Below are 72,089 nucleotides of genomic sequence, written 5' to 3' on the forward strand. Positions count from 1 at the left end.
CCACTGTGTAATAAATTACAGCAGTGGATCCAAAGCTGGTTCCCCAAGGCAATCCAATGGTGCATACACACGTAGTGATCAGCCAGCGATACGATATTGCTGGCTGAACGTCGTGCACCCTCTCTGGAGGGCTGGATGATCGATATCGATCATCCAGCACACCACCTACTACTCACCGGTGACTATAGCGACCTGCGATCAACGATCGTGGGTCCCTATAGTAACCTGCACGATATCGAGCAAGTTGACCGGCATGCACAGTCGATGGACGATATCGCTATCGTCCATACTTGGGTGCGCATCGCTGGTCAATGGTGAGTTGGTAGGGAGCATTTAAATGACCGATTTGAACAATAACATTAACAATATCGTTATCGTTGAAATCGATCAATTAAATCGCTACGTGTGTACGCACCATAACAGTCCAGGTTTTTAGGATATCTATGCTTGAGCACAGGTGACAATTAGTGCCTCGTTCTTTTTGAACCTTTATGTGCTAAGCCATGGGTAACCTTAGATGTTAGGATGCCTTTAATATTGAATTTGGGAACTAACTCACAGGCTCCAAAAGTAGAGACAAGGGCCCTCATTCAGAGCCACTCGCAAACAGCAGTACGCTTGTTGCGTTCCGATGTTGATTAACCGCGCATGCGTCGGTGTAACAGTGCGCATGTGCGTACGGCAGATTGCGAGTTTTTTTGGTCTCGTTCGTCAAATAGCGTACAGGAAGTGACATGTAAAATGTGATTGACAGAACAGGGCGTTTTTGGGTGTTGACGGGGGTGGAGATGGAAAAACACAGGCGTGGCGAGGCGTTTTTGGGGCGTACATACATTAGCAAATGCGAGCGTAAAATGTGTTCGGACCGACTCATACGTCACTGGATGATCCTCTTTCCCTTCAAAATGCTCGCACAGCTTAGGGTCTGGATTACTCGACCACATTGGCGATGGCCTTCTCCTCCGTACCGGGACTCCACGATGTTGTTGCGATTAATCGCGGGAGGGCTGAAAAGCAATTAGTGTTGGATTGAAAACCGGCTTGGTATGTGTTTTGAAATCAGTTTTTTGGGAAAGCACAAAACCGTACGCAGGTGGAAATCAGAGCTGCTAATGTCAGGATGACACAATCAATTTGCGTACATTTGTGGGGGTTTATTTTGCCCTCAATTTGGTGGTTAGGGCCTATTGTAACAATAATGTCATCATGTTTTAATTTTCGCACCATTTTATTTTTGCCTCTTGAATTTGCCTCGTTATATGATTTTTTAAACGTTCCTTAAAGAGCCCATTTTTTTTTTTCCCAGTTTTTGCCTTTTGGTCCAGGATTAAATGTAACCCATTTGTACAATAATTTCACAATCCAATGTCAGATTTTTTGTTTCAATTTATTGCTCAAACAAAAAAAAAAAAAAAAAAAAATTGGGAACATCTTTTTCTGCCAAACAAATTGGCCCAACATAACTGTTGACATAAACATACAAAAAAAATTTAAAAACATTTCACAAGAAAGGAGAGGGAAGTTTTGACCAGAAAGGAATATGAGCCAAGCACAGAAGGATTGTGGGAAAAGTCACCATTGCTGTCACCGTTATTTCACCCGTTTGGATGGTGGAGGGAGGGCGCCAGACCGGGTCCGGGATGTCATCGGGCTGGCCTGTCCAGAGGCAGATGTTGTGGCCTCTGGACTAGGCACAGGGCTAGGCACATTTGGAGGATTGGCTGATGTTGTGCCAGAGGTGGAGGATCCTGATGTTCCGGCAGGAAGGGAGGTCGGCTCCACCATGTGCTGGCGAACGAGCTGCTCCAGGGCATTGGCGATGCGGATGTTGGCCCTGGTATTTTCCGCCAGGGCCTGACCAATGGTCACGTTGGCCGCAGCATTTTGCTCCAGGGCCTCAGCCACCCGTACCAGACTGGCGTCCATCCTCTGCAGAATCTCCGTATGGAAATCCGATTTGAAATTGAGTTCTGTGAGGAGGGACACTGCCTGCGAGGGGGATTGCCCTGGACTGGCTTCTGCAGGGTCCTCAGCCGGATGTACTGGTTCCTCCCCTGCCGAGCCAGCAGAAATTCGGCGGCCAAGGCTCCCCTCTGGAGCAGACTCATCCGCCTGTGTCTCTGTTAGGAAAAAAGAGAAAAGCCTCACATTAGAATCTACATATTGGCACAATAACATTTCAGAGTTGATGACATCAAAAGATTTACCTGGGACAACATGAGGAGCCGCAAAGTCTGGCATGTCCGTATCCATGTTGGACACGCTAAACACCTCCACAGGCTGCACACACCCCTGTGCCAGCTCTTCTAAATCGGTCAACTCCAATGACACAGGGGTGGGACCCCCACCTGTCCCCCTTGCATGCCTAGCCCTGTCCGCGAGTTTTTGCTTTAGGCGATATTTGAAGTCGCCCCATCTGTGGGAAAAAATGGAAGCCATTATCCTTTTGTTTAAAATGGTGTTTGTTTTTAGGGGGGCAAGTGTTTACTTACCGCCGTTTGACATCCCGGGCTAGACGGACATAATCACCCACCCTATTGACAGCAACGGCTACCTCTTCCCACATTCTCCCCTTCTGGCTTAGACTCATATTCCTGTCTGCCTGTGGCAGGATGTCCACACACTTCTGTATCAAAACCTCCATCTCCTTTCTTGTGAAATGTGGCTGCCTTTTTTTTTTGGCAGCTTTGGCCGGAATACTGGGCCCAGCAGCCTCTTCCATGTCATCCTCCTCACCTATTTGTGTAAATATTCAGATTTCACAAAATCACAACTTGCCCAATCTTATGTTTCAAATTAATCATTGATACAAAATGCATGAAAGACTTACCGCCTGACTCTTGGGCATTGTTTCCCTGGGCTGTCGCCATGTCTGAGGTCCAAACAAGAAATACACCAGAATTTTAATGTGTTTTCGTGACGTATTTATACATGCGTCCTTATTTTGCGGCCGCATCATTGATTGTGCGTTCCTATGATCCCTCCTTAATTTGTGCGGGAAACGAAACACTATTTATGGCTTGGTGTGTCTCGAGTCGAGGTGGCGTTTTTGGATTGTTGGAGGTTACCTTGGCTGGAGTTTATTGTTTGCGTATAAAGGAGTTGGCGGTTGGAGATTATTTTGTTTGGTAGATTTGCGTTTTTATTTTCCGTTCTCTTTTTTGTTTTTTATTTTTTTTACCTCGTTTCTTGATTTGGTAAGTTTTGTGAAGTCTAACTTTTGATCAATTGTTGTTTCATTGTGTTTCTTCATTTTTGTAAATTTTGGATCCATAATTTCATATATTTTAGCTTTTGATTAATTTCGGACCCAAAGACCTTTTGATTTGGACTCTTATATATTTGCTCTTGGTAAGTCCATTTTTTATCTTGTATTTGTGAACTAATTAGCGCATTTTTCACAGTTTGTATAGTGACTTGTATTTGCGAACTAATTAGCGCATTTTTACTACTTACTATTGTGACTTGTATTTGCGAACTAATTAGCCCATTTTTACTACTTACTATTGTGACTTGTATTTGCGAACTAATTAGCGCATTTTTACTACTTACTATTGTGACTTGTATTTGCAAACTAATTAGCGCATTTTTACTACTTACTATTGTGACTTGTATTTGCGAACTAATTAGCGCATTTTTACTACTTACTATTGTGACTTGTATTTGCGAACTAATTAGCGCATTTTTACTACTTACTATTGGGACTTGTATTTGCGAACTAATTAGCGCATTTTTACTACTTACTATTGGGACTTTTATTTGCGAACTAATTTGCGCATTTTTAAATGCTTATTAATCATTTTAATTTTTTTGAGGTTGCCCTTTCGCTTTTTGGGCAAACATTTCAACCCATTTTGATGTACTGTGTGCAATGTTGTTTTGCTCTTTTGCCAAATGTGTGTTTCGCATATTTTAAGTTTGGTCTAGCACAAAATTTAGAAACAAAAATGCACAGAGTGAAATTTTTCAAATAATTTTTGTGATTAATTTCAGTTTGGACGTATCATGACAATACCCCGGCATGTAAGCAGCAATGGATGGTATCATCAAGCTAAGTTGTTTTGAATTTTCTTTTGGGGTGGGTCCAAAGCCTTACATTACAATCTTGCCATTTCAGGTTGATCTAGGGCGGATTGTTCTGGCCATGCTCCCAGAAGCCGACCAACCTCAATCTCGTCCCAGGCGTAGGCATCGTAGGCGTGCAAGGCCCCAGATATTTCGAACACGTGTCACCCTTTTTGGAATGCCCGATGATGAGGTTTTAAGACGCTACCGTCTTCCTCCCAAAATCATCATAGACACTCTCTCATTAATAGAGAGTGATCTTTAGCGGCAAATTGACAGTCCTACAGCAATACCACCACTTACGCAATTTATGGCGGTGTTACATTTCTGTGCCTCTGGATCATTTCAAACAACGGTGGGAATAGTGGCAGGCATCTCACAATCCTCCTTTTCCCGGATCCTGAGGGCAGTGATGGAGGCACTTTTCAAGCACCTCCATCATTTTATTCAAATGCCTTTGGATATGGGTGCCCTTAGTGTGGCCAAGGCCAATTTTTACTAAATAGCTGGCTTCCCACACATCATAGGGGTTGTGGATGGTACTCACATACCACTTCAGCCTCCAGCACGGCTGGAGGCCATATTTCGAAACAGGAAACACTATCACTCCCTGAATGTAATGGTGGTATGTGATGCCTCCCTCCAGATCCTGTCCCTGAATGCAAAATTACCAGGAAGTGCACATGACTCCTTCGTCATCCGGCAATCAGGGATATGGCACAAATTAAACAACCTACAAGCTGGTGATGCGTGGCTTCTGGGTAAGTGTAGACCTTTAGTACATAACAATGTTAAGCTTGATACACAGTGATCCTGATGTTGTCTATTCTTTTTCACAGGAGACAGTGGATACCCTTGCATGCCCTGGCTGCTCACTCCTTACTTGGCTCCCACACCAGGTCCACAAAGTGAGTTTAATACCGCACTTACAGCCACCAGGCAAGTGGTGGAGCGCTGTATCGGCCTTTTAAAAGGCCGATTCAGATGCCTCCACCGCTCTGGTGGCGAGCTCATGTATTTGCCGGATATGGTTTCGAAAATTGTGATCCTGTGTGGGATCTTTCACAACATCGCCATAAGGAGTGGTGTTCCAATGCAGCCAGATGCCTTACCTGAGGATGGCCCCCCCGAGGTTGGTCGGAGGTCAGTATGTGGGGGGGCCATACGCGATGATGTGGTGGCCCGATATTTTAGGTAATTATTGATCAAACAACAGTGTGTATACTCAATGTGTTACGGTTTTTTAACATTCATCTTTTTTTATATTAATTCTTGCACCATCTTCTGTTTGTTTGCATAATGTTTGGCACTCCCACGATGACTACTTCCTGCTACCCTTCAAAAACCTTTCTGTAGAAACTTCGGGAATATATTCTGACACCAATATTGCAACGCCATATTTGTGAAATCATGTGGGCATGGACCTTCGTCAACCAGTTCTTGATTTGTTGTGTGTTTGTTTAGTGTTTTTGGTATGTGGAGTTTTTCTGATTATCACTGTGTGTTTTGTTTGTGAGTGACCACTTTGTATTTTGATTTCTGTTGTGAATAAATATTTGGAGAGTGTAATTTGTTTCCTTTTTGGGCACGTTAGAAGCAAGTGTAAACAAAATCCCAAACGTTAATTTTACCTAAGGGGTAACCCAGTAATGAAGCAAGTGGAGCTAAAATGTAATATGTTTTCGGGGTACTAACCAACACAACAAGGAATTGTGTACAATCAGTTGCCTTCGTAAGATTGTCCTAAGCAGTTTGGCCACCAAATAGGAACCTGAAAAATGGTGTAAACTATCATGTTGACCACCACAAAAAAGGAAAATGACATTGGTACTGGGAGGTGTTTCTTGTGCCTGTTTGCATTCCAAATACAACACACAATCTGTAGTGAGATTCTGTGGCAATCCTTGCTTGAAGAGTCTACTTATGTCAGTGTAAAGAATCTTGGATTTACTCCAAACGCATGAGACAGAGCTTGATTTTAAACAGATTTATTAAGAAACAATTTGTAAAAAAACAAAAAAAAAAACTAATTCCTAAGGAGGACCAACAGATGGTCAAGGCCCTGCATTAGCCCGGTGACCTGCTCCCGCATACGGCCCACACAATTCACAATCTGTTCCCGACGCCTCTGTTCCTCTGTGGGTGACAAAAGTTTGGGGATTAATAAATCGATAATGAAGCAACATTGTAAAAAAACAAAAAACAAGCAAACACAAACTTACAAGCTTGTGGGCCAAAAATAAATTACACAGATAAAACCCAGAACCCCAAAATGTCGTATGACATCAGCAGGAACGGTAAAGACAACCCCCAAAAATACCCTAAGGCGAAAAAAAGACGAAAAAAATGGGGACGACACATGATTACATACAAACAGTTTGTGGTGTCCAAAATAAACTTTAAAAACATACCGTTCTCCAAAACGAGAGAGCCAGAAGCCACTCCCTGGACCACCTCGGAGGTGGCTACATTCCCCAACCCAAGGGGCAAGTTGTTTTCGCGATCCTGGGAGGGGGTATTTGGAGGAGGGACGGATGGAGGAGAGGGGGAATTGGGCTGGAGGGGAAGTAGGCCAGAAATTTCGGCCACAGGGTCTGGGGAGGAGGGGGGAATAGAGGAATTGGGGGTTGGAGAGAGGGGCCGGGACCGGCGTCTTGTGTGGCGATGCCGCCGTAGTGTTTGCTGTGCCCCTAAAAAATGACCAAAAAATTGTTGTTAGTTTCAACAGGAAACAAAAACAACAAAAAAAAAAACACAATAGGACAGACATGAAAACATGCACATGCAGATATGACTACAATGACTCAATAGGACAGACATAAAAACATGCACATGCAGATATAACTACAATGACTCAATAGGACAGACATGAAAACATGCACATGCAGATATGACTACAATGACTCAAAAGGACAGACATGAAAACATGCACATGCAGATATGACTACAATGACTCAATAGGACAGACATGAAAACATGCACATGCAGATATGACTACAATGACTCAATAGGACAGACATGAAAACATGCACATGCAGATATGACTACAATGACTCAATAGGACAGACATGAAAACATGCACATGCAGATATGACTACAATGACTCAATAGGACAGACATGAAAACATGCACATGCAGATATGACTACAATGACTCAATAGGACAGACATGAAAACATGCACATGCAGATATGACTACAATGACTCAATAGGACAGACATGAAAACATGCACACGCAGTTAGGGCCCACAAGATAAACTTGAAAACCACAGTCCAGAACACCTACTTTCCGCAATCTGCATGCGAAAGCATGCCAGCAAGCGGGGCGTCCGCCGGTGCAGGTCCGACCACCTGCGCTCCAGCTGGCCAATATGTCGGCGTGAGCCGAAGGAGCGCAGGCGTCGACGTACCTCCGCATATGCGGAACGCTTGCGCCTATTGGAGATGGGTGGAGGCTGACTGGTGATCCTCCTGTCCATCACCTCCGTCAGCACCAGCAGTTCGCGCCTGGTGAATGCGGCGGATCTCATGATGGCAATGGTGTTTTTTTGACAAAATATTTTTAATAAAGCACCACAAAAAAATTTGATTGGCTAATGTATTTGGGAAATTAACAGGACAAATTCTATTGGTTAGTGTATGAGTCATGTGTTCGACAGGGCCACAAATCTCTTGAGAGTTATGATAGGCTTGATGCAGTGACATGCGTAAGCAAATTTAAATAAAGAAATGAACCACAGAAAAATTGTGGGGAGACAAACAAATAGAACAAATGTTTAATTGGGTCTAACATGTCTTTGGAACAATAAAAGCGAAGGTTTCAGCCGTACGCATTCTGCGAGCAAATACAAACACGGACAAGATTAAAGTTTATTGCATTGTGTTGAAAAAAAACAACAATTAAGCTAATTGATACATTGATTGGCATGATACGATTGAGGGAGGTAGGCCGAAAAAATGAGCAGGTAATCGGAATCTGACAGTCCCACTTCCGGTTTGTACTTGTGCGTGCGTTCCCTTCAAGCCATTTCGGGGATGTACGCTCGCTATTTGGCACGCTCGTTAGTCAGAGGAGGGGTCGCCTGAGTTTGGGGCGGATTTTTAGCTGCGTAGGAAAAAACGAGCGAGTGCTTGAATTTAAATATTTTTTTACGTGCGGCTAACGTGCGTACGCCCACTTGCGAGTGGGTCTGAATGAGGGCCAAGGTTGATAATCTCCTCTGTGAGTGCCTGAGCTCAGAATGTAGGGAAACTGGAAGTTAACTATTCCTTCTGTCCAGTTTCATTCTGCAATTGGCTTTCACAATCCTCATTTGTTCATGGGTGGGAACAGCTGGAGCAGGTTGCAAGCCTCCCAGATAGTGGAACTTAAGCTAGGCACACACAAGATGATATGTCGTCCGATCCTGCGGATCGGAGCGACATATCGGGTACATCATCTATTGTGTACCCATGAAATGCGTACTCCCGCGGATCGCTAGTTACATCTACTGCAGGGCAGATGGGGGATGTCGCTAACAATGCCATGCTGCAGAATGCAGCATGACACGTACCTCCCCCCCATCGGACCCGGCACTGGCAAGTGTGTATGCACATGTCGCATGCAGGGTCCCGTCGACGGCAATGTCGTGCACCACGTTTAGTGTGTAGCAGTGGCATAACTAGGGCAGGGCGAGCGGGGTGCGTGCCCTGGGCGCCATTGGACCAGCGGCGCTGGGGGGCGCCGCCGGCCACAGTACCGGCCCGCCCTAGTTAGCCAGTGTAGCGCCAACCGCAATGAGTGCGGTCAGCGCTACACATTTACACAGGACCAGTGCAAGGCTTCCAGCGCCGGTCCTGTGCTGCACGCCTGAGCCCGTTCCCTCCCCCTGAGCGCTTGCCCAATAGCGCCAGGAGGCGGGCTCAGGCTGTGCATAACACACGCATCGCCGCCAGCGATGCGTGTGTTAAACAGCAGCCAATGAGAGTCAGATAGACTCTCATTGACTGCTGCAGCACCCACTGCAAGAGCCGGACTTCCGTCCGGCTCCTGCAGTGGGTAATGGGACTGACGTCATGACGTCTGTCCCATAATGCTGAGCGCGCCAGCCCGGGCGGGAGCGGCGTCGCGAGCAGGACCAGAGATTCAGGTAAGTATATTTTTATATATATATATATATATATATATTTTTTTTTTTTAAACCTATCTGCACAATGGGGGAGGGGGGTGGCTACTACTGGGGGGACCTCTACTGGGGGAGGGTGGCTACTACTGGGGGGACCTCTACTGGGGGAGGGGTGGCTACTACTGGGGGCGCCATTGGGAGGACCTACTCTACTGGGAACTACTACTTGGGGGGAACTACCACTGGGGGCATTATAAAAGGGGCCTACTACAAGAGGCACTGCACTCGGGGGACCACTACTGGGGGCAATAATAGGAAGGGCTACTACAGGGGGCACTGGATAGGGGGGATCACTACAGGGTGCCTGCATAAGGGGACCACTACTGGGAAAACTGCATGGGGGGGACTACTGCTGGGGGCACTATATAAAGGGCACTGCATAGGGGGGGGACTACTACTGGGGGCACCATATAAAGGGCACTGCATAAGGGGATACCGCTACTGGGCGCACTGCATTGTGGGGACTGCTACTGGGGGCACTGCATAAGGGGGAACACTACATGGGGCACTGCATTTGGGGGGGCCACTACTGGGGGTACTGAGTAAGGGGAACTAATTGGGGGCTGTATAAGGGGGACCACTACTGGGGATACTGTATAAGGGGCACTACTATGTGCCTGCATAAGAGGGACCACAACTGCATACTGGGGGTACTGTATAAGGGGTACTACTGGGGTTAAGGTGCATATGGATAGGAATGTTCAGCATGAAAATAAACACGCCCCATTTTTAAGTGACCACGCCCATTTTTTCGCACATCTCGGGATGTTGGGGGGGGTCCCTTTTCAAATTTGCCCTGGGCTCCAAATACCCTAGTTACGCCACTGGTGTGTAGCCAGCATTAATTGCTTTCTGTTCAACCATGTGATCATGTGATTGAACTCAAGCACATAAGGAGCTTGTAGCTGATCACCTGAAGCAGAGCCGGCCCTATGCATAGGCAACCAAGGCAATTGCCTAGGGGCATTCCAAGCCTAAGGTCGGCGGATGCAGCAGGGATAAAGCTACTGGTGCCAGTTTAAATGCAGGGACCCGCTAATTCTTGCAGTACTATAATGAGCCACACTGACTCATTATATAGTTCTACTAAGCCTGCATAAGAGGGACCACAACTGCATACTGGGGGTACTGTATAAGGGGTACTACTGGGGTTAAGGTGCATATGGATAGGAATGTTCAGCATGAAAATAAACACGCCCCATTGCCCGCGGGTCATAATCAAGGAGGAGGTGGTTTGCTGGAGGAGGGGAGGGGAACCCCGCCTCTCCACTCAACTCATCTCCGCGGCTCTGAGTGCTGCTGTTTCCCGGTTCAAGGAGAAGCACATGCTGCCACCCGCCTCTCTCAAGCTCCACCCGAACAGAGAGGCACAGACAAATAGTACATTATATGTGCGGCTTATCTCCTCTGCAGTCTCTCACACCCGCTACTCGTTGCTCAAATCCCATTCAGCTGCACATCTCCCATCCCCTCCCACAGCATATGCGCACTGCAGCCAATATGTAAATTCCCCCCCAACCAGAAAAATAATAATTAAAATCATGCTCAGCCACGCACTCCGGGTCTTTATCAGTCATGGTCCCCTCTCCCCACCCTCACCCTTACACTGACTTTTCAGTGGGAGTAAGAGGACCGGTGGTGAGCTGATAAATAAGTAAGGAGCTTTCAACTAAAATCTGGCAGCCAGCAGCAGCCCAAGGTCTGAGGAGAGGTGAGTGGTGGCTGTATCTGTAAAAAAATAATTGTCAATAATTCATTATTATATATATTTTGCTGGCCATATTGTGAAAATTGTTTTTGTCAACACCTGTCAAATATATTATACAACTGCAGATACAGTACAGACTAGGGGGTCTTTTCATGAAGTAGTGGAAAGCCCTGTTTAGCTGAAAACAGCACTTTTCACTGCTTCTTCCTAATCAGGAAGCAGGCAGGCATTTCTGATTTGTTGGGAGGGTGGCATTGCCACGTTCTAACTCACTGTTTTCTTCAGCACAACTCATACTACTGCTGCATGACTTAACAGATTGCATGGCTGTATGATGGATTTTATATATCTCTTAGGAATAAGGGGGTCATTCAGACCCGGTCGTTAGCGCCGATGTGCTGGGACCGGGTCGATGGCCCCCCACAGAGCATGCGCACGACGGCGCCGGCGCGCGCATGCGTGAGACCCGCTACGACCGACAGCGCTGGTCGTAGCGGGTCTCGATCCAAAGGGGCCGAGCTGTCGATGTTGATTGACAGCTCGCCCCGTTTGGAAGGCGGGCCGGGGGGTGGCAGCCCAAGCGTTTGGGGGCGGCCCCACTGACTGACAGAGCCAGAAGCTCTCCGGGGCTTACAAGGGAGACCCTACCCTAGGGTCTCGTCGTAAGCCCCGATGGTCGCGATGGTCTCTGACCATCGCGACCATCACCGGAGCGGTCGTTAGAGCTATGGGTGTCAACCCACAGCCTAACGACCGCAACAGAGGCGGGAGGTCAGGATACAAGTGGCCGCCCAATTTCTGAGCGACCGCTTGCATCCTCCAACCGCCTCTGAATGAGGCCCTAAGTGTGGCTAAAAGGCCAAACACACTAATCAAAGGAGATGGAGACGTCCATACAATTTTGTCCAAGTAGTTCAAATATATGCGTTTTTTTAAATATTTGCATCTGGGCCCACCACTTGCTAGTTCCGACACTGGGTGGATGTTTGGAACACCTGGATGGCAACTTTCTGGTTACCGCGATCAGAGCTCAGTTCTGATTGGACAGTGCACATTGGCGGGCCGGCGGCGGTTTGGGGCACCTGGATGGATGGACGGTTGCTCTGGCTACCACGGTTGGAGCTCAGCTCCAACTGGGCAGCTCAGTAAGCAGACGGGATTACATTGTGTGGGCCGCAACTAAAATGGCCACTGGAGGATAGCTGCTGCGCATGCCCAGCCGCAGTAGCTCCTCCTCCCAGTGCTGAGCCTGCACTGACTTCCTGCAGCCTGCCTGCGTAAGCTGTGATCTGTGCTGTGCCGGAAGAGGTCAGAGGGTTTCTGTATGAGAGATGCAGTGCTGGGTGAGGGTTGGATGCTGTGTATATGCTCTGCTGGGTGAGGGGTGCTGTACAGTGATCTGTGCCTGGGTGAGGGGTGCTGTGCAGTGATCTGTGCTGGGTGAGGGGTGCTGTGCAGTGATCTGTGCTGGGTGAGGGGTGCTGTGCAATGATCTGTGCTGGGTGAGTGATGCTTTCCTGTGAAGTGCTGGATGAGGGGTGATGTGCTGAGTGAGGGATGCTTTGATCTGTGTTGGGTGAGGGGTGCTGTGCTGTGATCTTTGCTGGATGAGGGGTGCTCTGCTGAGATAAGGATGCTGTTATCTGTGCTGGGTGAGGGATGCTGTGATGAGTGAGGGGTGCTGTGTGGGGAGAGCCTGGGGTGCTGTGAGGGGTGAATGTGTACTATAGAATGTCAGATGCCCCGCATTAATGAGAGAAGATAGCAGGAGACTCTGTTATGGGGTCGGCTGAAGAGGAGCCTGACACAGAGAGTGGAACATCAAGAAGCTGAAAAAGAATGCCCTGGAGAAGATAGAAGCATGCAGTTGAAAAAAAAAGGGTAAGTGGTTTATTAGAATTATTTTACACAAGAAAAAATGCTGGGTTGGGGCTGGAGAGAGACAAGGGGGAATGAGGCTCCATGGAATGGGAGCACAGCACACTGGAGCGAGACCATGGGCCTGATTCAGAGCCGTTCATAAGCGGCCGCTCGTTCGCTCCGAGCGATGTTTGCCCAACTGCACATGCGTACGGATCGTAATACGCATGCGCGAACCAGTCAGTGTGGCCGAAAATCGTTTGTTCGCTAAATAGCGAATGCCTGCTATTTTGAGTGACAGAATGAGGCGTATGTGGGTGGTAACAGGGGAAGGTGCTTGAAAACGGGGAGTGGAAATCCGAACGCAGGCGTGCTTAAAGGTCAAAATGGGCGTTTTATGGGTGTGCATAATACAGCAGCGTCATTGACCACGTCACTGGGTTATTGTATAGTCAGAACTGCTCGCAAGATTGTGGTGCGAGCGGCCAGGGGGCGTAGTTATCCAAAAAACGACTGCAAGTTTTGTTCGCTTGTTCAGACATAGAGGCGTGAACAGACCGCAAAGAGCGAACAGTTCATTTGAATAGCCACCCCCTTTTTCCTGAACGACTGTCCGCAAATTGCGTCCGGCTCTGAATCAGGCCCAAACTTCGATCAAAAGTATTATAGATCAAATAAAATTTGACCAGTGCTATGTCCATGCTACCAGTTATAGCTCTGCCTTTCAGACTGATGTGAAATCTATCCCAAGTAAGTGTAAGCGAGGGGTCAGTGAGCTATATTAATTACTGTGCATTCTGATCTGCCTGCTAATGCTAAGATGCAGGTTTATTTAATGGTTAGACCAAGAGAGGGAGGGGGACCTGCGCTCAATGTATATGGGCTGTAGTATGTGGTTGATGCCTGCTGCTGACCTCTATGGGATTACCCAACCCATACAGTAGATATAGCAATAAATAGTGGGGGTCAGCGCTACATCTGATGAATATCAAACCAAAAGTATACAGATGATTGTGCCATAACTCTATTTATTGGAATACACATGTAAAGGGTCACAATGCCCCTATAAAACAAATGGTTAGTTGTCTAATATATTTTCTGAGTTATTTATCATTGAGAGCTATATCTATAGCCCGTCGATGTATACCCTTGTTTTATTTGCCTAGACATCTAAGCCCTTAACAGCAGAAACCTATGGGGGCTGCTATTGCGATCAGAAATGGGTGAACCACAGCAGATATCTGAGATAGGAACCCCCATCATACATCCTCGGAAATGCTTACATTTTCGGAAGGTACCCTGTAAATTTGTTTAATAAATTTGCCCCTTGGTCTTACATCTATGTAATAGAGCTTATGGCAGTGGGCAGGGCTGGTGCGATACTTTCAGACGGCCCTGCACAGAATGGCGGTATCCAGCTGGAGAGGCACCGCCGCCTTCTCCATTTGTCTGGCGCCCGCTGAGATTTAGTTACCAGCAGGTGCCTGGCGGCTCACTCCCTGCAACCGAAGGCTGGAGCTCCATGCTGAGCTTCTGGTTCCTGCAGTGGGTATAGGGAGAGACGTCATGAGCTGTTGGACGACAGTGGGCACAGGAGCGGGGATTCAGGGAAGTAAAGTGTTGTGTGTGTGTATCTGTGTGTCTTTATGTATAAGGGACACTACTACTGTTGGCATTGTATAAGGGGCACTATTACTGTGGGCACTGTGTAGGGGCACTACAACTGTGGGCATTGTATAGGGGCACTACAACTGTGGGAATTGTATAGTGGGCACAATTGTGGGCATTGTATAAGGGGTAGAACTACTGTGGGCACTGTATAAGGAGCACTACTACTGTGGGCATTGTATAGGGGCACTAAAACTGTAGGCATTGTATAGGGGCACTACTACTGTGGGCTTTGCATAAGGGGCACTACTACTGTGGTAATTGTGTGTAAGGGGCACTACTGTGTCGTAACGTGAATAAGGGACAGTACTATGCGGTGTAATGTGAATAAAATTGTGATACTGTGTTGCGAAAATTTGAATTAGGGGATACAATTATGTGGTCATGCCCCTTTGGTGTAACATCATTATCTTTTTTTTCGGAACGCACCCATTATAAAAGATGGGAGGGCGCAAATTTATAGTTTGCAGGGGACGCTGAACACCCTAGCACCAGCTCTGGCAGTGAGATTCTACTACCTCGTATACAATAATCATTACCTGGTTGCCCCCCCCACCCCGGGATCAGTATGAATGACAGCCGGTCCTATGTCCGACGGTTCAAATTTCGACAGCGGAAGATTCTGATGAAAGTGATACCTTATCTCATATTTTTGCATTGATAAGAACTTACCCTTATTATCTCTATTTCTACGAAGTCCATAGGGTTCCATAAGATACCTTGCGGTATAGGCGATGGCGGCAGACATCGGGAACCTCAGAGTTAATTTTTCAGCCTCCCAGGATGCACTGGGGTCCCTCTCCTATACCCCGCCCCTGAGCCAAGGCAAATCAGTTACGTAACAAGCCATAGGCCGGAGGAGGAGAAGAAAGAGAGAGAAGAAAGTCTGGAACACACAAGAATCACATTCTCACCAGAAGGAGACGGAAAGACCGGTGACCAGAACAAAGCCCATCTGCAGTACAGGTGTGACAGGGCGGGAGTCCTGTGGAACCCTATGGACTTCGTAGAAATTGAGATAACAAGGGTAAGTTCTCACCATATCTCATATTTTCTACTTCAGGGTCCATAGGGTATCCACAGGATACCTTGGGGGATGTCCAAAAGCAGTATCCTTTAAGGGTGGGGACGCTCCTGTGCTGAAAGGAGAATCCGCCGCCCGAAGGAAGCATCCTGAGAGGCGAAGGTATCAAATGCATAATACCTCACAAAGGTATGGACAGAAGACCACGTGGCTGCCTTGCAGAGCTGGACAACAGAGGCACCACGACGAGCTGCCCACGAAGGACCCACAGACAGAGTAGAATGAGTTTTAACAGAGGATGGTACAGGAAGGCCCTCATGAATGTAAGCCTCAGAAATCGGCATGCCAAAGTCTGCTTTGTGGCAGGCCAACCCTTTTTACAGAAACCAGAGAGGACAAAGAGTCCGACTTCTGAAATGAATTGGTACGGTCAACATAAATCCTAAGAGCATGTACCACATCCAAGGAGGCCTCACCAGCTGAGAGGTCTGGGGAATTAAAGGCCAGCACTATGATTTCCTCATTAATGTGGAAACTAGATACCACCTTAGGTAGAAAACCTGGGTGAGTGCGAAGTACCGCCCTATCATATGAAAAATCAGAAAAGGAGGGCGACATGAGAGCCCCCAAATCTGACACCCTTCTGGCCGAAGCAATGGTCAGAAGAAACACAGTCTTAGCTGTAAGCAATTTTAAACCCACTGAGCCCAGTGGTTCAAATGGTGGTCCTTGGAGAGCCCCCAGCCAAATCCCAAGGAGCCACTGGTGGAACAAAGGGAAGCTGAATACGAAGTACACCTTGCATAAAGGTGCGGACATCAGGAAGCGTAGCAATCCTACGCAGAAACCACACTGACAGGGCAGAAACTTGCACCTTCAGGGAAGCAAGGCGAAGACCATGATCTAAATGGCAAGGACCTTGAGACAATAGGTCCAGATGTTGAGGCAACAGCATCGGAGTGTCTATGGAGAGACTCAGAAGATCTGAGTACCAGTGACGTCTGGGCCACGGTGGAGCTATCAACAGGAGCGTGCCTCCTTCTTGCTTGAACTTCTGAAGTACACAAGGAAGAACGGAGAGAAGAGGTACTCAAACTGGAAGGTCCACCAGACCGACAGAGCATCTACCAGAAGAGCCTCCTCGACTCTTGTTGTTGACCAGCACACAGTCAGGAGACCATGAGGTTTATCTCTGGAAGGCACTTGTTCACTAGGAATTAAAACACCTCCTGTTGAAGAGACTATTCCCTTGGATGCACGTCCTGACAGGTGAGGAAGTCTGCTTCCCAGTTGAGGACTACTGCTATGAACACTGCCAAGATGGCTGGGAGATTGCTTCCACAATCTCCCAGCGTGCAATACCAATGCTCACAAATACATATTTTATACAAATGCGAGAAACCCTCAGTGTTCACATCACCCTCCGCTAACGAGCATGTGGTACCTTTTAGCTGAGAATAATATGTTCACTCTCTGACATGATGAGTGTAAACGATGTGTATGTGACGCTCCACACAAAAAAAAAAACACTTTTCATTTTAACTGTGAGACAAGAAACACCCTGCAGCACCGCACCGCAAGGGAGAGAAAGACAGGGATAGTAAAATGGCTGACAGTCAGGAGTGAAGTACAGTCAGACAGTGCTAGCATATAGTCACATACAATGCAGAAATAAATCACCTGCACTACAAACACTATGATCAACTATGCAGACACAGTGCCTGGTAGGAAACAGTGCTGCATACACTGACCTCAGCAGAGGAGAGGTATGCTGGGGACCCGGACCGCGATGCCCCCTGTATCAGAATCCAGCAGCGTTCGCCACTTTTATAAAATGGCCACCAAGGACTCCCATGGGAGGAACGCTGCCACAGCCCACCAGACCACTGTGGAAAAGCACTGTGCAGCGGGGGTGGCACCGCCTGTGAGACAAGGAAAACACACACCCCTGGCATGCTATTAACCCCTGGGATGCTGGAGCATTTTCCATACTGCTGCAGCCCGTTGTCCCTGGTGGTCTAGTGGAAGCGGAGGATCAGTACCTTGCTCTACACACAGCCTGTCCCCAGGGAGCCCCTTGCCTAGGGAAAAATAAGACTGTGAATCGGCGGTAACCCACCATGGGTTTCCGCCGCTTACCTGAATCCCTGTGAATCCGACCACAGTCTGGAATACTGGGGTCCCCACTAGCTGAGACCCTGGTACCCACCAGCATCCCCGGATCAGTAACAGCGTTCTGGCCGGGCGGGGTGAAGAAGCAGCAGCATGGACCTCTAATTAGCTTGTCCATGCTGTCTGCTCATGTCATCGCAGCAAAAGCTGCTGGAAGAAACTTCAGGGGGTGTCCAACAGCCCCCCTCTGAAGAGGTGATCCGACTCAGAGCCGGGCACCTACGAAACCGATTTGCCTTGGCTCGGGGGCGGGGTATAGGAGAGGGACCCCAGTGCATCCTGGGAGGCTGAAAAATTAACTCTGGTGGTGCCCGATGTCTGCCGCCATCGCCTATACCCCAAGGTATCCTATGGATACCCTATGGACCCTTAAATAGAAATAGCAATCTTTTTGTCCAATAAAATACATAGCAGGTCAATTATGTCTAAGTTAATGAAGCAGCAATATTTTGTACATACACAGTCGAGTCACATTATGCCCACCAGCTAATAGCCAGAGTAACCGCCGTGTGCAGCACGGACAGCAGCTAGACGGGCTGGGAATGAATCAATAAGATGCTGGTAGGTTGGCACAGGTATCTGGAGCTATGCTGACTGCAGTGCATCCCACAGCTGCCGGAGGGTGCGTGGTGGAGTATCCAGAGTGAACACAACGATCCAGGTGGTCTCACAGATGCTCAATTGGGTTCAAGTCCAGGAAATTAGGGGGCCAGGAAGTCTTGGTCTTGCTCAACCAACCACTGTCGGACATTTCTAGCTGTGTGACATATCACATAGTCTTGCTGGAAGATCCCATCCGCCTCAGGGATGACAATCAGCATGCATCGGTGTACGTGCTTTGCAAGGATACATAATCAAATTGTGACTCATCGGAGAAGGCAACCCTTTGCCAATCAGCGGAGGTCCAATTTCAATACAGGCGTGAAAACTGAAGCCCTTTTGCGCTGATGCACCTTCATTAGCATAGGTGCAGTGACCATCTGTTTGCTTCGGAGCCCCATACACAGCAGGGTTCGCTGAACTGTCATTTTAGACATGTCTGGTGGCACCAGGTTCATTTTGACGGTGAGCTGCTCCACTGTAGCATGTCGGTCAGCCCTCATGCACCTTACTTGCCGACATTCACCTCTCACATCAATGGCACATGGTGCTCCGCAGTTTCCACATTGGTTATTCTCAATGGTGCAAACAAAAAGTATGGTGGTTGCTCATATCAACTTAATGACATAGCACAGGTGCTTGTAAAGGGCAGGGTTTACACTGAACACAGAAAAAAGGGATTTGCCCTCCAGCACACTGTAGCAATATCAACAAAAATACTTAAATCCTACATAATAATAGAGATTCTGAGGTATTAGTTACATACATTTTCAAATATATGAATAAGCGCCATGTCAATCGACAAGGCTCCTCTATACTGGCGTCCCTAACATTAAGGGGTTCACATCCGAGAAGCAAGGTACCCCAAAAAATTCCAGCCAAAGACCAATCCCAGGGCATCACACGAAAAGGGGAAAAACGGTGATAGTGAAGTGTAAAGGATAGATGTGTAAGGATAAATCAATAAGTGTTAATTCTCAATGGTGCCATTTGTCCAGTCACGATACACTTTCACCACAGCAACAAGCTGCGCTGTTTCAGAAATACTGCCACCCTTGGCCTGAAAGCCAATAATAATCCCTTTTTGCAACTTGGCTTAATCGCCCCTTTTACACATGACAGCAACGAGTGATATGTGTGCAGACGGCCTATCGCACACCTTATATACCCACCAAGCCAGCGCAGGGCACGTGACGTACTTCATGGGCTACGCGCTGCCGTCAAATGTAGGAGGTGGTCATAATAATGTGACTCGACCGTGTATATCCTTTACCAATTAATTTTCCTATATGGCTACAATACACTGACATCACCATATGCATGCAGCTGCTGCGTGCTGCTGTTACACCACGACGTTCTGTAATATAATGTGAGGGGCGTGGGGTACTCCCAGACTGTACCATGTGTTTTTAGCCCTGGGGGAGGGCAATTATACGGCGGCCTTGGTGTAACCCGTTGTATCACGGCGGCTGTGTTGCAGAGACATGGATAGCGAGTGGAGGAGGGCAGGTGAGGGGTAAACACTGTCCGCGACTTGCCATGTGCAGGCAGCGCTATCCCGGGACCACATCACCGGTCCCCCAGCATCCGGCTGCTGGTTCCGCCCGGCCTGAGCGCTGCATACTGCTGCCGTGACACAGTGACTGAGCTGCTGTTGTGAGTTGCTGTCACGATGAGTCGGATTTATCACGATAGTGCTCTGCAGAATAAGCCCGTGCATGATGAAACGGTGCCCGGTGCCTGGGAGCCGGCCGCCTATCAGAGGTGTGTACGCAGTACTGTATGTGTGACCGGGTATAGAGACGGGAGGCGCAGCCTGTGATAGAAGTGACTGCAGGAAGTCCGTTTTCTGTTATGCAGAACAGAACATATGGGCTGTGGGAGAGATCCATGTCTCACCTGGATATATGTGTCTGTGCCCCAGCTCCCTCCCCCTCCTCTCGTTCTCTCTCCTCCTCTGTGTCCATGGGCTCCTTTCATAACAGATAAAAAAAAGATGTTAAAGTATTTAACTGAGCCCAGGTTCAATTAGGATATTTCAGAGTTAAGTTTGAGGGAACTCAAATATCACCTGGTTGGGTCAGGTTTACCGAATCGGTATGATTTACCGGGACGCATGTCTGGCGGTTGGAATCCCGACAGCGGCTGCCCGACATGGGTGAAAATCCCGATCGTCCCTGAGGTAAGTATTGACTAACCTAATTCCCCTAACCCTCCCTTGGGGTGCCTAACCCTAACCTTCCCCCCTAGGGGTGCCTAACCCTAACACCCCCTTCCCCTAGCCTAAGTCCCCCCCGGGAACCCCAAACCTCCACCCAGCGGCTATCCGTGCCCTTCGATCGGGATGCCGGGCGCCATCCCGATCGAAGGGCGTCGGTAAAATGACAGGCGTCTAGAGTTAGATGCCTGTCATTTAACCCTCGCCGGGATTAAGCAGTCGGGAAGCCAGCTGTCGGGATTAGGTCCGCCAGCTTCCCGACTGCATACCGGTATACCGTATCTGTCTTTGTCTATAGGCATATTTATTAATTTACATGTTCTAGAACTGATAATTAAAATTTCATATTGCTGATTATCATGGCAATATGAAATTAAAGATTGCAGGAAAACTCCCATAGTGACAGAGGGCCTGATTCAGAACCGGACGCTCTGACAGAGTGCTCGCTCTGACTCAGGGCCGGCCTTCTGTTTTTTTAGAGCGGCCTCCTGGCCGCTCGCATAGCTGTGGGTGACCACCCACAGCTATAGCGAGCGGCCAGGAAGATGGTCGTGATGGTCAAGACCATCGCGACCATCGGGCTTGCGACGAGACCCTTGTGGTAGGGTCTCGTTGCCGCAAGCCCAAGAGTGCTTTCGGCTCTAATAGAGCCGAAAGCACTCCCACTGACATCACTTGTGATGTCAGTGGGGCCGGCCCCAGACGGTAGGCGTTCCCATGGGAACGCCTCCCTCTGGGCAGCCACGCCCCGGCCCGCCCATCAAAGGGGGCGTGCTGTCACTCAACATCGACAGCACGCCCCCTTTGGTACGAGACCCGGAGCGACGGAGTGCCCATCGCTATCCGGGTCTCGTGCATGCGCACGACTGAGCCGGCTCCGTCGTGCGCATGCGCACTGGGCCACCATCAACCCGCTTGCGAGCGCATAGCGCTCGCGAGCGGGTATGAATCAGGCACAGAGTCTCTGAAAGGATCCCATTCCTGCTGTGTGTGACGGTGCCTACACACTTGGCAATGTGCTCACGATCCGTCATCGTGTACGATTTCCCTTGAACTCTCCCCCGGCAGCTCCCCGGCAGTCCTGCACACGGTTTGGTGTAAAAAGTGTCCAATGTGACAAATGTTCTATTGTACATCCTTAACTTTTTCCAGTGCATCGTGTCCCAGATTGGCATATCTGCCCTACAGCGTGACAGATCTGAATGTACGACCTGCGGGGATATGCATCGTGACACTTACGATTTGGGCAAATTTTACATGATTTGTCGTCACGACGTGTCGGAATCGGGCAAATCGTGTAAAATATCGCTAAGTGTATAGGTACCTTAAGAAGGGATGTGATCGTTAATGTGATGACATCCCGTCTTCCAATATCTGCTGCTGTACCCCCTACATACATTCGGGAGAAATGTAATATTTGCAGATACCCCCATCCCCTCCAAAACACCTGCATATATTGATAAATAGGCCACTATGCACCGTGAAAATGTACAAAGTGCTGTATGTGTACACAAATCTTCCAACTGTTCAAGATATTCTGCAAATGCACATTCCACACAAGGAGCATGCTTGCTCACGCCACTTCATACACCCTGTCCCTGTTGCCTCCAAATCGTGTGGTTCGGAGCCATGAACGATGGATGGATGTGCATATAAGATTTTCTCTACTTATATACATCTATATACATATACATCTTTACTTGTGGGCTGTAACCCTTACTATACCTGGCCTAGGTTTGCATACCCCCTCCATCTACTTTTCTGCTACCAATCTACATATAACTAGAAGCGTGAGAATGTTTTTGTGTGTATGTGCAGTACAAAAATGCATATTACACCTACGTCCAACTTATCATCTTCTCCTGTGTGCACACTAGTGAGCTTCCATTTTGCTCCCTCTATTCTTTGCCTCCATTCCCTGAAGTACCTTCCGCTCTACTCCCCCTCTCACTTTTCTTGGTGCACTGGAATCTTTACGGTGTGCTGGTGATGCTTATGACATAACAGAACATTACCAGCTGAGTGTTCTAGCTACCAGGAAAAGCCAATCACTTTAGGTCTCTGTCGCTCCTTGGTTGAGCACTGTGTACTACTGAAAGTAACAGGGAAATTCATTTCAGGCTACTATACTGCTGACATTTCAAAACGCAAGGCAAACATTTGTGGCCGCACTAATGGAGCCTCCACAAATAAAATGGCGGATATCGACTTGCATAGAATGGGCTGTAAATAAAATAAAAACAAATAACGAACCATTTTATTAAAACAGTCAATAAAACATTCTGTTACCAGCATCTATCAATAAATCATATTCTACTACATTAATACAGAGTTGTATTTTTACTTTTTGAACTCCAGCAATCCAGTGATCAAAACATTTAGTAGAACTGCATGTTCCTGAATAACAAATAATGGAAGTTGCAACAGGTCAAACAAATGGTTCTAGAAGTTGATACACATTGTTGAACTACATGTCCCAGAATGGCAGCACAGTTAAAGGGAGCTGACATACAGAGGGCCTGATTTAGCAAGGACCGCCTTTCTGCTAGAACGCACGCAACACAGTTGCTAATGTCAGCGGGGAAATGCAAATGTGTGCCATCGCATTGTGATCACAGCCTAACATAATGACGCCCACTTCCCCTTACACACATCCGTATACCTGGGCAATATAGCGAAACAATCGGTAACATCGAGTACCATCGGACCCATACGCACAGTTAAGGCAGGTCAGGAATTGCTAACTTCAGTACACGCTATGAGGCCTCAGGCTGCATATGGTATTGCAGTGGATAATTTAAGCACGCCCCTGCAACGGCGTTGCAACGCCTGCTTTCGTCCGGCCACCATCCCATCACCACCCACAAACGGCACTTCCTGTCAATCAATGTGCTCTAGGTCTGCATAGCCTCTGCAAACGCAGTTCCCATCGCAATTGCTAGTTTGTGCACTGCGATGCATACGCTATCCAAATTAATCAACCAATTGTGTGCGTCTTTGCTACTGCGATCCTTGCTGAATCAGGCCCCGAGTCTCCTTAACACATTCAACAGTCTTTTTTTGCCAGATTCTTTTCAAAATGGGAAATGTTCAATTGATGAAATTCATCCAGTGAAGACGCACAAAACAGTATAAGTATATATTGCTTCACCAAGTTCATTGATGACTTGGAGCTTTGCATAATTTCCCAATCAAATCACTTGCTGCAGCAGCTCAGGATGTAAATCTAGCCCTTGTAGAATTAGGACACTGATTTGTGAGTCTTTAGTTGTCTTGATGCAAGATTAATCCAATGAGAAATTGTTCTGTTTGAAGCTTGATTTGCTGATCCAAAAGTCGGTATCAAGGAATCTGATTTTCACATTTTTCTCTTTTCAGCTAGTATATACTCGAGTATAAGTCGACCCGAATATAAGCCGAGGTACCTAATTTTACCATGAAAAACTGGGAAAACTTATTGACTCGAGTATAAGCCTAGGGTGGGAAATGCAGCAGCTACTGGTAGTAATCCCCCCCTGGTACTGTCCCCAGTAGTAATCCCCCCCTGGTAGTGCCCCCAGTAGTAATCCCCCCCTGGTAGTGCCCCCAGTAGTAATACCCCCCCTGGTAGTGCCCCCAGTAGTAATACCCCCCCTGGTAGTGCCCCCAGTTTTAATCCCCCCCCCTGGTAGTGCCCCCAGTATTAATCCCCCCCCTGGTAGTGCCCCCAGTATTAATCCCCCCCTGGTAGTGCCCCCAGTAGCAATATCCCCCCCCTGGTAGTGCTCCCAGTATTAATCCCCCCTGGTAGTGCCCCCAGTAGCAATATCCCCCCCTGGTAGTGCCCCTAGTATTAACCCCCCCTGGTAGTGCCCCCAGTAGCAACATCCCCCCCCCATGTAGTTCCCCCATTATTAATCCCCCCCCTCTGGTAGTGCCCCCAGTAGCGATATCCCCCCCCCCTGGTAGTACCCCCCGGTAGTAGCCCCCCCAGTAGAAAGAAATGTAAAAAAAACAAACACTTACCTGTAACCCCGCTCCTGGTCCCGACGCTGCTACAGGCTCCTCCGCCGCTTTGCATAATGGGAGAGACGTCGTCATGACGACGTCTCTCCCATTACCCACTGCGGGAGCCGGAAGATGGCTCCTGCAGTGGGAGCAGCAGTAGCCGCTGAGAGTCTGACAGACTCTCAGCGGCTGCTGATTATACCAAACACATAGCTGCCGGCTCCGCGGCTGTGTGTTTGGCAGTGTGTAGTGCTGACCGAACTCCGTCCGGTCAGCGCTACACACGCGGTGCAGGCTGTGTCACAGTGACACAGTCTGCACCGCGGCCCGCATGGTACGCTACTCAGCAGCGTACCATGCGGGCATGACTCGAGTATAAGCCGAGGGGGTGCTTTTTCAGCACAAAAAATGTGCTGAAAAACTCGGCTTATACTCGAGTATATACGGTATATTTAAGAAGATATTTTTAGCCCCTTAAATCATCTATCTTATTTTACATTTATTGCTTAAGACCCTGTGAGAAGTCATAGAAGCCTAGAAATACGATGTCCTAATTAAAATGAAAGTCTGACAATATATCAGAGATTAATTTAATATCTGGTCACAGGAGGGTCTAAGCTTCTTGGATACAGTCCTGAAACTTTGAAAGCATGGATTTCACAGATCCTTCTGGCCAATGTTGTGGCTGTCAAAAACGCTTTCAGAGTCAGTTGCATTAATTCAGTTTGTGTAGAGGTTCAAGTGGTGTCTCTTATAGTAGAAGGGCCAGTGCTAGGTCACAGGTGGCCACACTTTTGTTCTTAGGTGTTTTATAGCTTGAATAAATCTTACTGCTCAATGGATACTGAACACCATTACAGTCTGTGTTGGGAACATCTGCCTTGGATGTAGAACATTCGGAACTGCTTACGCCCCTTGATTATGGCATATGTAGGTAGGTGTCCTTCAGATACATCATGGCTTGCCATTTCCTTTCTTGTGGTAATTGTGCAATTGATCTAATTCTTCTTTGAATATGTGACCCATAGGAGCTATTTGACATATCAAAGATCAGTAATTACCAGAAATTCCTGTTGTTTCACTAGGAACATACACCATGGTGTTTCCTGCACCTTGAATTCACAAATTTGAGATTGTAGTTTGTCGTCTGACTTTTTGGTAATTAAACCAGTGGATTAGTGGATAGAACAGGTCAAGTGATCTTCTAACACAGTGATTTACAAAGTTTTGATGGCATCTAGTCAACACCATTAGCTGGGGGAAACATTATTTGTAATATATTACTGCACATTCAATATAATTTAGTATAATTGGTCACAGGGGTGACATAGATTACTTTGAGCCAATGATATTGCCTTGCTATGGCACATTTCCCTAATACTGTGAGCTGCTATGCTTGGTATGTGTTATTACTTACTCCACACAACTACCATAGCTTATTGAATTGTGTGACCTAACTAGATGATATACATTTTCTTAGATATGTGATATCTCTGCTGTTTCATACCAGAGAAATGCTTGTACACACTGTAGTCTTCAGACTAACATAGGCTGTCTGTTGTCTCTGCAGTGGACAAGGTGTTCTCTTGGAAGGGACCTTAGTGGATTACTCCCGTCATGTTATTGCAGACACGAAAGGAAAGAAGGTGAGGAAACATGGTAATATATCCATCTCTGTAAGGTGCTGCGGAACCCTTACTGCACCATATAAATATAGGATATTGATGATGATAATAATAATAATAATAATAATAATAATAATAATAATATAATTTTGGGGTAATATATAATCATTCTTTATGCAACTGTGATGTTATTTCCCAAAGTTTTTAAAAAATATTTTGAATGCAAATGGTACACAGGACTTGTCAGTAAAATCATTCTTGTTTTATAAGATTTGGGCCCCCAATGTCTCCTTATCGTAAACTATAAGGATAGTAGAAGCAGACAGCATCCCCATGGCCATATCGGGTAATTTAATCTATACTCCAATAAAACGGCGCCTGGCCATGGCTAAAGTATCAGGAAAAACTGAAGAGCTGATATCAAGCAGTAACTCCTTATATCTTTCATCTCTTTTACTTGGGAATTAAAACATTGATTTTAAAATAAGTAATGCCTCAGTACTTTACTTTATATGTATCTCATATAGATTATGTATGTGTGCTAAGTTGCAAATTAGTTGGTGTGGTTTGTGAGTATATTAAGATGTAGGTGTTTATAAATAAAGAGCAGTAGTTAGTGTAAAGCTGCCCACACACTAGACTAGCGTTCCCGCTAGGCTGTTTTAGCGGGGCGCTGCGCCCTGCCCTCCTTCTGGAGGGCAAAAAGCACCCTGCCCTCCAGGAGGAGGGCAAAAAGCGCCCTGCCCTCACAGTCTGCGGGTGCCGTCTTCAAACGCGGGACAAAGTGTCCCGTGGGTAAAGAAATGTGCGGTGACCCGGTCACCGCCGGAGAATAGACGCCGGGTGCCCTAAACCTAACCCTCCCCCCGCGCGGCTAAGAGGACGGGCGTCCTGGACTTACATAGTTCGGGCCCGCGTCATCCTGGATTCCGGCGTCGGGATTATGATAGGCGTCGGTATCTCGACGCCTATCATATATCCCTAGCCGGCATTCTGCCGTCGAGATTGTGACCGGCGGCTTTGCGGCCGCCGGTCACATAACTACATACCTGAATATTGACTTAGCAGGTGACTGACACACTTTAACCAAGGTGTTCTTAGCACTTTGAACATATTTTTACAAAACAAAGGAAAACTAAATACATTTTCTAATGTGAAATATGAAGGTAAAGTGCAGACTGTGATTATTACCCTTAGAGTGCTTAATAACATAAATATACTCATAAAAAGTCCTTTTTCACTTGTCACTTTTTTTAAGACGTTTTTCTCTTCTGACAATGGCCCTGATTCAGACCCACTCGCGAGCGGCTGTCCGCTCGCAAGTGGGTCGATGTTCTGCACTGAGCATGCGCACGACGGAGGGAGCTCCGTCGTGCGCATGCGCCAGACGCGACGAGCGAAGGACTTTCCTTCGCTCATTGTGTCTGATCAAAAGGGGCGTGCTGTCAATGTTGATTGACAGCACGCCCCCTTTGGTGGGCGTGCCTCCCTGACGGGGGCGTTCCTAAGGGAACGCCTCCCGTCAGAAGCCGGCCCACTGACATCACTAGTGATGTCAGTGGGAGTGATTTTGGCTCTGATAGAGCCAAAATCACTCCGGGCCATGCGGTTGAAAACCTCAACCGCAGGCTCCGGCTCGCAGTTTCGGTGGTCGCGATGGTCAAGACCATCGCGCCCATCAGAATGCATGCTCGTATAGGCTGTGGGTGGTGACCCACAGCTATACGAGCGTCCAGGAGGATGCTCCATAGTTATGGAGGCCGGCCCTCATTCAGAGCGTGCGCTCTGCTCAGAGCGTACGGCTCTGAATGAGGGCCAATGTGTGTTCATAAAATAGAAGGGACAAAAAAGCACATCTGTGTAGAATTGTTTCCATAATTCATATATGTTTTTTCATACACACAAACTCTTTGTGATACGATGAATTTTTTCACTTTAAGATTCAAAAACTTACCACACTCACATATGGTCAGCGTGATGGAAATCCCAAAAAGGTATCTTTTGAAATTTCTCAAACACCATATAATAACCTCAACATAAGGCCAGAAACCGGGTTAAACGTACACCCCCCACATCAATTATAATGGGAAGAAATGTATATATAAAGGTATCTTTTCCAAATGAATTGAACACGCACCCAACTCACTTGTAACAAGTGAAAGATAAAGCGCATAAAAGTTTATTTTATCCACAAGTCCTCAGTGTTTATCCAGTATAGGCCAGAAATGGTTTTCAGTATTTAATAATATAAATACACAAATACATAATCACAATAAAAACAAAAATTATATGCAATCAGTCCAGAGTGAGGGAAAAAAAATCTAATTTTCCAGGTACAACTGTTATCAATGATATACAAAAAGGAACAGTCCGGAACAGCCTCCAAATATATACCCAAGTACCTTAATGGATATGCGATATTTCACTGCCCCCAATGTCCTCCTAATGGTGCAGAATGCCTCTCACAACCAAAGCGTTTGGATCTATGATCTTTCTCGAGGTCTTTTATACCGGAGCTTCTTTACATTACTCCGGTCACATGATCCAACCAGATATGTCGTTAGTCTCATAGTACGGTAATTTAAAAGATTCCTGACTGATTGAATATGGTATACGTAGATCCCCTCTAAGTGGGCTATGTGTGCCAACCCTGGGAACAGTGGTCTGGTGCCCAGTCCGCGGGGAGATCCAATTTGATGATCGTGCACGGGCTGGGCACCAGGTAGGGTGCACCTCTTATTTGGACCTTGAGAGAGATCATAGATCGAAATGCGTTGGTTGTGAGAGGCATTCTGCACCATTAGGAGGACATTGGGGGCAGTGAAATATCGCATTTCCAGTAAGGTACTTGGGTATATTTTTGGAGGCTGTTCCGGATGGTTCCTTTTTGAGAGTATATCCTTGATAACAGCTGTACCTGGAAAATGTGATTTTTTTTTTCCCCTCACTTTGGACTGATTGCATATAAATTTTGTTTTTATTGTGATTATGTATTTGTGTATTTATATTATTAAATACTGAAAATCCATTTCTGGCCTATACTGGATAAACACTGAGGACTTGTGGATAAAAGAATCTTTTATGCGCTACATCTTGCACTTGTTACAAGTGAGTTGGGTGCGTGTTCAATTCATTTGGAAAAGATACCTTTATACATTTTTTCCCATTATAATTGATGTGAGTGGGGTACGTTTAACCCGGTTTCTGGCCTTATGTTGAGGTTATTATATGGTGTTTGAGAAATTTCAAAGATACCTTTTTGGGATTTCCATCACACTGACCATATGTGAGTGTGGTACGTTTTTGAATCTTATAGTGAAAAAATCCATTGTTTCACAAAGAGCTGTGTGTATGAAAAAACATATATGAATTATGGAAACCATTCTACACAGATGTGCTTTTTTGTCCCTTCTTCTATTTTATGAACACACATTGTCAGAAGAGGAAAACATTCTTAAAGAAAGTGACAAGTGAAAAAGGACTTTTTATATTTATGTTATAAGCGCTCTAAGAATACTATCTATATTTTAATTGTATATGTTTATTTTTCTTGTATTTGGGCAAGACAAGGTAGAGTTTTGGAGCTGCTGATATTAGATTTGTGCCCCATTTGTTCCAATAACTTTTCCTTAAACATCTGATTATTACCCTGAATTTTCACTGGAGAATTGTTAAAAATTATATCTAATAAGTGTTTACACTCTTCAACTTAATCTCAAGGTTCAAAGGACAAATGCTAAAGCTCTTTGCCATAAAGTTAATCAATTATTCCATTTTGTTTCCTTTATATCCCAGATGTCTTGTTGTAGTTTGGCAGTATGTTTTATTGCTATGAATTTACATATACATCATAATGATATTAGATAGATGGCGAGTTGAATGCTGAACCGTCATGTCAGGCGTCCTTCCACTGCTTAATAGCAATTGCTTATTTCATGGTGTTCACAATCTCGGGTTGATGAGTAGTTGAACATAAGCTGGTTTGCAGAACATATCTTGTGTGCTTTTGCACTGCGAACACTCCGTAACTGGGCTGCAGGGGCGTATCTTCCTATTGGCCAGGATGGCACTCGCCAGGGGTGCCGGCCAAGGGGGGCGCCGGCGCCCCCGGCAGTGCCACTGGCGGCCAGTTCCTTCTATCAAGCTGCACTGTGCCAGGGGCAGATTGGGCCACCGGGAACTCAGGAGAGTTCTCGCTGGGCTGGACCCTTGCGGGAACACACTGATGCAGGGCCAGCTGCCGCGAGCAGTTGCTGTTTGATCTCCATAGAGTCCTGTGACACTGACCGGTGCACCGTGGCACAGCGCGTGTGATGTCATGACAGGACAGGAGCCCGGACCGCTGTCATGGCCAGGAGGGGAGCATCCGAAAGATGCTGAGTAATGTAAGTAACTGGCCTGGAACCGGAGGGAGGTTAGTTGCCGGATCTGGAGAGACACAGTATATTTCATTTGATGTCGCTCCTGTCAGTCCCTATTATCAGTGCTTTTCAGTAGCAAGGAAGGGGGAGGGGCGCCAGTCCCTTACTTTGCCAGGGGCGCACGGACCCCTAGATACACTCCTGCTGGGCTGATACAAGTATTGGCACTAAAGTGAATTGTAATGGGGCACTCAGTGAGGGGGTGTCAATGGACTTGCAGGTTATGCAGAGTTGGACATATCTGGAAATACGCTTACTTCCAGACCCATCTTTTGCACCTAGTACAGGGTAGGTGTAAGGGCGCTGTAATGATGATTGTAAACCAGGCGTACATTCCTGTCATTTGCTCTCGTGTGGCTAACAACACAGCTAGATAAGTATCTTGCTATGCTGTTGGAACATTGGCCCTCATTCAGAGCCACTCGCTAGCGGCAGTACGCTCGTTCCGCGCGATGTTCGCACATCTGCGCATGCGTACGGTTTTTAGTACGCATGTGCAAACCAGTCAGTGTGGCCGAAAAACATTTGTACGCAATATAGCGAGTGCCTGCTATTTTGAGTGACAGAATGAGGCGTATGTGGGTGGTAACAGGGGAAGGTGCTTGAAAACGGGGAGTGGAGATCCGTTCGCAGGCGTGCTTAAAGGTCAAAACGGGCGTTTTATGGGTGTGCATAATTAATATAGCAGCGTCAATGACCACGTCACTTGTTTTTTTTTAACTCAGAACTGCTCGCAAAATAGCGGTTGAAAAAACCAACCACAAGAATAGCGAGCAGTTCATATCCTGTTCGATGTACTCGATTAATCTAATAAATAGCGGACATGACGTATGGTGCGAGCGGCCAGGGGGCGTTTTTAAGAAATAATAGAGCGTATGTTTTGCTCGCTCGTTCAGACTTAGAGGTGTGAACAGACTGCAATGTGCGAACGGATCATTTGCATAGCCATCCCTTGTTTTTGAACGAACGCAAATAGCGAACGGCTCTGAATGAGGGCCATTGTTTGCACTTTAATACAGTATGTTTACTTGCTTCTAATATATATTTTTGCATATTCAATGCAAGGTGCACTGGTCTTTTCAGGGTATAATATAATATGAGACACCTATAAATTGGATAGATTTTCTGATTTTCGATGGCAAGCTTATTCTCCAACTGCATATGTCTCGAACTGACTGTCTCGCTGTTTTAGCTGACCATCAGTAAAGGTTTATGATTCAGTCAGTATGTCAAATAGAAGCATTGTAGCTGCTGCCTGATTGAAAAGCCTGCCCACTATGTGACTTCTCCACCCTCTATCTGATTTCTCATCTTTATATCTAATGTGCCAAAACTGAATTATTCTTATACTGACAGTAGTTATCTGAAAGGCATCATAGCCATCAAAGTATACATTTTCATATAGGAGCCATGAAGGTAAACTCCTTTCTTCAGCATTAACCTGACATTCTGATGCAACCATGTTAAAAAATGTTCTACCTCACTTCATTATAGATCGTTCCTCCAACACGTTTCTGACTGGATTTTAAAGGTATCTTATGTGGGCAAAAAATCTGAGAATGTGACATCATTGGCCCTCGTGCAGTCTGTATAAATTGGGTCAGGTACATTTCTTAAGGCGCATATCCACTACATGACATCGTTATCGTTCATTATATTGTGCAGTGGATATTGAGCCCACACTGAACGATATATCGTTCAGTGTGGGCACCCTCCTCTCATCCCCCGAACCTGCACAAGCTGACGATATCGATAATGATGTCGTAATCGTTCATTTATATCGTGTAGTGGATATGCGCCTTTAGACAGTCAAAATTTAGACATTCAAAACGTAGACACCATAATAACGACAGGTACAATATTTAGACAACCAAAATGTCAGCATGGAATATATGTCGACATTCAATATGTAAAGAGTTCAAATGCCGACATTTACAGACTTTGACGTCATTTAGACATTCAATATATAGACAGAGATGTTGACATGGTCAAAATGTAGACGGTTACAATTCCGATGTTAGATTATAGATTGACACCCAAAATGTAGACACAGTTAAAATGTCGACTGTCCTAATGCTATGATTCCATCAGATGGGGGCATATCAAATTGACTGCAAGATTTCGCCCGCAAACAATTACACGGACCTCGCAGCCAATTTTGGATTACCGTGGGTATGCTTGCTCCTGATAACCACGGTATCGAACAGCTGCCATGGCTGTGTGTGGGCAGCGGGTGCAGGGTTAGGGGTAGGGTAGACTGTGCGGGCAGAAAGAACAGGGTTAGGGGTAGCGTAGTGTGTGCGGGCAGCGGAAGCAGGGTTAGGTGTGTGTGTGGGCAGCGGGAGCAGGATTAGGGGTAGTGTGTGCGGGCAGCAAGAGTAGGGGTAGTGTAGTGTGTGCGAGCAGCGGGAGCAGGGTTAGGGGCAGTGTGTGTGGGCAGCAGAGTTAGGGGTAGTGTAGTGTATGCGCGGAGCGGTTGCAAGGTTAGGGGTAGTGGGGTGCAGGGTTTGGTGTAGTACCTTTCCTGTGCACGGCCGGTCCATAGAAGCTGTCTGCGACGCTGGAGACAGAGGAGGAGGACAGCACTGCAGAAGGTGAGTAATTAAGGACTAATTAAGCTAATTGGAAACTTCCAATTGCTTAATTAGTCATTCGGTGGTACTCTCCAAAGGGGCCCAGAGCAGGTGCTGACAATTTTTCCTTAAAATATGAATTGTAGGAAAAACTGGAACTGCTCTTGAGGTGCCCAAGAAAAAACTTGAGCGCTCAATAATAATAAAAAAAAAATCAAAATGATGCACCCAAATGGAAACCACAAATCTCGCACCTGCAGGTGCAAGATGTTTGGTAAACTCGCACCTAATTGGATATACCCCATAGTGTCCCACTGAGAGCTGCTGGGGAACCGCACAGGCCGTCATGCCTCACCACAGATTTGCTGTTAGGGTCTCCTGAAACTGTTGCAGGGCATGCTGGCATGTGTATTTCCACAGTAGCATATATTAATTGCCACGGCCTGAAATTGTTGCAGATCGTGCCAGCATGTGTCATTCCAAAGCAGCATACATTAATTGCTGCTGCCGCTAATCCCCTTCATAGTAGCGCTAAATAAATTAACAGTAGTGCTAATTGCCTGCTTAGATTCTCTAAATAAATGACAAGCAAAGCATGTACACCTGCCTATAATTTGACTGCAGGTTACAGTGCAGTGACCTATATTGTCAGTGTCGATATTTTGACTATGCCACAGGTTCTCAAACTTGGTCCTCGGGACCCCACACAGTGCATGTTTTCCAGGTCTCTTCTCAGAATCAAAAGTGAAATAATTATAACCACATGTGGATCTTTTAAAATGTCAGTGAGTAATGAATAAACCTGTGCACCTACTGGGTGACTTGGAAAACGTGACCTGTGTGTGGTCCTGGGGACCGAGTTTGAGAACCATTGGTCTATGCCATTCTTTGTGTTTAAACACGTCTATTAATAATGAAAGCCTCTATATGTTTTTTTGCTTGTTTTTTTGGTCACAATAATTTTTTGTTCTTGCAACCACAATGTAATAGGTGGTAAATAGTGTAGGTTGTTCTAAATGTAAAATATTATGGTAGTTTAATAAATTAAACATAGTTTTCATGTTCCTGCAACATAACAACCTAATTTACATCAACAGACTGATACTGATTAATTGCAATGAGACTGATACTACTAATGTCATTACTGGTTCCAGTGGCCAAACATATAGGTCAATAAGTGTGCATACACACAAAATTGATCTGTCAATTTGCGGGTCAAACGGATGACCGATCCGTCAGCAAAGTCGTAAATCCGACATAAGATAGTCGTGTTTCCAGATTACTCTTGATCTTATTTTCTTTTTAAATGTATGCAGTCAGTAAATGGTTAATGCTGTGTGTACACTGACAGACGTTTTATCTGACAGCCTGAAACCCAACAGATATTATGGCCATACACAGTGAGATATGTCCCAGTGCCTAGTCCACAATATCTGCCTTGCTCCCCTGGGAAGAAGACATTTCCCAGTTCTTCCCCAAAGGACCAGGGGAAATGTCAGGCGGTCGGCCGTGGCAGATGCTGATATGTTGGAAAATTTCTCATGTCCGACAATCATCGCTGATTGGTCACAGCCATACACTATGCAGTTATCGTCCCGATCCACCAATTATCTGCAGATTGGGACGATTATTGCATAATGTATGCCCGGCTTAACCCACATTTATCCTCTATCCATGAAAACATTGCACAGCATTGGTCTCTTAGCGAATTTCCCTCAAACTAATACATGGTCTCACACGTTCACTATGAACACTGGCTAGTCTCACATATATCTGATTCATTCGATATACTGAGAGGTTGTTCCTATGGTATGTACAGTACAGTAATTGGCAAATAAGTCAAATAACCTTTGCACCTCTCACCTGTAAACTTACCAAAAACAACTTATGTAATAGAAAACATAGTAAATATATTATCATACTTATGTGTAATTGGGGTTACTGGATGCTGGCGCTCAGGATCCTAGGTGTCAGAATACTGACGTTGGCATCCCGACCAGGTTAGAATACCGACGCCCTCAGGTAAGTAAGCCTAACCTAACCCCTAACCCTCATCCCCCAGTACCTAAACCTAACCCCCCCCCCCATAGGGGCCTAAACCTAACCCTCCCTCCCCGCAGCCTAAACCTAACCTCCTCCCCGCATCCTACCCTAACCCTCCCCCTAACCCTAGTTCTTACCTTCAGGTTTCCGGCGGTGGGCATGCCGGCTCCGGTATTCTAACAAGTGTCGGGATTCCGACGTCAGCATTCTGACCGCATCCCGTTTTACTGATAGGAAGCTTGCTTATTATATCAATATGCATCTATTGTACTCCTGTCCATACTGCTGTTTCTACATTCCCCTTTTATAGGCGACTACTTCATTATTATTTATATATAACTGACTTATTATACATGTGTGTTTTTGGAATACGCTAGGAACGATGGTACATTCTATATCTGGGACCTAGCAAGATTCACCGTAGGAAGTTTGACAGTAAAGGAAATGAAATTGAGCCCAATTTCAGTGACACAAAGAAAGTGAACACCGGCTTCCTCTTGTCTTCTTACAGTAGGTATTGGATCTGTTGTAGTCGCATAATTATAGCTTTATCCATTACGCATCAGAAATGTTATCATTTTGTTATGCATTCCTATTATAGTTTTTAGTTAAACTCACAGGCCGCTCCTGCATTTTGGCGTGACTATCAGACAACAGGATAAAAGTACAACCTGGCTACACACCTAGCTGGCTTCATTGTATGGATCACATCTGGTGTCACTGGCTGGCAGATAATTGCACACCAGCTGATAGGGGCCGCTTTTACAAATGCATTTACATACATGCCTAATGATGATGGTCAATTTTGAAACTGTAGGGCCATTATTAGGCATCTGGGTCATTTATGAGCCATAAACATACATATAAAACCAAAGTTTAATAATATAAACTCTTCAACAATTCTGTCTAATGAAACTGCTGTTATCCGGGTATATGGCTCTGTTTTGACTGGTATAAATGGCATAATAAATGGCAGGTTGGTAAGGTTTTAGTACAGGCTTGCACCTTTCAACAATGCTCTGTTCTGTCTTTGCTATTATAAAAAAAGTGGTAAAAGGCTAGTGGTCCCAGGCTCAGAAGACCAGTGTATGCAACTTTGGACTTCTTACTAATACTGTCTAGCTAGAAGAGACCCTAAACATGGTTTCCACTTCATCCACTCGATGGCCCAGAGCGACAGCAAACTTCGTTTTAAAGAGCTACCTGTAAGCAGATTGCTAGACCAGGGAGATTATTTTTTTCTGTGTAGTGTAGGTTAGACATTGAAAGCATATATATTGTAGCTTAGATGTGGACTTTTGAGCAATTCTAGTAAATCATTCTCAATTTAAAGTGAACCAGTCATCAGTTCATCTGATGTAATTGTATTCATTTACAGAAGACACTGTCTAATTAGCAAGCAATCACAAGGTTCCCTGTGACCTGGTTTGACCGGTGACCATTAAATGTAGCTCACTATTTATCCATCATGTGATCTCCTGAGCTTACTTCTTACAGGTAAGAAATCAGAGGAGCAGCGAGGTATAGAAGAAGCAGGCCTAGGTGTGACCCTTTACGCTAAGAGCCTGATTTTTCCTGCTGAACTATCAGACCAGGCATTTTGCATGCTCCTTTGCATGGTTTGGAAAAGTTAGCCAGGGAGAGATTATAGCATATATAGGAGAAATTCCAATTCAGCTGAATGTGCCGCAGGGCATCGCCATGATGCATGGCTGTGCCCTACTTGCCATATACAGTACCTGCAGCATCGCTACTTTTCCTGTGCACCTGTGTTATGGAAGGAAAAACTAGCTATGTTGCTGGTCATGATGTGCCACATTGCGGCCACCACATCTTATCAAATTGCCCCATAATGTTGCTCACCCAATCCACCCCTCTAACTGAATAGTGGCTCATGTAGAGTTGGACAGAGACGTAGTTTTCACCTTTTTATTGCCTGCAAACTGTGTGTTTACAACTGTGCATGTGCACCAGTGATATTTACAAATCTGCCCTCGTGCCTAATGAGTTGCATTTTGCACTTGCACGTCTTTGCACTAAGGAGAATGGTATCATGCTTAGAGGGATTGTTTAAGTACAGTGTAGTAAAATGTGTCCCATGCTGACCAAAGAAAGACGCATATGCACCTGTTTGGAGGTGAATCACTTGGGGTAAAATGTGAAGTTATGATGATAACCATGATCGTGGCTGCTTCTGATTGGCTGATTGCATAATCCCTCCCAATTATGCTAATACTATAGTAAAGTTGATGGTGCGATCTCTTCACATACAACATTAATGATTTTTCCGTTTAGATCTTTTAAAGAGGTAAGTAATAGATGTATGTATTGTTTTCAACTTGAAGATAAAATAAAAGTGTTAATTAAGTCATATTTCTGTTTATATGGTAATGTGACTATATTAATTATGGATAATACAGCTGAGTGATGTACTTTATTGTGTATGAATTGGGTAAGGAGATTTTAGCATTAGTACTAATATTGTGAGCCCCATAGTTCTGTAGGGACTGTGGGCCTCATTCAGAGGCGGTCGGAGGATGCAAGCGGTCGCTCAGAAACTGGGCGACCGCTTGCATCCTGAACGGCCGCGTCTGTTTCGGTCGTTAGGCTGTGGGTTTACACCCACAGCTCTAACGACCGCTAGGGTGATGGTCGCGATGGTCATAGACCATCGCGACCATCGGGGCTTACGACGAGACCCTAGGGTAGGGTCTCACTTGTCGTAAGCCCCGGAGAGCTTCTGGCCCTGTCTGAGCCGGAAGCTCTCCACTGACATAACTAGTGATGTCAGTGGGGCCTCCCCCGAACGGCAGGCGTTCCCATGGGAACGCCTCCGTTTGGGCTGCCGCCCCCCCGGCACGCCTTCCAAACGGGGCGAGTTGTCAATCAACATCGACAGCTCGCCCCCTTTGGAAAGAGACCCGCTACGACCGGCGCTGTCGGTCGTAGCGGGTCTCACGCATGCGCACGAAGGAGCCGGCACCCTTGTGCGCATGCGCACTTGACAAACATCGAGGCGGCCGTGCGGTCGTAGACCGTACGGCCGCCTCTGAATGAAGGCCTGTATGTGGTAAAGCAATAAAATGACATGTCTGGAATAAAACTTCCTGTAGCTGCAGTGCTGGCTGTTGTGGGACTATCTACCTTGGGTACATATACTGTATACTGCAGCAGTGGAGACGTCTCATAGCACACGTTACTTTTTGATACTTTGTGATTTCATCATCTGTCTTTATAAATGGCATCACTGAGCATAGTGCCACCAAATGTGTAATTCAGTGTCTAGTTTATTATGAGCAGGAAAGTCTGCGTACACATTAGGCAATATTTATGAATGATATGGACGATAATGATATCGTTCAACGATATTTCGGCCAGTGTGTATGCCTTCAACGGCGAACGATGTGCGCTCCCGCGTGTCGTTAACGATATCCCCAGTCGGCTGTACATGCAGCCACATCTGGGGATATCGTTAACGATGCCATGCTGCCGAAATGCAGCATGGCACCCTTCCCGCCTTCGTTCGTCGTTGCCGCCATAGGCAAATGTGTATGCGCTTACCGATGCCGGCATCCCCACCGGACCCGTTGCTGCCGGTATATCGTCTACCATGACATTTGAAGCACTGAATTCGGTAGAACATGGACCAATCACTTGCTATCTATAAGGAACCATTGTATTGCAGATCTCTTTCGTATAAAAAGGAATTTTTGTATCATAACAATAACAGTATTGTCTTTACCAGAGGTAGAAGCCAAAGGGGAGACAGACAGACTGTCAACAGAGGAGCTGAAGAATCTAGTCAATAAGAAGGATTTAATGAGAATCAGCGAGAGGTTTATCCCCAAAGATACTGTGGCATTTTGGTTACCAGAAACGGAGATGGAGAAAACAGAACTGGAGTTGGGTGAACAGTTACGTGTTAAGACCTTGGGAGATGGACCATTTTTATGTAAGCTGCTTATTTTCTGTATTGTAGGATGTATTTGACTGACAATAGTTGCATTAGAGGAAACAAGGCCTTCATAAATGTCATTCACTATGGTCAAAATGAAAGAAGCTCAATGGAAAACTACAGACACTATAATGTTTTCAAAGAACAGCCTCGCCCATTGACTAGTAAATGTACAATGCACTGTATTGCCAGCTATTTGCTGTGTATCTGCTCCTGGCAACAAAGAGCTTCAGCTTTTGTTGATTCCAAGGGGGGCTGCAATTGCAGTGTAGGGGAAGCTCTTGAACACCCATCATTTTATTACTTGGTGAGAAAGTGCTTTAGTGACAAATTAATAGCACTATGAGAATGTTATTGACATCATATTGATACTTGTATATGGACTCATTGTGACTCCCAGTGAATGGGCCAGGGGCGTATCTAAAATGGGTGCAGGGTGTGCGGGGAACACGGGCCCCTGGGTCCAAGGGGGCACCGCACCGTACACCCTGCACCCATAATATTACTTACCTTTCGGAGTCCCACGTTGGTGCGGGGGCCTGCGCTGTTAAACGACTGGAAAATGGCCGCGGCGGCCATTTTCCCATCGTTTGCGCATGCACTGTACAGGGAAAATGGCCACCGCGGCCATTTTCCCGGTGACCTGTGCATTCATTATAGACTCTGGGCACACTCTAGTGCCCAGAGTCTGTAACTCTGGCGCTGGCCGCGCACAGCTCAGTGCGCTGCCGGGCGGAGAGGAGGAGACCCGTGTCGGAGACTGCACACGGGCCCCCTCCTCTCTAGAAACGCCCCTGGAATGGGCACACTATACACCTGTAAACTTGTCTTCCCCAGAGGCACTAAGATTTAGTTCCAATGTTTTACCATCACTCCTCTCCAAGTCGCGTCTTTTGTCTCCTCTAGTTTCGTTAGCAAAACTTGAGAGTGGAACAGTGACCAAATGTAATTTTGCTGGAGATGCTCAGACTGGAGCTTCCTGGACAGACAACATAATGGCCAATAAATCTCACAGCAATGTACCTGCTAGTGAGCCCCGGGGCCAAGGCGATGGAGCCGAGGATGATGAATGGGTATGGCCATCAAGTTTTCTTCCATTAATCATCTAAAATTATTTCTAATGCCACAATTATTGGAAACATTTTTTAATTTTGGGCTATAATTCTATCTTCAGGATTCTTTATTCTTATGTCACTTTACCTAGTTTCTATGCTGGTGTTTGGTTAGACTGTTAGATGGCCTCTAGTATCCTAAATAGTAAGTTTTGCAAACAGTCTTACTAAGGTCTGATGATCCTCTCACAATACAGTAGTTTGGGGGTGTTGCTGAATGGCAAGGTATGTGTGAGATTATCAGGGCGTGGCGTATTTTATAAGTGGAGGCTTTGTTAGGTCTAGAAAGGATCGTAAATATGATACAGAACTGGCAAAGAGGTAGCAGTCAAATCTCCTTAAATAGCCTACACAGTGGTATAACCTAAACCTGTATCCTACACACATACTATACATAACCATGTTCTAGTCACAGATTAAGCACAGAAAGTGTTAGGTTAGGTGATACTCTAAATATTTACATTTGCATCCAGTATGCCCAGGAAAATTCTTTGCTGTATGCCAGTTAAAGAGTTGGTATATAGTAATATCAAGCTGCCTTATATAAAATATCTGCTAATAACTTTTTACACATTTTGAATTACTGGACCCTATATAGTAGATCTTCAGTGAAAGACCAAAAGAAACCAGGCAGCACTAACTAGAGAGGTAGTGTTAAAGTAAAGGGGTAGCGAAGTTGGAAAAATAGGTGGCCCCAATGTTTTGAAATTAAAATATCAACATATACAGAAATTATTATTATTATTCTTTATTTATGTGGCACCATAAGGGGTCCGCAGCGCCTTACAAAGTACATAAACAGTTTGCACAATACAAAAAAAGTGAGTTACAGAGCATTGCAGGACATGGACATGGTTTATAAACATTTCTGCATCAGCAGTCGTAGTACTCAAATATGCCACAGGGCGTCAGAACCCAAGGGTTTGGTGCCGTTGCAGACAGTGGGGAGAGATGGCCGGTATAAGTGAGAAAAGGAAAAAGCACATCAGGGAAAAGAGCCCTACTCATGAGAGCTTGCCGTCTAAAGGACCTCATCAATATTTTCCCCTGACATTACATTAATACTCCCACACTCATACACACTACTCAAACAGTCTAAAGCACAGCCATAGCTCAGTGAGCGCCATAAAGTAAACAGAGCATCAGGGGGACGACCATACAGTACTCGCAGCATCCCAGTGACGGCCATACAATACAGAGAGAACTTTTGCGACCAACATACAATTCAGAGATCATTTTTGTGGCCAGGTCACAATACAGAGCATTTTTTCACCTCCACTCAAATTATATCCTCTTCACTAATTAACCCTACTCAAAAATCATTAACTATTTCAGCATCACAATAACAACCCCATTCATTAAGTCAGTAACTCCCTCATCCTATTTTTTATTGAAGCATCCCATGTACAAATAAGATAGACATCGTCAAGTTACAAGATCAGAATACAATGTTCAAACAAAACAATACAGTCAGAATAACCTCGACATAAGCGATCAGATGTCACAGTGGAAACACTTGTTGACATTAATTAAAAACAAACTTCTGGCTAAACATTGTGCGGCTGCAATGAAGAGTCGAAGCATGTCTAATCTCAATATTCAAATATAAAGAAAAAACAAAAGTAAGTTCCATCTCTCGTCCTCCCGTCCACACACCCGTCAGGGAGTCTCCAACACCGTGACACAAAATCCATATCTCCGCTATAAAACAAAATAGTAGGATCGCCAGACTCCTCACGACCCAGGTACCAAGTGGTAGAACGTAAACTTTTGTAGATTTGAACTCAGGCCCTGATTCAGAGCCGGACGCTCTGACAGAGCGCTCGTTCTGAATTAGGGCGTCTTTTTTTTTTTTTTTATGGAGCGGCCTCGCTCGCATTGCTGCGACCATCGGGCTTGCGACGAGACCCTTGTGGTATGGTCTCGTGGCCGCAAGCCCCAGAGAACTTTCGACTCAAACAGAGCCGAAACTCTCCCACTGACATCACTTGTGATGTCAGTGGGGCTGCCCCCAGACGGTAGGTGTTCTAATGGAAACGCCTCCGTCTGGGCAGCCACCCCCCCGGCCCGCACACCAAAGGGGGCATGCTGTCACTCAACATCGACAGCACACCCCCTTTGGTGCGAGACCCGGAGCGACGGATTGCCCGTCGCTATCCGGGTCTCGCGCATGCGCATGACGAAGCCAGCTCCATCGTGCGCATGCGCTCTGGACCACCATCGACGGGTCTGAATCAGGCCCTCTGTCTGGAGACAAGGCGTTTCTATAACTCTCCCACATGTCAAAAAATTATTCAGTTTTGGATTCTTTAGCAAGAGTGACCTCTACACAGTGCATTCGAAGGGGTAAAATAATTTAGCTTTTAAAATTGATAGGGTTGGAGCAGCTGATTGATTCCAAGTTTGAAGGATGTCCTTACGAGCTGCTGCGCCCACTGCCATCAATAGCCGTCTACCCCCAGGAGATAGACGAGGATAAAATGGGATAATCCCAGAACGGCCCATTCAGGTGTGAGTGGTAGATAAGTAACTAAGGAAGCTACTGCATATCTGTAACCAAAAGCTCCAAATCAATGGACATTGTCAAAGACAATGGTGTATATAAGCTATCGGACTCGCACATCTATAGCAATCATGCATAATTAATTGTCCAATCAGAAAACTTCTATGAGGTGACAGATATGTTCTATGTAAAATATTCAGAGACATTTCAATATACATAGAAGGCAGTAATTTATGGGCTCGTTGATGAGCTCTAAGTAAATCCTCTAGCTACAAATGTGGGAAATCAGAAAGCCAGCGTGACAGCCCCGAGAAGACAAATAATAATCTAACTGGTCTCTAAGGTGGCTGTAATATACCGAGATTGCTTTCCTGATTAGATGAGGGCGTTATAGTATAGTATCTAAGGGATTTTCCCAGTCCGCCTCTGAGAAGGCTCAGGCCGTGGAGCCTGCGTAATGTTGGGCCTGAAGGTACGCCAGTGGATGAGCCTCCAAGACACCAAATTTTGCTACTGCTTCGAGGAGTCGTTCACCAAATCACCTATAGAAGAAATGCCTCTTATCTGCTACATTCTAAAGGTGTAAGATGCCTGCCCAGCATGAAAGTCAGAATTAGTAAGAAACGGAAGGAATAAGGACTTGTGGGTGTTGAACCCAAGATGGTGTCTAAGCAAATTCCAAAGCTTTCTTGCATTCCACAGTAGACCATTATTTTGCAGGTGTCAGAATTTGCTGATCATGTAAATGTAGGAAGCTGGTGAGATTCCCCCTCCTAAGACAGGAATGTGCTGAATATCTTTGTGGGGTCCAATAAAAAGCAATGATTGGATTAAAGCTGGCCACACACTAGACCAACTTACATCCAACCAGCCAACTTGTTGATTGGTTGGAATGAAAATCTGGTAAGGTATGGGAGTAACTGATGATCAGCAAATTGCTCCTAAATGCCAGAAAACAGATGAAAATGGTCGTCAGACAAGTTTGTTAAATGTTTGATCTAAACAATTTGTTCAAACAACAGTTTTTGTTCATTTTCCGGCGTTTGGGAGCAAATTGCTGATTGTCATTTGCTTTCATTCCTTACCAGATTTTCATTCCAACCAATCAACAAGTTAGCTGGTTGGATGTAAGTTGGTCTAGTGTGTGGCCAGCTTTAGTATAAAAGTCTAGGGAAGGAAATCATTTTAATTAGATTACATCTCCCCAGGTACGACAGTGGGAGATGTCTACAGGCCACCAACTCTACTAACAGGGCTTTGATAGGAGGGGTAAAATTGAGGGTATATAAACAATGAGGGTTACGAGGAATTTGTACGCCTAAATATGTGAAATTATCCAATGTACAGGAGACAGGTAAAGCTTTTGCCCAGTAGAACTAGAACATCCCAACCAAAGTGCTGTAGATTTATTTACGGAGGAGCCGAAAATCAGGTCCAGGGAGGTCGAGGGATTAGAAACGTATAGAAGGACATCGGTACCTCGTCGGCAAAAGCAGAGATTTTCATTTCTTTCGTGCTGATCATTATTCTTTGAAAGTGAATTGAGATTTGCAGCAGTCCAAGAGGTCAATGGCAAAATTAAACAATAGGGCCTCATCCTATTAATTAATTTTGGTAATCCCTGCATCATCAATTAATTTTGTCAATATTCATTAACACCCTCATTATCTCACTCAGTCTAATAAAATAAAATGTCACCTAAAGCCCAGTAACAGCATTAACTCCTCATATTAATAAACTCTATTACAACATTAACCCATTAACCCTAATAATTTAGCCCACTCATACCGTACCTGCTTATACTTATTAACTTCCCTCAAGTATACCCATTATCTTCCCCATACCTAACTCCCATTGCTCCCTCCCCTATTGTCACTTACCCGTTACTGATCTGATTTTCTTTTCTGGGCTGTTTCCATTGTGACACACGTCCCTTTCTCGCCCCAGATTAGTGGATGGGGCTGCAAACAAAAATCCATGTATCCGGCGGTACTCCTAGCCGCACTTACTCACACCCGCGAGTTAATCACGGGTAATTGGATTGAGCCCCGTGTGTGCCAATCCTTAAGTACCACCAACAGGTCATGTTTTCTGGACTTCTTTAATCACTAACATGTGAGTTAACCTATTTTGCAGGTCCGTAATTATTCCACCTGCTTCCACAGACCAAAACACGACCTGGGTTGAGCTAGAGAGCCACTGATGTATATGTTGAAATATATACTACATAATATGCCAAGGTCCAGTTATTTTAAAACTTCCAAAAGTGATAAAGAAGAGATAGGTAAATAATTGCTGTTCGGTAATAATGTCCTACAAACAGACATGATCCCCTAGTTCCCTCGCTTACAGTCATTATAGAGAGCTAGTCTTCATTCTAGCACCCTGCACCTGTCACAACCCATGTAGTTCCTCTTTCCGGCCTGGGAGTCGCTCTCTGCTCTGGTGCTTCTAGCAAACTCAGCTGATGCAGCAATCTACTGATATACAGCAGTTTGTGTGCTAGAAGCACCAGAGCTGAGAGTGACACCCCAGGCAGGAAAGAGGAACTGCACAGGTTTTAACAGGTGCAGGGTGCTAGAATGAACACTAAGAGCCCTGCTAAGTTATTTTATAAGGGGGTGGGAATACCAGGGCCTCGTAATCATTAACATGGGTAGTTTTTAAACGTCATTTATATTTAATTATGTTGCTTCAGATTGCAAGGAAACCCCATCCTGGAAAGCCCTGCAGCATTGCTGATGATAGAACCCACACTGGTACTTTGTGTATTGGTGCTAAGACTGTATTGAATTAATGTTTTTGTTGTCGCTTCTCTGATCTATATATATTTCTTTGTAGGATGATTAAAGAACCCGCTTTTCACGAATGCTGCTGTTGTGTTCACCACAGTAGTACAATGATTCACACCCTGAAGTTGAATAAGTATAAGAAGCATTTATTGATTGACTATAGTGCCCACACAGCACAGCAAGTTGTGGCATTTCAGGGGACCCTTGCGTCCTGCAGCAGCTTGCTGCCAACCTGTAGCTCTGCCACTAGTATTGCAAGTGTCATGATTCCCTCTGGCCTGAACGAATACATCATGGTAGCTGTGATCGCAACTCTGGACTTTCTTACTTGCAGACCAGAGTAATCGGCAAGTAAACTACTTCCTGTGGGAGGAGCTGGTACATGTCATTTCCTTTGGATGTATGTTGAGCTGCTACAGTTTCTCCGTGTGTGACTGTGTCCGTTACAATGCGGTGTAATTACCCTGATGTACATGTATTCCTTTCATGATTCCTATATGCTTTTCTGGCATCTCTTGCGAATATTCTAAATGTAGACTAGTTTGCAGAAATTTTTTTTTTTATAAAGGGCTGATTTTGATTTGGACGGATCTCAGTGCATGGGCACAAATATATGCATGTTTGCGTATCTCTGAGTCAAAGGGAACCCTGTCTTTCTGTACAATTGGGCGTTTCAGGGCTGCAACAATGCGAGCGCACGGAAACACCCTGGGACTGTCATAGGAGGTAATGGGCTTGTATCAAAAGCTCTGTGCGTATGGAGAAGGGTACAGATCTCCTGCACCTAGCATGGGGCTGGGGTGGTGCAGGTGCCGACACTAATGATGACAGTTGTGGCGACTGGTGTAAAACCAATGGGCGGCACAGGTTACTGGTTGCAGAAGCACAAACCGCTTGCATTAGACATATGGATTCCCACATTAGCATAAGATAGTAAATCCGGTAACTGGGTGTCAGCCCCAGAGTGTCTCTGGCACTAGAATCTCATTCATATTGTGGGAGAAACAAAATAGAATCTATTTACACAAAACACCAATTATCAAATTATCCTCCATACAATGCGTTCCTATATCTTACACATAATGGCTTTTACGTTGTGTATTACATATTCATTGGGACATGCAAATGCTCATTCATTTAATATGACTTGTGTATTTTCTTGACAATATTTGCCACCTACATAAACTGTGGCTAGTTGACACTTTACTGGCCACACGCTAATGGTCCGTACACACAGGGACGATCAGACAACGATCAGATATCATTGTCTGATCGACCTGCATGTGCTGGATGTTCGATATCGAACATCCAGCAACATACACCAACCCTCAAACGACGTAACGACCCGCCCTATAGTAAACAGGCTAACACGGTCGATATCGACCAGGTTGGCCTGCATGCACGGGCCATGGTTTATATAGACCATCTGTGCCCGTGCAACGACCATCGTTTGGTCATTTGAGGGGGCCAGAAACTGGTTGATTTGAACGATAACGATGTATCGATATTATTATCGTTCAAATCGACCAGGGAAATCTGACCGTGTGTATGCACCATAAGAGTTGCTGCACAGCTTCATTGTTTTCAACCAATCTGACCTAACTGTAAGCCTGATGAGAACACACTACTATTCTGATATGATGGAAATTATGGCTACACGGTACGAGGCCTCCTGTCATCTGAGCCTCGTCCACATGCCATGCTAAATTGGGCACAGATGCGCTCATTTGGTAGTTGGGCAGAACAAATGAATGGTTACGTGTTTGTCCAGTACTAGCTCAATTTTCTATCAACACTAAAGCTTCCTTTGTTAAAAAGGTTTGTTCGTTTCAGAGAACCCATTCAGCAGTGCTTCTTTCAATTAGTAAGTGTGCTATACTAGACCCCTCCAACTACCATTGACAGGATTAGCTTTAGTACCAGTGAGCATTGTGGTTGTCCATAGCATTGTGCTATAGATGTCAATATGCCACCAAATTGTATCACCTGGGTCTCAAATACCCACCCTGACTTTGCTGTCACATGGGGAGAGGTTACTTTTCCTCTAAGAACTAGCAGCTGGTAAACATCTCCCCCTCCCCTGGACTCTTGTCTGCCAGGAGTGGGTGGTAATGTGTGGGTGTCGCTAGTCAAAATATGTACACACTGTTAATATCATTTTATGTGGCGATGCTTCTGTCATCTGTTATTGGGAATCATTTATTTGTAACAGATTATTGCCGTAATTTTTCTGTTCCGTTTATATGGTTGGTAATATTAATATATGCTATTTCATTTAAAGCTGTGTTTCATTTTTTTTGTAAGCTCTTATTTGATGACAGAGCTATAATGAGGATCATTTATGCTTTATGAAATATATTTTCTGCATACTACATTTTATAAGATGGTTATAGAAATCATTTTTATGTGCACTAAAATGTATTCAATATATATTGTATGGTTCTAGATTTTTATAAAGCAATAAAACTAAATGCTTCATAAAATGCTGTTTATTTTAAATATATATGTACAAGGTTAGTCTACTTGCAAAAGCAATGCAAGTCATTTGGCTTGCTTTATTCTCTTTTATATAGGGTATAAGTGGGGAAAGAAATAGAAAATAAACACAATTCTGCGCTGGTGTAATAATTAGTCATATATAAAGATCGGTCATAAAAAAACATTTATTTACATACAGTATACAAATCCCATAAAACAAATTAAATTAAAGATAGATCAAACTGATTAGATTCTATGCGGTGGACAATTACTAAATGCAAACCGATATGCAACAATCATCTTTAACATGCAGCATTGTAACTTGGCATCAATTCCTGCAGTATTGTTCGTATAAAATATGCAGTGTCCACAATCCTGATTCCACAATAGCTTCGCAATAGCTTATATTATGTTGTGATTAATTGTGCTTTTTCCTTTTGCTTTAGCACTTACCGAGAGTCAATGTTGTTATAAACAAATTCAGGTGCTCTTCCTAAAATCTGAAACTCTGAATACAGTCATCACACTTATACGCTGGGAATCACTTTTCAGCGTTGGGCGGCCGGCAAGAGCTGACAATTACCTCCAGTGTACCTAGTAATAGTAAGCGGCTAATAGCAACCGTTCGTTAGCTGCTGATAATGTCCAGTCACTCCATAGGGGGATGTACGTCAGCGGCCAATTCCCCCATTTGCAGAGAGCCTGCCGTGGATAAATGTGCAGATTCGGCAAGGGCTGTAAAGTACCTCTCCAGGTGAGCCGGCTCACATCTCTAGCGATTAGTCAGGCAGGTGTTCAAATCAATAGCACCGCCATCGCTTCTTGTCCCGGAGTGTCTGGATCAGTAGGCATTCGGTTATAGGGCGCAACTACGCGTTTCGGTCACTCCTGTGACCTTTTTCAAGTTGATAAGTGGGGAAAGACATTAGACTGTTTGCGAAGCCGAACAGACTGTGGCTGGAAGGGTATTAATATTAATAAATCAGGTATATTTTTATTAACGTTTTTTGTAAGACATACAAAAGAAACACAAAACATATTCCCACACACAAAACTCACCAAATGAAATAGAGAAAGATGATCAGAACTTTTTTCATCAGAAAAAGAGTTAACTTGAAGTACAGATTTGGGTATATAATACGACGCATCCGTATACAGTAATAGAACAATCAAATATTCAAAAGAAGAGGTAACACATTCAAAAAGAAACAAACATAACTGTACACGAGTCATGAGCAATATAATAATCTGTCCACTGTGCCAAAACACTTAGGGAAAACAAAAGATGCATATGATCTGAAGTGTCAAACCTCTGCCTCACCGGACACCAAACCCTCTGCAGAAGTTGCATCCTCAATACCCATACCATAAAGGGAAGTGTTTCAAGGACCTCAGATGCAATCATACTTATGGATACAATTAGTTTTATGTACATAAACCTTTTATGACTAGCCACTTAATTAATCAGCTAACACCACTCAGTAAAGGGGAGGCCCCTAGAAGACCACCCATGTATAAGCAATGTATACTTTGGCAAATGTCAAGTCATTTAGGATATATTGGCTAGTCAGTTGAGGGACCACACCTTTAAGCCCAATCCAAAAATACATATAATGGGTTGAGGGCAAGGAGAGTTTACCACCCATTTTGGAAATACAGCTTGTAACCTGCCCCCAGAAAGAACTGATAGCCAGCCAAGCCTACAACAGATACTAAAAAGAACCCCGGGGAGAGAATCACTTGGGGAAATTCGACAAGGTTCCAGGCCAAAATCTACTCAGCACCAGTGGGGTGTGATGGACCATATGCAGGAGAAAAAGATGGATTTGCTTAAATCGTGCTGTAGAAGAGGTGGTGACAGGACTAATGGACCAAGGTTGTCATCCCATTTAGGCTTTAGATAATAGCTTAAGAGGAATGTCAGAGCCCTCAGTAAGGAGATAGAACAAACTCGAACAGATTAACAAAGAGAGGCAGTGAATGAGTGTAAATGAGTCCTTTAGCAGCATTCACAATTGGTTTGTAAGGATTTTGTCTGGTCAATGGCAGACCAGACAAAAGGATGCTGCAGTAGGCAAGGTAAGATAACCTAGGTGTGTAGAACGTGGCCGTAAACAACTTTGTGGTATCTTGTGCAGACAGGGCCGGCTCCAGGTCAACTAGCACCCTGTGCAAGAATTTTTGGAGCACTCCCCCCCACACACACACACACCTAAATATCTCAGTAGGGTTACAACCATTACACCAGAGCCCCCCTTTCACTTATTCAGGGGAGGGGAGAGAAGACATGGAACAGAGAAGAGAGTAGACATGGCACAGGAGTGGGGGGAGTAGACATGGCACAGGAGTGGGGGGAGTAGACATGGCACAGGAATGGGAAGAGTAGACATGGAGAAGGAGTAGACATGGAACAGGAGAGGCGAGCGTAGACATGACACAGGAGGAGTAGACAGGGCACAGGAGATGAGGGAGTAGACAGGGCACAGGAGATGAGGGAGTAGATGGGGCACAGGAAAGGGGAGAGTAGACGGCACAGCAGTTATAGACATGACCATGGGAAAAGGAGGATACAAGTATGAGGAGGAGAATAGAAAATAAGGGAAACAGAGCTATAGATGACCACTGGCTCACTAATAGTAATACTAACATATTTTGAACATTTGTCTCTGGAAGTGTCATTTTGAATGTTGATAAAATATTTTAATGTGTATATATAAAATTTTATTTTTAGTCTTTATTCAGGGCAAAATTGTTCTATATTTTTCATATGGAATGGGTGAAAGCTTCACTTCAAAAAGAAAAACGTGAAACAATTGTTTGATATTTGGGAAAGTTTCATTTAAAATCCTGTCTCCTAATATTAAGGTCCAAATCAGCAAATGTTTTCATTCAACACTATGGTTTGAAACCCAGATACTTCTACAGGATGACCCGATATTACTCCCTTGACCGAGCCACTGTACATGGGACTTTCCCGCTCACGCCTGCCTGATTTACAATTTATGTATTTGACTTGCTCTTCTGCTGTATGGACATAACAAAACAGTGTTTATTATTTGATTAGCATAATTGTCTTAGTAGGTTTTGTCCAAAATATTCTTGTATTTGATCTTTACTATTTTTAAGATGTCAGTAAATGAATGAATATACATTGTTTATATTCTTGTGAACCAATGCTTCAAATAAAGATGTTATAATAAATATTTTTTATTATTATTACTTTAAGGATTTTATATTCTAATAGTCATTAAATATAAACAGTTAAAATATAAAAAAAAAAACTGGATCTGTTTAGCAAACAAATCATGTTGATGTCTGACTTTATTGTACCCTGTGTGATGTGCACCAGCGGCATCTGCTCAGAATTATCCGTGGTAACAGACAAGCGACATTGGCTCAAATCACATCCACATTCAATGCAGGAGGTACCAGATGCATATCCATCAGGTTGGTGCAGCTTACATGGGATATGGGAGCAGAAGACCGTTCAGACTGCTCCTGTTAGCACTATGACACCAGACACAGCTCCTCATCTGAGCTTGTGATGTCTCTAATTGGACCCTGGAGGACTGGCAAGATGTGGGTTGGTCCGATTAGTCACAGTTCCAGTTGTTTCGGACTGATGGTAGGGTTCAAGTGTGGCGTAAACCCCATGAGGACATGGTCCACAGTTTACAACAAGGCACCGTGCAGGCTAGTGGTGGTTCCATAATGGTGTGGCGTGTGTTCACGTGGCATGGGTTGGGTTTGCTGGTAGGCCTGAACACATCACTTACCGGTAACTGCAACGTTTCATTGCTTGATGACCATTTGCAGCCATTCATGGACTTCATATACCCTCACAACAATGGAATATTCCGGCAGGATAATGCACCGAGTCATAGCTCCCAAGGTGTGGCCACCACTTTCGCCTAACATGAACCCAATCGACCATTTATGGGACATGGTGGAGAGGTCCATTTGCAACAAAGATCCTACTTCTACAAATATCAGGGAGTTGTGGGAAGCTATCCAGATGGCAAGGGACAACATCTCTCCAGAGGTCTTCCATTCACTTGTAGAATCGATGCCACGTCGAGTTACTGCACTTCACTAGGCTAGAGGGGGTTCTACACAATACTAGGCACCTATCCCATGACTTTTGGCCCTTCACTATATGTACTTGGATTGAGAAAGATATTAAATGAGTAAAAACTAAAGATGTGCAGTTTGATTGCCATTAAAACCGAACACAGCCAAACTTAGGGGTTCCGAATCAAACCAAGCCGGGGCTCTGATCTTCCCGCCATGTTCAGATCTCAAAACAAGGCAAAATGTCATCTTCCCAGCATTGGATCTCACGTGTTTTGGTTTGCATATTAAAGTCCCTCTCTCGTGATCGGGCGCCATTTCAGACTGGAGACCAGAGGGAGAAGGTGTGGGTATTATAGGGGCATTTTGTATACTAAATAAAAAAATGATTAGGAGCATTGAAGGCAGGGGCACTGTGTACTAAGGGCACTCTGAGGCACACAAAAATATACCATAGGAGTGGACTGCAGCACTGTGGTGGTGTTTGTTACTAAATAAAGTCTACTAAAAAAAAATTATTATTAGGAACACTGTTAAAGGGGCACTGTAGAGGCACTGTGTGCTGCTGCAGCACTGTGAGGCACAGAAAATGCCACAGAAGTGGACTGCAGCACAGAGTTACTGGGGCACTATTTTGATAAACAAAAAAAAAACTTATAACATCATCATTGCTATTAGGGGGCCACCCATATACTAGGAGCACTTTGAGGCAGTTTGTAGTGTGTTCAGGCACAGTTAACATCTTTAATATAAGACCTGTGTTAAAAAATATAATGTCTTTATTAGGGTGCCACCCAGCTTATGCTAGGGGTGCTGTGAGTCTATTTGGATCAGTTGATAGAAGACTAGGAGCACCAAACTAGTTCTAGTACTGTGGCTGCTGCCAGCAGTCAAGATAGCACTTCAACATCTACTAAAGGTGGTCCAGGGGAAATAAAGTTTAAGAAAGGGCATCTGAAACCTAAACAATATTTCACAATGTTAATGAAAACATCACTTCTAATTATAAAGAGAAAATTTACTGCAGAAAAACGTAAATTTGCCAACATTGACACCTCTACCGTGAATCAATATAATACACTAAGTACCTCATTCAGAGTCGGTCGTAAGCGGCCGCTCGTCGTACGCCTAACGATCGTGAAACTGAAAAAAAAAGCAATCGCATGGCCGGTCGGTCGCAACCAAAGTGACGCCCATACATGAACAAAGCACCTCCTATAGCTAACGAGCGATAGCAGCTAGCGATCGAGTCGATCGTTGTCAGTCGTTGTCTGTCGCTGTATGTTAATTTTCTTCTGATGATTGCGGCCGCTTGATGCCCACATGTCATGTTTGCATGCGCTATCGATCAGCATGTTGACAATTATGTAATTAGTGTTCTAAAGTAGTGTTTGCTTTTTTTTACTCCCTTTCAATTGTTTTTAAAACTTTATTGTTCAAATGTCATTTCGTTCATGCTGATTTACAGCGTTTGTTAATAAAAAATATTTTAAACCCGGTTTATGGATTAATAATGTTGTGTTGTTGTTAAATGCATGTTAAAATTAACATTATGAATGTTAGTTTGTGTAATTTTGCATATTTTTTTGTTCCATCCGCACATAAAGGGCTAGAGCCAATCCGAGTTGCTATTATTAATTTTGAGTTTTGGTCACATGAATAATGCTTTGTCCAATCGAAATTAGTATATGTAAATTAGTATTTTTTATTAGCCAATCATTTTTCATGTTACCCATTTATACTTGTGGTTTACTGTAAAACCTGTCATTGCCATCATGAGAGCCGCGGCATTTACTCACGCAGAACTTTCAGTTCTTGTTGAAGGGATGGACAGGCGCCTGGGCAATCTTGCACCCCCTAAAACTAATGCTGTCAAAAGGCAGGCCTACGCGTTGGTTCGATGGCAGGTGCGATCGCTTGAATTTTGGTGCAATATTGCGCAAGTAGAACGACGGTTGTCGGACCTCCGGCGCCATTCGCCCCTGGTCTTGTTCAGTCTGCGGGCGCAAATACGCCGGAGTAAGTATGCATTTGCGTTTTTTTGTTAGTATATTTGTTCCTTTGTTTTTTTATTTATTTTATTTTTAAAAGAAGCTGTAGTGTATGTTGTACCTATTGTTCAGTTTGTGGAAACTACTTTCCTTAAATGTCAGTCTGTATTATTTTCAGTGTTGTTTTTTTAAATTTGGGTATAAACTGTTATCTAAATATGTTTGCTTTGTATTGTTATTGCTTCAAACTAATTTTGAACTGTCATTTTCCACTTCTTAGGACATCAACGGAGACGGACACGGCATAGCGGCCGCAATGGTGTGGCAAATACCCCTCCCCTTCCCAACCCATCTCTCCCTCCCCGCCCCCATACTCCCCAAGTAACCCTCCCTCCCTGGGCCAAAACTCTCAAAATGGTCCTCCCTCCCAATCATCCCCAATTTCCCCTTTCGACCCAGAATCTTCAGGCCAAATAACGCCACCCGAATAAGATTTTGGGACCCCATCCCTGATGGAGGAGCAGGCATCTCCTTCCCGAGGACGGATATATGGTAATTTTTGTTTTTAAACTTTATTGTAAATATATTTGTCTTCATATATACAGGATGTTTTAGTGTAGTTCTACATGTGTTTTTTTTTTTTTTTTGTTTTATATAATTTTTTCAAGGCCTTGTTGCGTGTGGAGGTAATTTATTCCTATATGTTTTTGTGGTGTAAATTCTAGGTAACATTTCTAGGTCAAAAATGTCAACAGAGTTGGATCTAAGGCTACTTAACCGTTAACCCTTTTTTCCACCCCCCCCACCCAAAAAAAACCAAACCATCATATGTTCAACATTAATCTCTGGTGTCCTCTAAATAGTAGTCTGTACTTTATGGCGGACAATGTTTATGGCCCATAAAATGTTTATGTTAAAAATATTAAACTACAGAAATAAGTGGCATAATTTTTTTCTTTTGGGCAATGTTTATATGTTCACAGAAACACATTTTTTTTTTTAAATGTTTAGGTGTTTTTGATTTTTTTGTTTTTTTGGGGGCCCAAAAAAAACATTAATACATTAGAACAAAATACAAGACCTGATTTTTTTCATTTGCTAGGCCTACAAATGTGCCTGCCTTTTATTTTTGTTAAATTAATTTTGGTGTATACATCAACTTCATTGTGTCCCACACACTTTGTAGGGCGTATAATAAACTTAAATTGTTCAATGTTTGACAATCATATTTTGAGGTTTAATAAATTTTTACCTTTTTCTACTTTACAGATCCACAGATGCTCTTTCGATTCCTCCGGGAGGAGCTGGTTCTTCTTCATGATTCTTTGGCCAATGCACAAACCAGCATTGCCAACATAATAGGTGCTTTGGACCTTGCTGGCGTTTAATTTTTTTTATTTGTTTTTTCTGTGTATGTTCAAATAAAATTTGTTAGTTAACTTATTTTGTCGTAATTTTTGAAAAAGAAGAACTGTCTAATCCAGGCGTATAAATGGTGTTTGGGAATAATGTTATGTTTAAAACGTAGTTTTGTTCCAAAAATATTACACATACTTTTCGTTTTTACATTGGTTTGGTATGTATTTTGGAGACTAAAATAGTGATGGAGCAATTTATTTTAAAACATACTTTAGCCAACATTGTAAGCCATCCACAATAATAGTTGCTAAGTAAATTTATAAACATTTTGCCTCAAAAATACATTTTGTAAATATATGGACATTCACTTACACATTTTTAGAAAGCTTGTTTCATGTTGGGTATTTTTTTTTTTTTTAATTTGTAAAAATCATTTGTGTCAACTAAACTGTAGCAGAAAAGACATTAGGGTCCTAATAAACAAACCTTTCACATGCCACACAAATGTTTCACTAACATGGTGAATGTGTAGAGCCTAATATTGCCTTTTTCAAATAACAATAATTCGAATTTTGTGTATTATAAATTTTCTTTATTGTTTCTCAAAACAGCAAGAAACATCATTACGAAGTTACATTAAAACACAAACACTTGGTGTACACAATGTCAAAGTTTGTTCAATACAAAATCATGAACTGTACAAAAAGGAGATTCACATGGTTGATCAATCCAGCAAAAGGGTTGTCGTTTATCCAAGCACAGACAAGGGCATTCACAATGTTTTGTTTTTGTTTGTTCGTTGTTTTAATTGGGGTAGAGTGTAGGGAAAAACAAAACAAAAAAAAACATTAGAAACATGTCTAAAACTACAAACTCACAAAAGTCAAAACATAAACAATGTGGCATATGACAGTGAATTTATATTTTTAAAAATAAAAAAATGCAATACATACCTAAAAAAGCGAGCAACAACATCATTGCTTCTGGCCCCCCCGGACAGTCTCACAACACCTACCTCATGGGGGCCATCCTCAGGCAAGGCATCCTCTGGCTGCATGGGTACTCGACTCCTTATGGCGATGTTATGGAATATCCCACACAGGACCACGATACGCGAAACCATAACCGGCGAATACATTAGGTTGCCACCAGAGTGGTGGAGACATCTGAACCGACCCTTCAAAAGACCAATACAGTGCTCCACCACCTGCCTGGTGGCAGTAAATGCGGCATTAAATTGGGTTTGGGGCCCTGGTGTGGGTGCCAAAAAAGGAGTCAGCAGCCAGGGCGTGCAAGGATATCCACTGTCGCTTGTAGGGAAGGAGAAATATTTTTGCAACATTTAAAAAAAAAATCAGACATTCACTTTTATTTAAAAAAAAAATACAGAAGTTTGACTTACCCAGAAGCCACGCGTCACCAGTTTGCAGTGTCGCTAATTTGGGCCAAATCCCTGAATGTTGTATCACATATGCATCATGTGAGCTGCCTGGAAATTTTGTATTCAGGGAGAGAATCTGCAGGGAGGCATCACATAGCACTATCACATTCATGGAATGGAAATATTTACGGTTGCGATATATGTGTTCATTTTGTGCTGGAGGCTGAAGTGCTATGCCATCCACTACCCCTATGACGTGTGGAAATCCAGAAATCTCCAAAAACTGCTGCTTTACCACAACAAGGGCTTCCTGATCCAAAGGCATACTAATAAATTGAGTAATATGCTTAAAAAAAGCATTCATCACACGCCTCAGGATCCTGGAGAATGATGGCTGGGAGATGCCAGCCACCAGACCCACAGTGGTCTGAGGCGCAGAAATGTAACACCACCAGCAACTGTGTGAGTGGTGATATTGATGTAGGAATGTGAATTTGGCTTTCGAGATCACTCTTTATTATTGAAAGTGTCTAGGATAATGGTGGGTGGTAGGCGGTAAGTCGTTAACACCTCATCATCAGGCATTCCAAAAAGGGTGACCCGTGTTCGAAATATCTGGGGCCTTGCACACCTCCTATGCCTACGACGAGGAGGAGGACCAGGTAAGGTAGGGTGTGGAAGCATGGTGAGGATAAGCTCACCAACGTCTCTCTGGAATGTGTGTTCATAGAAATTAGTAGGAATGATGAGACAAAACAAACACAAAAATAACTTAACTTAGTTAGAATCTTGCTGATTCTTACAGGTTTGGGTAGGGCCATCTTTCCCAAAACCTACATGTGTTTTATGTAAGACATCAAATAAATAAAATCCATCAGTATTTTCTGGAAATGCATTAAATGATGTAGGTGCAAAAAACAATGGTCAAATAATAAAAAATAAAAATACAAATTTTTAATACATTCTTTTAGGGGGGTTTAAAAACCAAACCAAAAAAAAAAACATAGTAATTACACATAAAAAATTAAAAAACTGACCTCGGACCACAATAAAGTGGGCTGGAACAATCAACAAAATCCAAACACCAAACTCCAACACTACATTAGGGAAAAAAGTAAAAAATATTTTCCAAAAAAAAAAAGGCCACAATGGACTGATGGCAGCAGGACTCTGAAACACTTACCTCGGACCACAATAAAGTGGGCAGGGATATTCCTTTAAAAATAAGAAAAAAAATAATCATTTGCCATTAAAAAAACAAGATTTATACTTTAAAAAAAAAATAATTTTGTTTTCATGACTCGGATACACTTACCTGACTCTCAAGCCTAAGATGTTTTGTGCCAAAAATCTGCCAACCGCCAAACTCCAAGAAACCACCAACAACGCACAAGTAATGGCCCATTTAGGAGGTACTTAAATAGGGATGTTAAACATGCGAAAATTTATTAATTACAGTTAGGTGTACAATTTGCACAGGGAAACATGGATGTACGCAACATGGAATCACGCTCAACCAATCCAATGATGCGCTCACATCTCATTAAAGGCCACAATTACGGTTAGGTGTGCAATTTGCGCAGGGAAACATGGATGGACGCAACATGGATGCATGCTCAACCAATCCAATGATGCACTCACATCTCATTAAAGGCCACAATTACGGTTAGGTGTGCAATTTGCGCAGGGAAACATGGATGGACGCAACATGGATGCAAGCTCAACCAATCCAATGATGCGCTCACATCTCATTAAAGGCCACAATTACGGTTAGGTGTGCAATTTGCGCAGGAAAACATGGATGGACGCAACATGGATGCACGCTCAACCAATCCAATGATGCGCTCACATCTGTAAAAATGTATACAAATCACACTAGTACTCATGCTTTCTCGAACTTTAACATGGAGACAGATTAGCATGGAAGCCAGAGTTCGCCATTACCAAGTAAGTTTTTTAGCAAAAAATGAACACATCCAAAAAAAAAATGTCACATTTTGTAATAACAAAATAACATGTTGCAGGTGGACAACAGCAAGAAAGGAGGACTGAGGAGGAGCCAGGCCCAAGTCGCTGAAGGACCAGAAAGCCTCCCTTTTCGAGGGCGGAGATGGAGGCCTTGGTGACTATGTGCATGGACAATATTGTCCATGCACCCAGAAATATGGGGGCTGGACAAAATGACAGGATCTGGGAGGAGATAGGCAGGGCTGTTAATCGTGTTGTGACGACGCACAGATCCAATGATGTGCGTATAAGATACATATTTGATATTGTGAATGTTGGTTTATAAATATTTGCAAAATGTTGCAGGAAAGATGAGACTAAATTAAGTCTAAACATTGACAGATGGACGGACTTCAAATATCGGCTGAAGAGGAAGCTAGGAAATAGGGCGGTCCATGCAAGGGGGAAAGGTGGTGGTCCCATCCCTGAGGAGCTCACCTTAACAGCTTTGGAGAAGCAGGCTCGGGTGTGTGGAGGAAGAGGAGTTAGTCGGCGTGTCCAACATGGACACTGACATGGCCGACTTTAACGCTCCACATGGCAGAGAAGGTAATTTTTTATAATTAACCAAACACGCCCAAAGCCAAAACTAATTTAAAATCAAATATCTCATAAAAAAATGCTTAATAATTCTGTTTCTTTACAGAACCCGAGGAGGAAGTGCCTGCTCCTGAGGTCATATCTGGGCCCAGCACATATGGAGGCTCTGCAGGGGATGAGCCAATTTCTCCATCTGGGGACCCTGTGAAGCCCACTCCAGGGTCACCACCCGCCCCAGGATTGTCTCTCCTCACCGAGTTGGTCAACCAAACTTAGGAGAATTCAGCTCTCCTGAGGATGGAGACCACTCTGGTGAGGATAGATGGCAGATTGCTGAGGGTGGCGGATTCCCAGGAGACATGTGCTGCGGCCCTGATTCGGATGGCCGATGGCCAGGAGCAGGCAAACAGAATTGCCATGATGGAGTGAGTCTCCCTCCAAGGACCACCACCTCTGGCAGCCCAACAGCCCCCACCCAAAGTATGGTGAGCCCTATGCCTAGGTCAGAGCCAATACCATCCGGCTCTGACCAGGCCAGTCGGCGTGTTACACGCCAGTCCACTGTTGCGCAAAATCCTCTTCGACCGAGCCGTCCCAAACGCAGAAAATAGCCCTCGCTATCTGAACATTCCCCTGTTGATGTCCAGTCCCCATATTTCTAGTCACCAATGCCTTCATCTCCATCCTTTTTTCTTTTTTTTTTTTTTTACAAAACTTTGTTTTTTTTAAAAAAATTCTTTCATTTTTGCATTCTACCAAATGCAGAAAAAATTATTAGATATATTCATGATAAAAAAATTGCACAAACTACTGAAATCGTGTCTGATTTAATAATGAAAAATATACATGGTTAATCAAAGTATTGAAAAAGCATAGGATTGGAAAAGACTGGTGCAGGCTAAATAATGCAAATTACCCCCCAAAAAAACACAAAACCGCATAGAAAGCCATCCCCATGACATTAATTTATTTTTATTATTCGCTAATGCTAATGCAGCTGAATCAATTACTAGCCAATTAGCAGTTTTATTAGCTTCAAAAAACGATTATTAGCTGCTTGCATTGTGTGGCTCAAAATAGAAACATCAATCCTAACATCAATAACATTCGATAGTATTGATTGTACTCTAGGGCTTGCGGGAGCTCCTACCCTACCTTAAGCTGTACGATCAGCCAGGCCTCTAACCTGCTCACAGAGTGACGCTTTACTACTTCCGGCCTTCTATGTCGGTCGTAGCAGGTAATTTATGTTCGCGCCCAAAACGTACTGAAAACGGTGAGGAACGCCTGCGTTTTCAGACCACCACCCCCGTCAACACCCACAAATGGCCTTTCAAGTCAATCAGCTCTCGGAAGCCACTTCCTGCTGGTAAGCCATACGATCGACAGCCTTTTGGATCGCAAGGTCTCGTACGCACATGCGCACAACTAACCATACGCATACGTGGTTTGGAAACATCGGATGCGTACGACCAAGCGGCTACTTACGACCGATTCTGAATGAGGTCCTAAGTTTTAATAGGATGGTGGAGGATTATTTTTATGACAATGTACAAATATGTGTCAAATAGTCCTTTTGACTACTGGGAGGAAAAAAAGGCAATTTGGCTAGCAAACAAACTAGCTTTGGTGTACTTAAGCTGCTCACCCTCCAGTGTGTACTCGGAAAGAGTGTTTAGCACAGCTGGGAACCTTGTGAGGTATCGGCATAGGAGGCTACTTCCTCAAAATGTGGAAAAACTCATGTTCATAAAAAATAACTACAAATTCTATGAGGAAAACCTTTGCTGCCAATTAAATCAAAGTACAGAGACTTCTGTAACAGTGAATTCCAGGGGATGATCTAATATTGTGTAATAATGGTGTTAACACTGATGAGAGTGAGGAGGATGATGATGATAATGACATCTTCCCAGTGTAGAGATGATTAACGATGCTGTTAGCCGACACACTGGTAGTTTATTTTGTGGGGTCACAAACAAACCAAACACTTACAATAATAATAATAATTTTATTTATATAGCACTTTTCTCCCATAGGACTCAAAGTCGCTTTACAGACATCAGAAAACATGGTACATTGTACAAGGATTTGGTGTTGCAAAAAAATAGAAAGCCACACTGAGATAATTAAAATCAATCGAAACCTAGAGAGCACAATAAGCATATTGCAGGGTTGGTGCAGACATTTTGGGAAATAACTTCCATGGGTTATATATTCCACCCACAAAGGTACCAAATGAGGCAGCCGTCTTGGGCGCACTACGTAGGATTACCCTGGGTGGAATAGGTTATGCCTAGAAGAGATGACACAAAATGGGTGGTTGCAGCATCCTGATGCTAGGAGTAGGGTCCCAACATAATAGTCAGATCCATGTATTTTTCATCCCATCCACGAGTGTACCAGGTGAGGCAGCCATGGTGGGCACACTACGAAGGTTGCACTGTGGGTGATAAACTATACAAGGACCCAAGGAATATATATAAACACTTCAGCCTCAAAAGTGGCAGTCCCTGTCGCTGAACTGCTTGGTAACTGTGCATGTCCTTTTTAATATACTGTACAACATAAGGGTTGGTAGGAGGACCCAAGGACAATTCCATTGTGGGCCGCTTTTCTTTTCATTATGGGCTGTTTGCAGACATTGTGATGTTTTTTTTTGCATAGACAAGCGTTTTTTATTGCTCTGACACATAACTAAACTGTGTCACATATTTAACCACAAATAATGTGGTGTCTCACAAAATATAAAAATAACAGAATTATGGAGTATATTTAGTATTATTTGGTAACATAAACAAGAATATACCAGGTCACTTTTCAATTTTAATTTTTTTACGTAATCAATTGATCATTCTTTCCATTACACACTCCACCTTAATTTCCCCTTACTTCCTGCGGGCCTCTGAGCTAGTTCCCCTCATACTCAGTCTCTCTGGTGCACCGCATGTACTGCAGTGTCGTGTTACCCAATTAGGAAGGAGGGGGGGGGGGTAGTGTGGCCAGCTTCTCTTGCGACTCTTCTCATGAATCCTTGGCTATTAACATTGTATTATTATTATATAGCCTTTTCTCAGTTGCTGCAAAACTGCTCTCGCAATCCCATGACTCATATTTAATTTTCTTATTCAATCGATCAATCAATCAATGCTTTATCTGCCTTCCACTGCATACTCCACCTCCATTTCCCTATACTACCCTCAGGCCTCTGTCTGATCTAGTTATTGATTAATTAAAACATTCTTTCTATGGAGTTGTATAGTTTATTAAACTGCCATCCTTTCTGCCACTGCTGTGCCGCAATGTTTCATAGATGTGCTATATTCTTTTAAACTGCCGTGTGTTTGTGTCGCTGCTCAGTTGCTTAGTTTAGCCAGCCAGCCTTTGGCCAATATTGGTGAACAATATTTTGAGCTGTGAGATGGTCAAAATTGACTGCAAATTAATGTTATTGAGGTTAATGACACTGTAGGAACAAAAAAAGACCAAAGTTACATGATCTTAGCTATTTTAACAATTTTTAAATATTAGAACCAAAACCAAAAGACGGGGGTCTGCTCACATCTCTAGTAAAGACATGATTGGGATTTTAGGCTTATGAGGATGTGAATGAGGACATTTACATTTGTAGAGAAGCTGAGAGCAGTCTTAAGTTGGTATATGCAGACGATGAAATCAAAATTAAAAAAATAATAATAATCATACAGTACTTTTTGTTTTTTAACGAAACAAAAAGTAACATTTGTGGAAATCTTGCATATACCTCCAGCAGTATGTACTTCTCTTTCAATTCTAACAATGTCCACTAGATGGTGCTGTCTACCTTTAACATTTTATGAAAACTTCTTTTAAGTTCGGGCTAATAAGTTGAACATAGATTAATATTTGTTCCTTGCCACTGATTTTTCTGTTCATATATTTTGGTAATCTATTCTTTAATTTTATATTTTTATTTTTACATACACACTAAAAGTCCCTAAGCATCATTGCTTTGCAACACAGAAATCAGTAATTTATACATGAACATACTGCATATAAGACAATCAGGAGACTCTCAAATACAAAATGTAGATACACAAATTACATACCTCATTTTAGAGCGGGTCTCTTCAACTGCCGATAACATAAAATATATTACAGCTGTGGTGGAACAAGTCAGGGTTGGATTGGCCCACACTGCCTGGGGGTCCACCCTATCCTCTAGGGGTCCCCTATCACATATACAGTACATTAATGTAGTTTATATAGACCGGATCACCATCATGTCTATATGTTACATTATACTACATTGCCAGGGCTATGGTATATTCAGTACAGTGCATTGCTGTAATCAATCTGGTACATTATCATGCCTGCACTATCAGTATTTACTATATATTTATAAAGAGGCCCAGGCCATGTACTCTCTAATTGTTAGCAAAGTCTTAATGTTGGCTGGCCACACCCTCTGGTGGCTGACCACACCCCTTAAGCATGGGCCCCTACCGCTGCATTTTCCCGGTGGGCCCTTTATGCCCCAGTCCGACACTGGAATGAGTAAAAGAATAGTAACTGCTCCAGTGTCCTGGTCTCTGCATTGTCTAATATGGGGTACACACCTGAACAAAGGATCGGCCAGCCGCCCGATAGGTGACCAATCCAACAATTTGTTAAGTGTTATGCACAAAGGATATGTCTATACACACTTACCAATCGGCCACTCGACATGTCTGGCCACAGGAACCCGTTAGGACGTCATTGTCGCTGGTTCCTGCAGCCAACATATGGGTCAGTTGGTCAGCTGCCTGTACACACAGGCAGATGTGAGAGATATGTCTTTCAGATATATCACATCTGCCGTGCAGCATCGCTGATGCAATATATCTGTGAAAGACGATGTTCACAGATAGATTTGGTTTTCACACTGGCCGATGGTAGGGACGATATATCGTCATTGGCTGTACATACAATATACCGTCCAGTGTGTATCCAGCAGTGGGCAGTGAAACCTGGACCTTATGGAAACTTAACTGTTGATATGTGTGCACTATTCTGTGATGTACAAAAGTTATGAAGAGTAGACACCAGCGGAAAGAACTATTGGAGCACCCCAGCCAGATTGACTTCACCAGGAGCTTTAGTTTATTTGTAGTGCACAGAGATACAGTACTGCCCTACTCCCAGATACACAGATAGATGTATAGTGGAGATGGAGCGGAGCACACAGTGGACCAGCCGGCCATGTATGTAGGCACTGGCAGCAGGATATTGCAGAGTCCCCCACGTACAGCTGTGTACTTCTGTGGCGCTCAAACACAGTGACAAGATGGCACTGTGCACAGGGCCAGGTTAAACCTTTGCCCCCCCCCGACTCGTCAGCACCCCCCCCCCGGCTGTGCCTGCTGTGTGTGTGCCTCCTCCCCCCGCACCTCCATGAAGCAATCAGCAGTAGTGCAGGTCCTACCTGCACACCTGCTGCGGGGGCAGACTACAGAGCAGACCCGGATTAAGTTCCCATGGGGCCATAGGCAATGTACCAGTTTTAGGCCCCCCCCTCTTCCAATCCATCTATACTTACATGCAAACACACACATACACCTATCTCAGTAAACTAAGTGCTTTCACAGTTATCAGTACAGTAATAAAAGAACATATGCAGAAATTATTAAAAAAAAACAAAAACAAAAGATCACACTTACTTATTTAGTGATTGGCTGATTATCTCCAGTCCCAATCTCAGCTGCAGTCAAACATTGGTGTAATCAGTCCCATGATGCTGAGCACAAAGTGGGTCAGAGGAGCATGTGATGAGCTCCTTCAATCAGGGCTTAGCTCCCCTGATGGTACCATTGGTTGTTAACCTCAATAGTATGAAACCATCAATGGGGAACCATTGATGATTTTCTCCCACCGATGCTCATCCCTGCTGTCTTACACAAGGGGTAAGAGACCAATCACAGTTGGTGGAGGGGCTTTGTGGGCCACGTCGGGGGGAAGAGCTATGCTTCGTGTTCTGGTGCCAGGGAGTAAATAAAACAAAAACATTGCCGAGCTCTGTGCCGTCGATGGTGGAGAACCATTGGATCTCCACCACTTATGGTTAACCATTGATGGTCGATGGCCATCCCTAGCTCAGCCTGATGGGATGTCCTCTGCTCTCTGGGCCTGATTCAGACCCGGACGCTATTTGCGGAAGGTCATTCAAAAAAAGGGGCCGGCTATTTAAATTGTGCGCTCGCTGATTGCGGTTTGTTGACGCCTCTATGTCTGAGCAAGCGAGCGAACGAAAAATGCGCTCGCTATTTTGTAAAGACGCCCCTTTGCTGTTTGCATCACACGTCATCTCCGGTATTTATTAGATTAATCGAGTACATCGAAAGGCATCTGAACTGCTCGCAGTGCTTGTGGTAGGTTTTTCCTACCGCAATCACTGCAAGCAGTTCAGACTAAAAGACAACCAAGTGACGTGGTTGATGACGCTCCTTTACTAATTATGCACTCCCATTAAACGCCCTTTTTCCCGTTAGACATGCCTGCTTTCGGATCTCCACTCCCCCGTTTTCAAGCACCTTCCCCTGTTACCACCCACAAACGGTACATTCTGTCAATCAAATTAGCAGTCCCTCGCTGTTTTGCGAGCGCTCGATTTCCGACCTCAATGACCCATACGCATGCGCAGTTGTGCGAACATCGCTTAGAGCGAATGAGCGGCCGCTTACGAGCGGCTCTGAATCAGGCCCTCTGTCTCTAGTATGACATAGCTGTAGTACTGCCTATGCCAGTGTAATGGCAGTGCAGCATCTGCAACATCCTCCTCTCCACCTATTATTGTTTAATTTATAAAAGGCAATGGGGGACTGGCAGGGGCTCCCGAGAGAGAGGGGGGCCTGCCGGTACTCGCCCCCTGTTAAACTGCCACTGGCCATGCATGCACAGAATAGGTATCAGCGGCCATCTTGGTGAAGGAAGATGCTTCAGTTAATGGAGCATCATGGAGAGAAGTGCCGTAACACACTCCATATTCCAAAACTAGCAGTGCATGTTTTCCAGATCATATAGCTAGAGCACAGGTGTGTTAATTGACTAACACAATAGATCTACAAGTGGTACTAATTATTCCTGAGGATACATTGAAAACATGCACTGTGCGGGGTCCATGAAAACTGAGGGCCTGATTCAGAGCCGCTCGCACGATGTGTATGCAAATTGTGTAGGCAGTGCTATCGCACAGCAATGCATTAGCACGCACAGTATTTCTTAAAGAGCGATCACATAGTGTATGCAGACACCCACCAGCCTGTTTTAAGACGCCCACTTGTGCACGTCATGCCCAGGAAGCGTATGCAACCATCGGTACATCGGATGCTATCGCAGCACTTGAGGTTGACCATACCCTGCCGCAAGCACTGCGAGCACTTCAGTGTAAAAACAAGCCAGGTGATGTGTACTATGATGCTGTCTTATAATTATGCACACCTCTAAAATGCAGTTGAGATGCTCAGGCACGCCTGCGTTTGCACCTCCACTCCCCCATTTTTAATGGCCAGCCCCTGTTACCACCTACAAACGGCTTCCCCTGTCACTCACTCTGCTGGGCTGTCTATGCGCAGTGAGCGAATGCATTGTGAACTTTCGCTAAGGTATGCACATGCGCATAATGCATACCATCGGCAGCAGGGAGAGTATGCATCTTAGCGAGCGGTTCTGAATCAGGCCCTGAGTTTAAGAAAAACTAATCTAAGGTCTGTAGGAAATGTAACAAGTTCACTACCGTGCAACCATTGCCTTCTAAGGAATTTGAAATCTCAAAGCAAGCTAGCATTCTGGTGTTCCGAAACTAAATTCTGCTCATGGGTGAAGGGAACTCTGGTAATCCCTGACTCTCTGAGCATGAAGTTAAGGGCCCCATACATCAGCCTGCCATTTCCTCCATGTGACTGGAACTGTCAATCGGAAATGCCGATTGGCAGCTATCAATGATTGGCGACCCATCAGGGAATCAGTGAAATTCTTCATGTTAAAAAACCCCCATTTGATGATCATCATGATCACACTATGGTTGGGATTGGAAAATCACGGAATTCCAACATGTTGAATTTCACAGATGTCACGACCTGGCCTCTGGGGATTGGGGAATCGCCCCAGTCATCTTCAGATGTATGTGGTCCTTTAAGAACAGAGCAGAAGAGAATGCATCTTGTGGCTTAGTAAGGTAATTGGGGGAAGGAAAAGCAATCCTACCCAGAAATCTTATGGTCCATTAAAAGTTCTTGTTATACCCCTATAAGAGTACCAGCATTTTTTCTGATAGATTTGATTCGGAAAAAGCAGCATTTTTAACATGCTGTGTACACTGTCATTAGAGTTAGTGTGCAGGGATTGGAAAATTGTTTACATGTCCGGTTGTTGGTTTCTTCAGAGTTGCCAGATATAAAATAGGAAGGATATACTGTACTTACATACAAGAGAAAGTGATACATACTTGCCGACTCTCCCGCAATGGCCTAGAGGCTCACGAAAATCGTGTCGCACTCTCGGCTGCTCGCAAGAGATGGCAAGTCTCCCATATTGTCCGTTACCCCCCCACACCCACCCACTTATCTGGTGAAAGTGGGCGGTCATGGAGCGATTTACAATTTGAAATCTCAGCACTGTATAGCGGGGGGCAGGCCGTGATGACATGATCGTGCCACCACACACCCCGCACCACCCAACACTGCTGCCACCATGCCCCCTGCAGCACCAACCTGAGGGGGCAGACAGGAAGTCGGTATGTATTATGTAACATCATGATATAGGTATCCCAAAATTCCCTGCCATACAATCACTAGGGGTTATATTTACTAAGCCATACAATCACTATAGGGTTATATATATACTAAGTGGCATCTTTTCAAAGCCACCGCTTGTCAGTTGTTCTGGCCAGGGGCTGGCTGGCAACTTTTAGCCTGGGAGGCAAATGCATGCAGGCGGCCCTGGCAGAGGAGTAGCGTGTAGCCAGGGTGCCCGAAGAACGTGCGTGCTACGGTGCCCCCCCCTCAAGTGTTCCAGGGAGGAGGCAGGTCCATATGGGATTAATGTAAAGTAAAAATAAAGATTAGGGACAGCCCCGTTGTGGTGCCCATATGCAGTGCCCCCCTGTGCCCCAGTAGAGGACCCCCTTATGCAGGCCTCCAGTAGTGCCCCCAGTGGTGATCCCTCCTATGCAGTGACCTTTATACAGTGCCCCCAGTAGTGGTCCCCCCTGTGCAGTGCCCCTTGTGCCCCCAGTAGTAAGCCCCTTATATAGTGCCCCCAGTAGTGGTACCCCCTATGCAGTGCTCCTTATATAGTGCCCCCAGTAGCAGTCCACACCCCATGCAGTGCCCCCAATAGTGGTAACTCTTATGCAGTGCCCCTTAAATAGTGGCCCCAGTTGTAGCCTCCCCCCTATGCAGTACCCCCAGTATTTCCCTTTTTATAGAGCCCCCAGCAGTGGTCCCTCGATGCAGTGCCCCCAGTGGTAGTCCCCTCCCCCCTATGTAGTGCCCCTAGTAGTAGTCCCCTCCCCCTATGCAGTGCCCCTAGTAGTTGTCCCCTCCCCTTGTAGTGCCCATAGTAGTAGTAGTCCCCCCTTGTAGTGCCCCAGTAGTAGCCCCCCCTTGTAGTGCCCCCAGTAGTAGTCCCCCCCAGTTGTAGTCCCCTCCCTTGAAGTGCCCCCAGTTATAATCCCCAGTAGTGGTCCCCCCTTGTAGTGCCCCCCTGTAGTGCCCCCAGTAGTGATCTCCCCCTTGTAGTACCCCCAGTAGTGGTCTCCCTCTTGTAGTGCCCCCAGTAGTAGTCCCTCCCTCTTGTAGTGCCCCCGGTAGTGGCTCCCCCTTTGTAGTGCCCCCAGTAGTAGTCCCTTCCTCTTGTAGTGCCCCCAGTAGTGGTTCCCCCTTTGTAGTGCCCCCAGTAGTAGTAGTCCCCCTCTTGTATTGCCCCCATTAGTAGTAGTCCCCCCCTTGCAGTGCCTCCAGTAGTGGTCTCCCCCTTGTAGTGCCAGCCCCCCCTCCCATCCCCAGTAGACACACGTAGTAAAAAACAAACAAAAAAACCCCTTACCTGAATCCCCGCTCCCGCCGTCGCCATCCGCTCCTCCGTCAGTCCTCCCCAGGCATTATGGGAGAGACGTTATATGACGTTATGACGCCTCTCCCATTGCCCACTGCGGGAGCCGGAAGATGGAGCGGCTCCCGCAGTGGGCGCAGCAGCAGCTAATGAGAGTCTGACAGAGTCTCGTTGGCTGCGGCTTACAACAAACACACAGCTGCCGGAGCCGGCGGCTGTGTGTTTGTCACTTGTGTAGCGCTGACCGAACTCCGTTCGGTCAGCGCTACACACGTGGTGCAGTCTGTGTCACAGTGATACAGACTGCCCGCGGCCCGCATGACGCTGCGGCCCGGGGGGCATGTGGCACCCTGCCCCCCAGCCCAGCCCGCCACTGGTTCTGGCTGCAATAATAATAATAATAATAATAATAATAATAAAAAATATACCCCTATGGATTCATATTGTCAGCAGCCATTCAACCTACCAGTATTTTTTTGGACTGTGGGAGGATACAAGAGTAGCCATAGAAAACCTTTGTTTTGCTACTATAACATGCAGTCCTCATCTGACAGAGGCCCTGATTTAGAGCCGGACGCTCTGACAGAGCGCTCGCTCTGAATCAGGGCCGGCCCTCTGGTTTTTTAGAGCGGCCTCCTGGCCGCTCGCATAGCTGTGGGTGACCACCCACAGCTATAGCGAGCGGCCAGGAAGATGGTCGCGATGGTCAAAACCATCACGACCATCGGGCTTGCGACGAGACCCTTGTGGTAGGATCTCGTTGCCGCAAGCCATAGAGTGCTTTCGGCTCTACCAGAGCCGAAAGCACTCCAACTGGCTATAGCGAGCGGCCAGGAAGATGGTCGCGATGGTCAAAACCATCATGACCATCGGGCTTGCGACGAGACCCTTGTGGTAGGATCTCGTTGCCGCAAGCCATAGAGTGCTTTCGGCTCTACCAGAGCCGAAAGCACTCCAACTGACATCACTTGTGATGTCAGTGGGGCCGGCCCCAGACGGTAGGCGTTCCCATGGGAACGCCTCCATCTGGCCAGCCACGCCCCCGACCAGCCCACCAAAGGGGGCGTGCTGTCACTCAACATCGACAGCAAGCCCACTTTGGTACGAGACCCAGAGCGACGGCTTGCCCGTCGCTATCCGGGTCTTGCGCATGCGCACGACGGAGTCGGCTCCATTGTGCGCATGCGCACTGTGCCAACATCAACCCGCTTGCGAGCGCTCAGCGCTCTCGAGCGGGTCTGAATCAGGCCCAGTGATCCAACTGATGTGCATTCTATAGCATGCGGTCTACCAACTGATGTGGTGCCATTATAAGGTTGTTGAAAGATCTCTACAGAGATTACATTTTTACTGAAAACAGCATGGTTGTGTATTTATTATGATCATCTAGTGAGAATGGGAAGCTGATTCAGTGATTCATTCAGTTCAATGGCCTGCATATCTAAATGCCATACAGGTGTGTCCTCTTACACTGGGCGTCTTTACGCCAGACGCCTGGCATGACTGAGACACTTACAATAAGTAGCATCCCGTATTCTTTTACTTTTGTGTCTCAGTCACATCACAGACGCAGTAAAAAGCTGCTCACAGTGCACTGTGACCACACAGGAATTGGTTTTACACACATACAAAGTTCAAAAGAGAGGTAGATCACTACACCAGTCATATTATCAATATGTGAAATAAACCCCAAATGCTACTATGAATAAATCCATGTTATCTAGTACTGGGGGTGCTGCCGAATGACAACCAACAAGTAATTCATCAAAAAGAAAAAGAAAGAGAGTTGTCTTGGATGGCGCACAGATATGAAATAAAAATAAAAATTAACGTTTAATGATTGTCATTAAAATATTATAACATCAAGAGCGAAATATTAAAACTTACTATACACACACATACACATTCAATGACAGTAGCCTAAACAAATGAAATAACAAGAAGAAAAAGAAAAGTGTGAAATAATTAAAATTCCACTAGGCACTTATTATATTGTAATATATACTGTATATATGTTCCAATGTACGAATTTAGGTGGCAAAATAAATTAACAGACCAATGAGTGCACTCACAATCCGGGAGGAATCTATATCCTTATATTGGATCACTAATCCAATCATATGGGAACATATGTCATTGGAAGTAAACCTATAAGGGATATCTAATTTCGTTAACTGTTGTATAAGTTATAACGGATCCATAATGTATGATTCAATATTAGTTCTTCCACCAGTTTGTAAAAAATCGATAATTTAATAATCTGTTAATGATGACATGCACTATCATACGTTACTCAGTACTTGCAATTCACAGGTGTTAATCCATATTATTATTGGCTTTGTAGTATATCTACTATGAACATCATATCATTCCTTAATCGGGCAGTTCAAATTAATTATATACTCTTGCAAAACACACAAATTCCTTTGTTAGGTAGTTTAGATTATAAATGTTCTGTTGCAGTATGCACATCATCAGAGCATTCAAGCAAAATAAGTCGTATTGATCAACAGAAATCTGTCATATACTTATATTTATTAGAGTAGTCATGTAACAGGTTACATAAAAATGTTTAGTTCTAAACTTCCACAATATATCATGTAGCTAAACGGAATGCTTCACATTCGATATTGGGGCTTATTCATATAAATGTTATTTGTATATTAATCGTTGAAAATAAGTCAATCTAAAGATAACATTAAAT

General features: G+C 44.7%; 1 protein-coding gene across 1 annotated transcript; it reads left to right on the plus strand.

Annotated features, from left to right (window-relative positions):
- The first annotated feature begins 19,776 nt into the window (after positions 1 to 19,776).
- Positions 19,777 to 51,119, plus strand: ARPIN (actin related protein 2/3 complex inhibitor). The gene is made up of 6 exons (XM_088472937.1): positions 19,777 to 20,025; positions 26,037 to 26,112; positions 35,506 to 35,638; positions 38,874 to 39,080; positions 39,990 to 40,156; positions 45,540 to 51,119. The coding sequence occupies exons 1-6, from the start codon at positions 19,934 to 19,936 to the stop codon at positions 45,546 to 45,548; spliced, it is 684 nt and encodes a 227-aa protein (XP_088329063.1). The 5' UTR covers positions 19,777 to 19,933; the 3' UTR covers positions 45,549 to 51,119.
- Positions 51,120 to 72,089: the final 20,970 nt, after the last annotated feature.

Source organism: Taudactylus pleione, unplaced genomic scaffold (assembly GCF_031769625.1).
Source record: "Taudactylus pleione unplaced genomic scaffold, aTauple2 ptg000129l, whole genome shotgun sequence".
Lineage (NCBI taxonomy): Eukaryota > Metazoa > Chordata > Amphibia > Anura > Myobatrachidae > Taudactylus > Taudactylus pleione.

Coding starts and splice junctions, on each gene's coding strand:
- ARPIN (XM_088472937.1), top strand. CDS start 19,934: ATGAGTCGGATTTATCACGATAGTGCTCTGCAGAATAAGCCCGTGCAT. Junction 26,113..35,505: donor CAGACACGAAAGGAAAGAAG/GTGAGGAAACAT, acceptor GGAATACGCTAG/GAACGATGGTACATTCTATA. Junction 39,081..39,989: donor GGGAGATGGACCATTTTTAT/GTAAGCTGCTTA, acceptor TGTCTCCTCTAG/TTTCGTTAGCAAAACTTGAG.